General features: G+C 38.2%; 3 protein-coding genes across 3 annotated transcripts; all 3 read left to right on the top strand.

Moving 5' to 3' along the window:
• Window positions 1-14,677: 14,677 nt before the first annotated feature.
• Window positions 14,678-15,624, top strand: LOC121449773 (vomeronasal type-1 receptor 2-like). Its single transcript, XM_041654454.1, has one exon. The coding sequence runs from the start codon at window positions 14,722-14,724 to the stop codon at window positions 15,622-15,624; it is 903 nt and encodes a 300-aa protein (XP_041510388.1). The 5' UTR covers window positions 14,678-14,721.
• Window positions 15,625-36,966: 21,342 nt separating this feature from the next.
• LOC121449772 (vomeronasal type-1 receptor 2-like) lies at window positions 36,967-37,953 on the top strand. Its single transcript, XM_041654453.1, has one exon. It carries the CDS (start codon window positions 37,012-37,014, stop codon window positions 37,951-37,953), a length of 942 nt encoding a protein of 313 aa, XP_041510387.1. The 5' UTR covers window positions 36,967-37,011.
• A 21,569-nt stretch (window positions 37,954-59,522) lies between these two features.
• Window positions 59,523-60,446, top strand: LOC121449771 (vomeronasal type-1 receptor 4-like). Its single transcript, XM_041654452.1, has one exon. The coding sequence runs from the start codon at window positions 59,523-59,525 to the stop codon at window positions 60,444-60,446; it is 924 nt and encodes a 307-aa protein (XP_041510386.1).
• The last annotated feature ends 11,643 nt before the right edge of the window (window positions 60,447-72,089 follow it).

Genomic DNA, 72,089 nt, shown 5'->3' with positions numbered 1-72,089 from the left:
TCTACAACTCAAGGGACTCTTTTAAGTTTGAGCCTTTGTAAAATCAAACTATTAATGAGTTATATCTAACATTAAATAGTACTGAATATGCATTTATATCCTCCCTAAAAAAGAAGGAATGAGGGGATACTAAGGAAACATGACCAAATGAAGAGGGAAAGCCAGCAGTCTCAATATCACATACTATACAGCTCCATGTCCACTAACTGGGGCCTCATTTTATGGGCTTATATGTTTCCACCAATCCAACTTTATGCCTGAAATATGTACATCCTTTCCAATTAATTTCCATTTATGTATATGACTCTTTTGACAGATGTTTCATGCTCTGGCAATATTCAACTTTTTGGGTCTCTAATGTAGCACAGACTTCACCTACACTGCTTCACACAATGACTTCTGAGGACCTCCTTGTAAGCACTGTGGCCCTGTCACATGTTGTCTAGCCACAGCTACTCTTGGAAATTGTGGGAGAATTTGTGATCCCCTTTATCATTTTTGCTTCTTATTCCCCAAACCAGTACTCTGTGAAAGGCATGGAAAAATAGCACACAAATATATGAGACTGTGGTCGGAATTTTTAAACCTCCACATATTGGTGACTCAGACTTCTGAGCCTCCTGATAGAAATGGTCATTTATAAACTGTGTCTCAAGTGACACCCATTATTTATTATGATCAATGTAATGCAATAAAAATATTTCGAAAAGCCTGTGCGACAGGGATAGGATGCCTTCCCCTCTCTTAAGATTGCAGGGGGTTGGGAGGGAGAGTGTGTGGAGGGAGTGGGAGGAGGGGAGGAAGTGGGAATTTGGATTGGTATTTTTTTAAGTAACAAAATAAAATAATAATAAAGAAAAAAGAAAAACCTGTGCTATTAATTCACTTTTGTAATTCAGGGTCATCCAGAAGGACCCTGTGAATCCTTCACTTAATTTATTTCAGACTGTGATATCTACAGTTTAAGGTGCTCACACTGACATAAACAGATTTCAAGTATTTTGTCATGGAGTACTGTTATATCAACTGGCTTTTCTCACAAACTATACTCCTTGAAGCCTCTCTCCATTGTCAGATAGCGTGAGGAACTAACAGATAACATCTGATGTGAAGGTGTAGTCATCAATGGCTTTATATTTTCTCTTTCCTTGGCTGTATGGGAATCACAAACACCTTGTCTGCAAACCTGTACAATGGGGGGTATTTATCTTGTACTTATAGAACCTGACACTTTCATCAGAAACCTTAAAGCATGTGGTCCATTTTGTCTGACCTGCTCCAAAAGATGCAACTCATGTCTAGTACTATTAACTAGGACAAAAGTTTTTGGCAGGCTAGATCATAGGCCCCAAGTATAATTTAATACTGTAATTATGTTAAAAATGTGCTATTGTCTCACAAAGTATATTTATAACTATAGATTATTGTATCTCTCAACCCTCATCAGAGAAGTTTTTTTTTTTTTGGTAGTAGATAATTTATAGACAGACCCAGAACCTGCCAGTAGATAATGCGAGACTGTGAAATATTTAACTCTCAATGGGAAATCATCACATTTTCTCTTCAAAGACTCAAGGATTTTATTTTAAAAGAGGAACAGAAAGACTGTGGAATTTGGAGTTAGTGAATGTTTGTAGTGAATTGTAAGGGAGGATCTGGGGATATATTAGACCAAATGATATTATTTGCTTCCATGAAATTCTGAAATAGCAAAGCATTTTAAAGACCACAGATGTATGCTTGTTATTAAATGTTTACATTGATTGTCATTAAATAGTAGGCCCTGTGATTGATAAACCCACTCAGAACTGCATTGGTCTTTTGTGACTGTTGACTGAGTTTGCCCCTTTCTCCAAATGATGGGTAAAGGTCAGTTTGTTCTATGAATATTAGAAGATGTTTCAGTCAGTTTTACTCTCACTTGCCCTGTTTCTCCCAAACTATCATTAATACCTAATGTTACTATTCTCTTTTTTGTCATTAATAATAATGCTATTTTATTTAATCTTTGAAAATTTCTTACATATGTATAATGTATTCCAAGCATATCATCCCTCACTCCCTTCAATTTTCTCTAGAATTCCTCCAAACACATCTCATTCTCAACTAACTTTCTTTCTTTCTTTCTTTCTTTCTTTCTTTCTTTCTTTCTTCCTACCTATTAGTCATATTATTTTGGATGTTATGGGTAGCCTAACAATACCCAGCTTTATTTATTTATTTTTATTTTATTACTTTAAAAAATACCAATCCAAATTCCCACTCCCTCCCTTCTTTCGATTTCCTCCCCACCCCCTCCCACCCCAGCCCCTCTAATCCTAAGAGAGGGCAAGGTGTTGTGTTACGAGCAGCAGGGCTGCGTCCCTGGCACGCGGCCGCCCGCATGGCTAGCTTTACCTGAAATAATTACACGGAAACTGTATTCTTTTAAACATTGCCTGACCCATTAGTTTCAGTTTCATATTGGCTAGCTTTTACATATTGATCTAACCCATTTCTATTAATCTGTGTAGCCCACGAGCTGGCTTACCAGGAATGATCTTAACCTGCGTCTGTCTGGAGTGGGAGAATCATGGCGACTCCCTGACTCAGCTTCTTTCTCCCAGCATTCCGTTCTGTTTACTCCGCCTACCTAAGGGTTGGCCTATCAAATGGGTCTAGGCAGTTTCTTTATTAATAAGAAATCACTCCCACATCAGCAAGGCACTTTGCCTTGTGGAAAGTCCAGTGTCCTCCACACTATATCTACGCTGAGCAAGGTATACATCCAAAAAGAATAGGATTCCCAAAATCCAGTACATGCAGTAGAGACAAATCCCAGTGCCACTTTCATTGGCCCCTCAGTCTGCCCCAACTATCAACCACATTCAGAGGGAATAGTTTGGTCCTATGCTTGTTCATTCCCAGGTTTCTTGCTAACCCCAAAATGGCTCCCTCAATCAAGATGTCTCTTTCCTTGCTCTGATATCTGTCCTTCTTCCATCTTGACTATCCCATTCCCTCAAGTTCTCCTTAACCCTTCCTTCTTACCTTCCTTCTACCCCTGCCCCCATACTCCCAATTTTGTCAGGCGATCTTGTCTGTTTCCAATTTCTGGGTGGGTCTATATATGTTTTTCTTTGGGTTCACCTTATTACTTAGCTTCTCAGACATTCACTCCTTGTGGTAGAGTCAGGGCCATGGTCTCCAGTCACCCGGGATGTCACTTTGCCAGGAGCTTTCTTGGCACTCCAGGAGGTCACTCTGCAATCCTGCAGCTTATTTAGGCCTGCTCCCACAGAAGTCACTTGCTTGAGCCTGGTCCCACAGAGGTTACTGACTTGGGCTTGCTCCTGTGGAGATCACTGGCTCAGGCCTAGTCACCCAGAGGTGTTTGGCTTTGGCTTGCTTTCGTGGAGGTCACTGGCTCAGGCTTGCTCCTGCAGAGTTTGCTGGGCTTGGGCCTGCTCTGATGGAGGTTGCTAGCCTGTACTTGGTAACACAGAGGTTCCTGGCTCAGATCTGCTTCCCTGTAGGTCACTTGCTGGGACCTGCTCCCACAGAGGTTGCTGGCTCATGCTTGTCTCACAGAAGTCACTGGCTTAGGCCTCTGCCCTCAGTGTTTGCACTCTCTTACCTGCTCCTGTAGAAGTTGCTGGCTCAGGCTAAAAGTCCAACTCTCAAAGTCTTACTAACTTATTGTTTTCCTACTCAATTATATAGCCAGAATACTATTTCACAAGCATAACAGGAGGTTACAAAAACAATTTCTCACAAAGCTGCTAGAAGACTTATTTCCTAGATTATACTAGATCTCGATGAATCCACAGATCTGGCTAGTATAGAATGCCCGAGGGGTTTAAAATGGCCAATGTAGTTTTAACAGTGAGCATTGGTGTAGTTTACTTAAGACATTTGTTTTTCAATTAAAATGGCCAGTATAGCCGGGCGGTGGTGGTGCACGCCTTTAATCCCAGTACTCGGGAGGCAGAGGCAGGCAGATCTCTGTGAGTTCGAGTCCAGCCTGGTCTACAAGAGCTAGTTCCAGGACAGGCTCCAAAACCCCAGAGAAACCCTGTCTCAAAAAAAAAAAAAGCCAGTATAGCTTTTTAGGATGCTTAACTAATAGGACTAAATACAGTTAGGGGTGAAAATAGAGTCAAATCAACCCAGTCTGCAAGATCTGAGCTTATTTAGAGGAAGTGCTTACCATTAAGATTTTGTAGGGTATATTTATTGTTACTTCCACATGGCTAGTGCTTGCAGCAATACCCCATGGAGAGGAGGATCCTTCTAATCTTTACAGAACCTCACAAGCAATCCATATTGTTGATGTCTTTAGCCTTGCACACCAGAGCAGACCCTGTTTCTCACAAACCTACCTATACTCCATGCTTTATCTTTAATACAAGATACTAGTGAAAATTTGTAATATTTGTAGTATAGCAGGGCTGTATATCTTCTGCTTCAAATGCAGAAAGACTCAGACTTTGGGGAAGATGTTATAGCTCTATATGTTGTATGTTATAGTAGCTGATAACTGTGTCTGAGACCTAACAAAGTGTGAGAAACAGAAGCTATGAGTACAGAGATATGACTAGTGTCTTCAGAAGGTACCTCAAGTGGATGGTCACAACATTGGGGTGGAACAATGGTGTCTTGCCCGGGTCATTATTTTTCAAATTCTCAACTGAACAATTGGGGCTTCCTAAACCTATGCTTGGATAGACTTTGGGAGATCACAGCAATGATAGGATTACTCTCTATCAATTTATATTTCTTGTGTTGTTATTGTCTCCTGTTCTGACAGTGTTTGAGTCATTCTCCTGCATCAAGTTGCAGTGCCTGCAGCAAAGGTGCCTGTAAATGGTCAATCTGAAATTGAGGAGACAGCAAGGATCTAACGCAGTGTGGTTACATATCGTATTCTCATATACATTATCCTGCATTTCTGCTCAGAAACAGGGATATGACCAGTATGCATCACTCTTGCAGCTTTAAACAATTTTATTGGAATATATTCATTGTTTGATGTAGTGGGATTTTCTGTGGCCATTTTTAAATGGCCATGTCCTCTGATCCCAGAGTGTAATGAGTGTTACTGACATCACATCAGCCTGTTTTGTCCTCAGTGTTCCCACCATGTAATGTAGATTTAGTTTTCTTTTCCATAATCTGAATAGTTTGGATCATTTTACAAATTTTTGATAATCTAGTTCAGTAAATTTTAATCATATTTTCTCTCTTTCTTTATAATACCCAATATTCTTGAATGTGTGACTTTCAACTCTATTGTTGGCAACCTACCAGGGGCTACAGTATTAATGAGAATTCATTTTTCCTCTCCCAGAAGCTATAAATTACCAATATCTCCTGAGATAGAGATAATATGTCATATGTATCACCACACTCTATGTTAGAATTTTTTTCTGGCTTGAGACTGCATGGGTTTTTTCCATGATGTCACAACAATTGTGAGTTCATGTTTAAAATTGTCCTTCTGTATGTGGTAAATGCTATTTTGTTATAGCCATTCACCACCTCTGCTTCTTATATATTTTCTCTGTTATCTTTCCCTATGTGCCCTGAGCCTTGGTGGTAGAGGGTATGATGTAGATGTATTTTTTAGGGCTACATATTCTTAGTCTCTACCCTGTGTACCTTGACCATTGATGAGTCTTTGTTAGTTAATTGTTATCTACTCTAAAACAAAGGTTCTCTGAGAAGAACTAGAGATGCACTAATTCATGAATATAATAATAATTAATTAGGAGTAAATCTAACAGTTTTTCCATTTAGCAGAGTAGTAGTAGGTCCTTGCATAGGTTTTATGACATATATTTAGAGGATGCTATGCATAGCAGAAGAAGGAATTGTGCAAAAACATCTATATTGCATATGTATAGATGCAGAGCAAAAGGGAAGAAAGACGTGAATGACATATAATGGAGCTTTCATAGGCTTTCAGACATTTTACATCTGCAACAAAACCAATATAAACATCTATTTCTGTGGCCCATGATGTCTGCTATTTTCTCCTTGGCACTTTTCACACACTCAATCCCTCTGTTGTACCCTGATTCAGCTTTTTTTTGTGCTTACTATTGTTATATCACTTGTCCATCATCTTCTCATAGACTCCCTTTCTTTGACTGATATTGTCTGAATATGATTATTCCCAAAAGATAAACATCTTGAATGCTGAGGCAGCAATATTTTATTATATAATAGAAATCTCAAAAAGAAGGGTCTAACTAGAAGTGAGTCATGGTTCTGAGTCCTTTTGGCATAAACTATTGGCGCCTAATAATTTTCAGATCTCTTAACTTTTCCAGTAACCTGTGAATAAAGCCTTGCTTCTCTGCAATGTCTTATCTTTCCAGACCCCAAATATCTGCTGCTCATTTTCACTCTCTAATTTCTTCTGCCATATTCAGGTCTTTGCTTCTGTTGTCACAAACATTGCTGGGGATATGGATGCTGATGGAAAACCCAAGGACTTGACTGTTCTTTATACTACCAGCTCAGTCTTCTCTACCTTCTCTCATAATAAAGAACAAAAGGAGACAGCATCTTTTTCTTAGTGCAGTGTTACACATCATTGGTGATGCAGGAAAAGAGGAGAAAAACTTCTTTGACTATCTGAAAAAGAGTTTTGGATAGATTGCTTCATACATAGAAGAGGGATATGATATGCTTATTTTCAGATTGTGAATCTGTAATCATAAGCATTACATAAATGCATTTACTGTTTTCAGTCACAGGCTTCACTGAATACATCTGAGAGGTGTTATTCCTTCTTTCAGACCTGGTTGAGTATAGCTATAACCAGGCTCAGAACTGATTGGAGCTGGTAGCTTTGGAATAGCTGCAGGCAAACTGATTAGGACATTGTGAAAGGCACCGATTTTGGGACACTGGTGTCCAGGAGCATTTGTAAGCTAAGCAAAGCTTCCTGTGGTGAAAGGTCATAGCCTTACCAGCAGTTGTGACAGCAGAGTTTTATGCCTTTGGAGTGTAGTTTCTTTAGGATGTCCATAAAACATCTACAACAGTTGTAATATTCCATACATGTACTACAGGATGCAATGTTTAGTATATTATGTATCATCAGTTCACCTGATGGCAAAAGATGGCATATTTTGTTGACAAAATATTGAACAGCTTTTTCTCAAGGCAGCATGTCAGAAGAAAAGGCTGAGAAAAGTAGAAACTAAGGATCCAAAAGACCTAGTTACCAACAGTTTAGATAGTGTTGGATGCATGTTCCATGAACTGAAGAACTCTGAAAATCTTTTAAGATTTACCTTGGAAAGACAAGTGACTTTACCCCCAAACCATTCTGTGTTATTTGCAAAATGTTGTGAAAAACCTACAATTTACGTGGTCATAATGACATTGGGAACTTTGTATCCTTTATGCAGATAAAGCAGGGCCTGGACACAGTAGAGTTCTGTCTCTTAAGAATGAAAAAGCTCATAGTAGGAAAACACAGAGTTATAAGTGTTGTAATGTTCACCAGTCATGGATTGTTACTATACAGTAGAGCAGTACAGTCATGTAAGATTGCAGAGCAGGTATAAAAAGCCAGAAAGGTGGAAACAAGAACCAGGATATTCTGGGTGACTCTGGACTCAATGGATCTTCTGTGGGAAACATGAGTCCTGAGGATGTGTTGGACTCATTGCTTATGCTTGTACAGATCAACAATCGTTGATCTGCTTGAGGAGGTGATGAGGACAGAAAACAGAAGTTCTGGAAATACAAAGAAAGCTGTATATAAGGACACTGTGACTTTGTCATGATCTACAGCAGCCTGGTGTTCAAATTTTGTCTCTTTTTTATGTTTTTCCTATTAAATTTTAGGGATACATACATTGAGAAAAACGGCATTTACCATGATGTAAAACACCAAGCACACAAAAATATACAGGCCAATGTCTGTTGGAGACTTGTCTTTAATATTCTTCCAACAGGAGTTTCTAGGGCTGATGGTAACGACCTGGAAGACACTCAAGACGAATGCTCCTGAAGACTCTAAGAACATATAGAAAATGTGATAGCTCCAATCACTGAAAAATGGATTTAAATCAAAAGCTGCCATTGTATGAAGCAATTTTTAAAAGAGAATGACCAAGGAGTTGACCATGATTAGGTGCATAAGAATCAAATTCATGGGCTTTAACTTCTTATTGTTTTGGTTGAAGACTAGATAGTCAAAAAGAAGGGAAAAGTTTCCCAATAATCCCATTATATTTCGTGATATGAATAATAAGCCTATTGTTAAATTCCTGGAGTTCATTTTGTCAATGAACAACTTTTACTGCAAATTATGCCAACGATCACTTCTCAGGTAAATTGATAAACTTTTTGTACATTGGCCAGTGGTGTACACCAAGTCAAGGTTGTCACAATAGCTCAAAACTAGAAACGTAGCTCTTTCTCTCGGACCTGTGGCGTCGGCAAGATGGGCAAGTGTCGTGGTCTCTGTACTGCCAGGAATCTCCACAGCCACCGATGGGATCAGAAGTGGCATGACAAACAAAGGAACTTAAATTAATGTTTTAGTACAACTTATAGACCAGTTAAACATAAAATTGCTGGCACATTGTTTAGTCTGGAAGTGAAATATCCTTTGAATAATTGCCTGAATTATTTCTGGCCTTCTTTACATACTCTGTCTTTTCTGGTCAATTCATATAACACTTTGAAAATATTTCTTTTTTTTTAATTTATTTATTAATTAAAGATTTCTGTCTCTTCCCCATCACCGCCTCCCATTTCCCTCCCCCTCCCCCAATCAAGTCCCCGTCCCTCCTCAGCCCAAAGAGCAATCAGGGTTCCCTGCCCTGTGGGAAGTCCAAGGAACCCCCACCTCCATCCATGTCTAGAAAGGTGAGCATCCAAACTGCTTAGGCTTCCACAAAGCCAGTACGTGCAGTAGCATCAAAACCCCCTTGCCATTGTTCTTGAGTTTTCAGTAGTCCTCATTGTCCACTATGTTCAGCGAGTCTGGTTTTATCCCATGCTTTTTCAGACCCAGGCCACCTGGCCTTAGTGGGTTCCCGATAGAACATCCCCATTGTCTCAGTGTATGGGTACACCTCTCGCGATCCTGAGTTCCTTGCTTGTGCTCTCTCTCCTTCTGCTCCTGATTTGGACCTTGAGATTTCAGACCGGTTGCAAAGGAAAAAGTTCAAGTAACTTTGAAAATATTTCTATTGTCAATATTTTCCCTATTATCAGAAACTTCTTTTGTTTGGCCATTAGGATCATGGGCAGCTCTTGTGGAATGTGTAACAATTCTATCTTCTTATATCCAAGAGTGACTTGTTAGATTTCTCACTTGTAAATCCTAAGCAACCCTTGCCATACTAGATGACAATGTGTACTGATGGAGGAAGGTCATTGGTTAAGCAATAAAGAAACTGCTTGGCCTCATAGGTTAAAACATAGGTGGGAGGAGTAAACAGAACAGAATGCTGGGAGGAAGAGGAAGTGAGCTCAGACTCCACAGCTCTGCTCTCTGGAGCAGAGACGCCATGCTCCCCTCTCCAGGGTAGACGTGATAGCTCTGCTCTCTGAGGCACACGCAATGAAGCTCCGATCCAGGATGGACTAGGCTAGAATCTTCCCGGTAAGCGCACCTAGCGGTGCTACACAGATGATTAGAAATGGGCTAAATTAATATGTGAGAATTAGCCTAGAAGAGGCTAGATAGAAATGGGCCAACCAGTGTTAAAAGAATACAGTGTCCGTGTAATTATTTCGAGGCATAAGCTAGCCAGGCAGCCGGGGTGCTGGAGACGCAGCCCCGCAGCTCCTATTACAACAGTGTACAATTTCTATGGCCTGGCTAAATGTCACTGTATATTAATAAGCTAGTTATGTTTCATTTAATTCAATAAATAAAACTATATGTTTACCTAAAATGAGCAATGAAGCAGTTCATGGTATTCAAATTATGAATATAAAAGAAATATGTTCATTGGTCTCTATAATACCTGCTGTATCTACCCAGGCACTCTGTGCTCATTTTTTTTGGTCTTGTTTCCATTTTTCTGCCCCTGTCTATGTCACATAGGCCTTTTGCCATCTCTTAAACCAACTAAACCCTGCACTAAAGCGACATCTCTTTGTTGCTTTTCTCATCCAATAACTCTCCCATAGTCTGTAGGAAGTAAGACCTTCCTTTCACTACTCTAGTTCTAAGGAATTTCATTCTTCTTCCCAACTTCAGTGATGGCCCAAATTGGTGGAGGACCAGTACAGGACCACAAGTGAGTGACACAAGTGGATCTGTACATATCAGATTATACAGGTTAATTAATTCTTAGTTCCTTTAAAGCTTCACATCTGTCATGATGCTTGACTTAAAACCTGCCCTCTGTGGTTGTGTTGCCATCAGGAATAGACCTAGGTTCATCTAACCTCAAGACACTATACATTTTTGGGACTCTAAATACTAATGATCTGCTCATGTTCTCTATAAAACTAATATACATCTACCTTAGGTATAGATAAGTAGTAATACATATGCCTATCTGGACAAGAATGTTTTATTCACAAATCATTAACCTGACTTTTACTCTATGTTCTTAAATTTTTCTAGATAATTACTAAAGCACAGAGAGGGATTCAAATCAAAGGGTTTGTGTGTGTGTGTGTGTGTGTGTGTGTGTGTGTGAATTGATGGGGGTATGGTGCAGACAGTGATTCCTCTCATTTCTATGTTAGCCTAAAATTCTTTCAGCGGGATGCTTTATTAACAGAAGATAATTTTTCAACATTTAATTTTCATTTTTCATTAATGTTAAAGAATTTTTACTCCAGATTATTAAAAAAGGAGACTATAATTATTCTGTTTTCTATCCAATGCTTTAAAAAAAGAGAAAGTGGAAATTCTTTATGTGAAATTTATTGGATACATTTTATGTCATTTGTGAGGAATGATTACATATATAAATTGTTGTAAGATAGGACTCTTACATTTAGTCTTTGCTGGATTTATAACTGCAACTTTCCCCAACATATTTTCCTATCATTACGCCCAGTTTATTTGCATTGAGTTCAGTTGAAACTAATGATTTCTAGCAAGGATTATGATTCACTTTTTTCCATTTACTCACACTTCAGTAGAATTCCCAGAACTCACGAATGATTGTGTTCAGTGTGATGTTTTAAAGTAAGCAACACTAGGATCCTAAAGTTAATAGTTAACTTGATTTGTTTTGGGTATCCCAGAGAAGATTAACCACACCCAAAGAGACAAACAAAGCTTCTTACAGGACTATCTCACTTGAGACTTTGATACTCACTGATAATGGATGAATCTCTCCAAACACATTGTCTCATTGGATAGATACACTTATAAGGAACTTATCAATGTCTTTGATAATAATCAACTGGAAAATTTCAGAAAAGTTCTTGCTCCCAAAGCTAGCTCTGTCAAAATGACTTCAGGTGAGAAAAAAATTGCATTTCTGAAGGGAGTTGAGGTGACAGATCTATGAACCTTTATCTCTGGGTTGGGCTACTGCTCTCATTCAAGTGTTTGCTGTCATGTTAGGAGCTGTACACTGAGCTGAAAGTCAAGCAGAGGGAAGTCTGGTGAGCATGTTGTTTTTTATCTTTTGTTTTGTTTTGCTTTTTTGAGACAGGGTTTCTCTATTTAGCCTTGACTATCCTGGAAGTCACTCTGTAGTACAGGCTGGGCTCAAACTCACAGAGATTCACCTACCTCTGCCTCCCAATGCAAAGAAGGGAAGTATAGTAAGTAAACACTTCTTAAAACTGATTCTTGGTAGAAACAGAAAAGTAGAGATTCCGGAAAGGGACAGGGAGACTTTCTGGGCTATATGCCAACTTGGTAAGGAAAGGAGAATGTCCCTGACTTTATACTAATTCTTGATGTAGCACAAGTGTAGCTAAATATTCTCTCTGGCTGCCTGTTGAAAACTGTGAAGCCTAATAAAATCTGATTTTGAGGGTTATTTTGAAACATTTTAATTATATAATCCAGGTTTTCATTCGATGTACACCTGAATTTCAGAATTGATTTTGCAGCATGACAGTCACAAATTTTGGAAAATGACTCTGTAATTATAAATAAACCTTAGCAATGGAGCTCAAAACATTATTTAATCCTAGAAAGAAGTCAGGATATGGCCCTGCCTTGGGAAAATGTTTTTAGGTAGCACCACAGCTGTGAGTGGGCAGGACCTTTGTCTTGCTAATAGTCTCTGTTTTCCCTCTTGAACTTGAAAACACCGTGTTAATGTGAAGGTGGTAATGTCAGTGTGAGTGCTGAAAACATTTGGTCTAGCACACATACAGCTTATGTCAGCTCCTCTTGTTGCATCATTTTCTGAGGTCACTGCAAACTCAGGATGGGTTTTCATATTGTCATTGCTGAAATTTCCAGAAGTTAGAGCCTTATACCATTAGCTTAAATTTAGGTTACATCCATAGTCTATTTTATAATTCCCCTTTTGCCTTCTAGTTATACACCTCATAAGATTTCATATTTTATAAATTCTGTGTATATGCTTTCACTTAGAAGTTGTTTATACATCTTTATTTTTAATAGCTTGACTTGAAAAAGGCATTAGTAGATAAATGTTTTAAATGGAAATTATATATGACTTAATGCTTTGCTCTGTTCCTCTGTCTCTTTGTCTATGTGATGGATCTCTTATGTGCTCAGTTTAGTATGAATTTAGGTGAGATTGTAGGGTCAGAGAAAATCTTCAGTTGTGGTTCCTCAGATTTTTTTTTATCTTCTTCCTTTTGAGATGGGGCCTCTCACTCATCTGATATTCTCAGGGAATATTATAATTTCTTGCCAGCCTGATCCAGAGATCTAACTGGTCCTGTCCTTTTCCTGCTGATTGAATTATAACTGTGGGCTCCCACATCCAAATATCCATATGAAATTTGGATATTGAACTAGTGTCCTCATTTTTGTAAGACAAGAACTGTAACAACTTAACTATCCCCTTTGAGCACTCCAGGTCCTATGGTGAAAATGAAATCTTGGATGTCTTCTTTCTTCTTTGCATCATACTTTCTTTCTCTTCAATTACTGGGGTTTGTGGTTCTCAAACACAGGGTACATCCCACTGTGTTGCATTTTCTTCAAATTGTCCTCAAGGTGATGACATCTTTCGTGTTAAAACACATATATCCTTTAATTTATGTATGTGTTCATATCTTCACAGATAATAAATGAAAATTATGTGTATATGATACACATAGATCAAGAAACTGAACATTGGCTTGGTGTCATTCCCAGAAATCCCTGGACTGAGGCAGGAGGATTGCTGTATACTCCAGGATAGTCTGCATTACTGAAGAGGATCCTGTCTGAACACATATTCACACAATAGAAGGAATATTTCATTAACTACCGTCCTTTGGATTTAAGTCATCATATCAATACTAGAGTTATATTGAGTTATTGGCAAGTGTTGAAATTATTAGAGGTATTATGTCTCTGCTAAGTTTTGAAAGTCCAGAACATCACTTCTGTGTATTGATCTTTTTGTAATTTAACTGTTAGAACAAGATCTCTTATATTTTTAAGTGAATTTCAATGCATTTGAGTTTTGTGAATGCACTCTTGGATTTCATTTACCTGCTGCATAGGACAGCATTGCATAAACATTAGTCAATCACTGCACTGCTAAAGTACAGGTTTGTATTTATTTGCTTTCAAATCATTTATTGTATGTGAGTTCCGAGCATTACCTATGAAGGTCTATTTTTTTTCATAAAAGCTGGGTTTTCTACATGAAGTTGTACATCTATTCTACATATTCACAGCCTCTCATTTGGGAAACTGTGCAGTACCATGAACATCATTGCCAGGTTTCTTGGTTCATTCATATGTTTGTCAATAGTTACTTTTTCCTATGACTTGTGCTTCACATTTCTACTGCCGAGTGATGCATCAGATAATAGATCAGGTAGGAACACTAAACATTTTTCCCATATGTATTATTTATAAACTATTGCCTTCTTCTAACTAATTTCTGTTGGAATCATTTACCAGTTTTCTCTCCATTGTGTTAGATAACTATTATTTATGCATAATGTGTCTCTTCTCTCCTAATCTTAAGTCTGTACCACCACTCTTACATGGTTATTTGTGGTTGGTGGAATTTCAGGAGTTCTTAATGTAACATTATTTAGTTCGTCATTTTTGCCTAAATGTTGCCACATAATAAAATAATTGTCAAAGAATAGAAAAAACATTCTCTTTCCTGCTGTAATATTTTCATCATTCATATTAGTTTTGACATTAGAAAGACATTCACAGTGGATTTTTTCCTTGGAGAAGATGTTTAGAGGATACATTTTCTCCAACCTTGGTGGGCTTGTATAATTGAATATTCTTTTAATTTGAACTCACTGGCCATTTCTTCCACCAGGATAAGTTTGTCATATTCTTAGTTCTGACTTTTGTGAGAAATGTAATGAGAATTTATTCCATAAATATATGCATTCGAGGATTCCAGCATTTCTTACTGACTTGTTGCTATTGGTGCTAAAATAATTGTGAGAGGTTGTGTGGAAAGGATCTATTTGTGCTGCCCCCTTGGGTTTTCACTTTTCTGTTAATGTGATTCTTGTGCCTTTGTGCCATCAGGTTTACAGGACCATCTTATCTATTAAAATTCAAATTTGTTCTCTGAGAAGTGACTGCTGGCATATTTTGAAATAAATTTTGCTCAGCAACAAATGGATTTCAGGAATTTGGGAGTAGGAATAATATTCTTGATAGAAAATACAGTTGGAATTCTGGGAAATTCCTCTCTTCTTTCCTACTACCTAGTTATTTATTACCAGAAACATAAAGTAAAGCCCTTGGATTTAATTCTTATGCATTTGATTATGGTTAATGTCTTAATTATTCTCACTAAAGGAATGGGTCACACAATGACAACTTTTGGGTTGAAACATTTATTCAATGATTGGAGCTATCAACTTTTTATGTATTTTCAAAGAGTTTTTAGGAGCATGTCCATTGCCACCATCTGTCTCTTGAGTGTCTTCCAGGCCATCACCATCAGCCCTAGAAACTCCTGTTGGAAGAATCTTAGAGCAAAATATTTCAAGGACATTGGTCTGTACATTACTCTCTGCTGGGTCTTGTACATCATGGTAAATGTTCTTTTCCCTTTGTACATGACCATAAAATTAAGAAGAAAAAATATAACAGAAGAGACAGATTTTGAACCCTATACTGTTGCAGGTCATGACAACATCACAGTCTCCTTATATATTGCTTTATCTGTCTTTCCTGAACTTCTATTTTCTGTCCTCATCACCTGGTCCAGCAGCTCAATGATTGTCATTTTGTATAGGCACAAACAGCGAGTTCAACATATTCGCAGCACTTGTGCTTTCTACAGTAACTCCGCAGAGTCCAGAGCTACCCAGAACATCCTTGTCCGAGTGTTCATCTTTCTGACTATTTACACCTTATCTACCATCTCACATGTTTGCAATGCTCTTATGGCTGGTCAAAATTGGTGGCTGAAGAATATCACAATCATTATAACTTTGTGTTTTCCCACTTTGAGCCCCTTTGTACTTATGAATCAATCCTCCTCTCTTTCCAGATTTGCTTTCTTTGGATAAAGAATACAGAATTCTCCAATATTAATGTAGTTATTTAAATTGCATGCCTTTTCAGAATCCAATATTTGAAAAAGAAAACAATACAAAATTTTTTTGGGGGAAGACATTTGCTTGTTTAAGGTAAACCTTAAGGATTATTCAGTTTTCTTCCACTGGTGAACTTTCATCCAATTCTAGCAAAACTTTTGGCATCCAGGCCTTTCCATCCTTTATGTAACTCATTTTCCAGCATTTCTCTAGTCCAGATAGACTTGAGGAGTACACGCTCAATTTTTTTCAGCATTTATCTCCACTTTTGTCATCAGATACATGAATACACAACATCCTAGATGCTCTCTACATATAATACATGTTCTAAGGAAGCTAAACTCTATAGGCATAAGATTACAACTATAGCTACTATATAAGTCATAAACTTTTAGCACAGAAAATCTCACTTAGTACAAATCTGTGTCAGCACCTCAGTGCCCCAAACTCTTGTTATGGATAAACACTTGATCACCCTGTCTGTAGCTGCTCCAGAGGTACCAGTCACAGTCTGCCGTGAGCCAGCTCGTAGCTATAACCCACTGCTTATGAATGTCAGAATCATGCTTCTCATGGGACCAAGTACAAATGTGTGACTGACAAAGAGTAAGGCTATCCTCACAATGCTTTATTGAAGGTTTATATTAAAGTGTAAGCAAGTGCCACTCTTCTATGTATGTATCAATCTATTAAGAACTCTTTTTTATGTTAATAAGGAATGCTTTTCTTCTATATTCTTCTACTCCCAATGATGTGACATTTCACTCAGTGGAAGATGCTGCCTGCTCTTGGTATTCATTATGATTAGAAAAGACTGAACTGATTGCATAAAGAGCAGACAAGTCCTTGGGAGTTTGCAGAAGCATCCCAGATTCCCAACAATATTAGTGACAACACCAGTAAGTTCCTGAAGGTGAGTGAAGATAAGAAGAGAGTGACCATGGATATCAGATATTGAGACATTGAGAGAAGACATTGCAAACAGGTGAGGTTATTCATGAGTTACTATGAAAGTTCCAGAGTTCTGAATGGAATTAGGAGTGAAGATTCTAACTTGTAAGGACTTGCCCATGTGTTACTTCTAAGAAGGTCCTACTTTCTGATGCTTCCATTATGTCATAAAACATGACCGCCCCAGGACTTAAGAAATTTGTTTTCTGGGGGAATTTTCATTCTGTTTATTTTTAAAAATGGACACAGGAATAGAAGATGGATTTTAAGGGAAGATAAATAAACAACACAAGAGTAAAACAGGGTAGGACAGAAGTCCTTTGCGGGTTAAAAGATCCCATAAAAATTATAGGTGTCATGTTTATAGGTAGTTGTTTGTAGGGATGTCATATAACATTGCAAAATGTCTAAAAAGTGAGTGCATTTTATTTGAGTGTGTTTATCATAGATAAAACAAGAGTTATCCTAAAATACTTTATTACATGTTGATGCAGGACATGGAGAAGGGAGATATGGATGCGAGATAATGGGGGTCCATAAATGGCTGAAGGTGACAAGGATCAAGTCTAGGCTTCTTAGAATGAATAAAGCGGTTGTATCAGAAGAATCACAAAATGGGTGTGCATGCAAATTAGAAAAGGATGTATGGAATGAGGTAAGTGATGATGGGGGCATAAAAACTATAGCGTCAATCAGTATAGAATAAGCAGAGAATTCTCAACAATGGAAAACAAAAGACTCAGAAACATAAAAAAATTCTGCATTCCTAATAGCAGAGAAATGGAACTTAAAATTACTTTAACATTTCATCTTAACCCAGTCAGAGTAACCTAGATCAGTAAAGTAAAAGACCACAAATTCTGGTGAGGATGCTCCACAAGGGAGAGACACTTCTTCAGTGTGTTTGGTGTTCAAACTGTTTCAGCCAGTATAGAAAACAGTGTGGGTAACTTATATACTATCAGGACTAGAGGCTATAGCAAACAAATGTGAATAGATTGTATCAAGGTCACCACAGCATTCCTGAAGTTTCCCAAAACCTTGCCAAGCATAGCTTTAGAAATGTGCAGCCCATTGCTCAGATAGGAAATTGAAATTCAATGAACCGCTCTCATCCTATTTCAACTCTGTGTTGTGAAGGTGGTACTAGAGTTCCTCTCCCAGGAGCTCCCTACTTTTACATGAGTATGTTAGATTTCAGATGCAGTTATTAAGTACTAAGGGTTACACTATCTTCCTTATGGTGTAGGTCTTGCTTGTTTTGAAAGGGACGATGGCAAGCCTTATTTACTGGCTTTCACTAAGCACCTAGTATTATTAATGAAAAATGGGGTGTAAGCAGGGGTGTGCAAAGCAACCTCTACATTGGGTGCACAGGTCTATGGAAACCCAGAAGTATGGTTTCATTCAGAGGTACTACGAAATGTTAGAAAAGATTCATAAATACACAGGGCACTGTGGCAAGATTAAGCATTTCAAAAGTACTTCTATATATACTGTATCAGCTCTTACTGTTAATAATAGGCTTTTTTTTCTGTGAGGACCTATATTATTATTATTATTATTATTAGTATTAGTATTAGTATTAGTATTATTATTTTAGAGACAGGGTTTCTCTGTAGTTTTTTGGTGCCTGTCCTGGAACTAGCTCTTGTAGACCAGGCTGGCCTTGGACTCACAGAGATCCACCTGCCTCTGCCTCCCAAGTGTTGGGATTAAAGGTGTGTGCCACTCCTTCCCTCCCGGCCGAGGACTTATTTTAAATAAACTAATATGTTACAGATAGAGATAATTTGAGTCTCTTGTTTCTTTCCAGACTGGTTTTAAAACTATTACCCAAATACCTTGATGAACTGCAGTGGCTCTTTTAAGCCTGAACAAATGTCTCAAGTAACCTACCTGGCAACCACAGCTGTTTCTTGTCAAACTACAATGGCCATTTAAAAATTCTGTGCCCTATATTTATTATTTTTTAAGTTTTGCTTTTTAATTTTATTAAATATAGATTATTCTTTCATACATTAAATTCTGGTCAGAATTTTCCATATCTCCAATCCTCCTAGCTCCTTGCACTCCCTTTTTCCGACAGATCTGCCCCTAACCACTTTTGTCACTTCTTCAGAAAAGAGTAGACCTCTCAAGACATCAGTCAAATAGGACAAACCAAGATACAATAAGACAAGGTGAAAACCTCATACTGAGTCTGGGCAAGTTAACTCAATTGGAGGAAAAAAAGTCCCAAGAGCTGACAAAAGGATCAGAGACAAACCTGTTCCTACTGTTATGAGTTCCACTGAACACCAAGCTAAAAGACATAATATATACATGATGGACCTTGTGTAGACCATGTAGGGCTCAGTCTTGCCACGACAGTCCCTGTGAGCCCATTTGAGCCCTGTTTAGTTGGTGTCCTCCATCCCTCTGACTCCTACAATATTTTCTCCCTCTCTTCCATGGGATTCCCAGACTTCCAATGGAAGGGACCTAATGGAGAACACCAGTTTTCTTTCTGCATATTTTCCAGCTGTGGGTCTTTGCACACACTCCCATTTGCTATTAGAGGAGACATCTTTGATGATAACTGGACAAGGCATGGACCTATGAGTATAAAAGAATCATCTTATCATTATTAATCATTTATTTATTTATTTATTTATTTTCTCTTTGTATTTTGTTCTACCCTGGGACTCTGGGCTATGTAGCCTCCAGATCTAGGCTGTCCAGACTGTATAGAGCATGATCTTCATCTCTAGGCACAGGCCTCTAGTTAAACCAAACATTGATTGGCCATTTCTACAATTTCTGCGCCACCATTGTCTCAACATGCCTTATAGGCAGAAGAGATTGTAGGTGGAGGGTTTTGTGGCTGGATTGGTGTGCATGTGTGTCTTTCTGTAACTTGCAGAGTACCTTCTCCAGCCAAAGAGGCTAGGATGTAGAGGTGAAGGACTCATGCCCATACCAGCTTGGCCTCTGTACACTCAATGAGCTATATAGATATCCTCAGCAATGAAGAATCTGCTGTCAGTTTTCAGAGACTGTTCTTTTCTAGTGCCAGCCTGGATTGTTTAGGGATATGTGCAAGATGTCCCAAGCCTACAACTCATCTGAATACAACCCAGTCTCACTACTATAAGCCTTGCCTAGCTACAAAAGATGCCCAGTTCAGACCCTGTATCCACTATTACTAGGAGTCCTCACTAGTGTCACCTTCATGGATTCCAGGAAGTTTCCACACCAGCCCTCATGCTCCCCAATTGCAGTTGTCTCTACCTGCTGTATGTTACTCCACCCTCTCATCATACCTGATCTTTCTGACTCCTGTGTCTAACAGTCTCCAGTCCACTTGAAAAACTAATTCTATTTCCATTTACCAGGGAGGCCCATGTGTTTCCCCCTGCTCAAAATTCTTCATTTTTACCTAACTTCTTTGTGTCTGCAGATTGTAGCTTGATTATCATTTATTTAAGTTAATATCCACATATTACAAAATACAAGCATATGGGTTACATCTATATATTATTGATTTTCAACCTGAGTATTGAACCTCTGAAATGTTTTTATTTATTTTTGGAAAATTTCTTGAATGAGTGCATTGTATCTTGACAATATTTATCTCTCTATTTTTCTCAGATCATCTGGCAACACAATTACATATAAGGGATATTTGATCAAGTGATAGTGAAGCGTTTTAAGCATTTTACTTATGTTATACTGACCATAAAAATGGGTTCATTGTTTTGTACTTTATTCAATAGACTGTTTCCAGAAGCAAGATGAGCTTTTCATGGAACAACCTTAACAACCAGATATCAGATAAAACAAAATCCCTGATCTCTCATCATTTAGCATTCCATCTGTAGCAAGTAGATGTCAGGGTAGACTCTTAGAAAATGCTGAACAAGTTAGTTTAACAGGTGTTTTGTGATGACTAGGTTCCATCCAGTTAGGTACCAGTGTGGAAGTTTGCATTCGAGGCACTGAAGTAGCCATTGTGTTCAGAGAAACCCGACTTTTTCTTTATGAAACCCATGTGACCTTTAGAGATTGAGACACTTCAACATCTCTGACTTCTAACAAGCTCTTCTATTCTATGATGCACCCTTCTTCTTGTCATTTCTCTGAGGGCCATGTCTTTGTTCAGCCTCTCCAGCTAAATCTATTTCACTTGATTGCATTATTTGGGGAGGCTATGAAAATTTCATTATGTGAGACACTGCTAAACAGGAGAGATGATTAGATTATTACACTTGCCTGGTGAAAGAATAACTGGCCTTTAACCAATTATCTTTTCAACTCTCAAGTAATATGGGGTCACAGAATTGGCTATTTGCTGTCTCACCTCTTCTATAATCTCAGATATTTGGCTATTCATCAAGAACTCTTCAATTCTTGTTGTCACTCTGGCTGCTGATGTCACCATGTCTAGAAGCTATAGGTTCTTGTGTGCTCTGCAGGAAAAATACAGACTTATCAATCATTGTTAGAAGAACAAATAAGACAAACAGGCAAAAAAAAAACTTTACTAAGGCGGGAAAGTTAAACAGCATCTGTGAAAGGCAAAAGCTTGTCATATACCGATTGTCCTACCCTTCACAATCATGTATATTTATGACACTAATTTTACTAATCCCACATTTTACCTCAAGTTTTATGTAATAACCAATCAAGGGCCTTTCATATTTTGTTGATCAAAATGTTGAGTGCGACACAGGAGGGGTGATCTTCTGCCTGTTGGATCATACAGAGGAAGTGGTGATGGTTCAAAGTAGTTGAGTGACTGTTTGCAGGATCAACTGCAGGAAGGATGATTAAGAAGCTAGGGGTGAACAGACATTTTTCATACTGTTCTAGGCTGGTGCAGTTGTGACAGAGCAAATCCTCCCAAAGGGGCATTCTGTGGCTTCCCCAGGAACAATATTGACAGTGTCTTTTGAAGTTGGAGTGAAGTTACTCAATGTGTCTGTAACATGCTCAAACCTTGCAAGATACTGCAGTGAAAATCCCTCTATAGACAAGGGATCATGTTGAATGTCAGCTTCTTTCAAAGATTGTATGGACCAGGGCAACTGTTTGAGAGTTTTCTCTTAATAATTCAGAATCTTTGAACAGCTTGGTTTACTTTACAAAATGCTAAAATTTGCTATTCCTTCTTACTCTAACTTCTTATTCTTTCTAAATATCATTATCATAAACATCTTAGTGTTCATCAATAATTATCAATGGTGTAGAGATCCATGTATAGACATATTTTACAAACCAAGTTCTGAGGATGATAAATAGGAAAAATAAGAATTGCTGTTTATATAATCTATCAGACTAGCTAACGAAATTTATCAAGAACATGCTTTGAGGTCTTCAAAGTCATGATTTGTCCTCTAGTGGCTACTAGAGGTTGATTTTCTAGTTTCTCTAGTTTAAAAGAGGTTGTTTTCAATAATACTATGGAACAGAGAAGTTGGAAATGGATTATACTGAAGTAAATGACAATACTCATTTATAGTTTTGGCTTCTATTGGCTGCTCAGATGGCATCTGAGTTTTTGGCATCTAGCTAGGCTCTATATCTTGGTTCCAGTAATGTACAGACCAAATCACTATCTTTTGGGGAATGATGTCAGTTACCTATGGCTATTTTCTGCTGAATGAAAAATTATAAATAGTTTAAATATTCATAATATTTGCTTGTATATGACACATTTACCTTTCTTTTTGTTCCCAATTGATTTTTTCAATCTTTTATATGCCTAATTAAAAAAAGTGTTTCATAGATACGTAAGTGTGAATAGAAAAAAAATCATAGTTTATACAGCCTAGCATATATGCATCCTTTGTTTTCAGAGATCATATGTATTCTTTGGATAGGTTTCTATATAAGAGGAGGATTTGCTGATTATTACTAACTATAGGGTACCAGAGATTTCACCTTTTCAGGGTCACATTGATCACACTTCCCTTCTCTGTGATCCATTTTTATTTATTTAAAAGCAGAGAACATTCCTTTTGCAATATTTATTCTGCACATAAAATAGCTATATACTCAAGTCTGCATGAAACACTCCATGTTTTTTTTTTCATATCAACCACACACATTTGACATGCTAAAATTTCCCAGGGCTTTATGACAATAACAAATTCATTCATCTTGTTCTTGTCCCTGGTTGGAGATATGTCAAATAATCTGCATTGTAAAATAGCTTGATTGTTTTATACAAGGATATATTTATCTCAAAGATCTAAACTGGCTTTAATTTAGGGGACATTAAGTCCCCACTTTTGTGGATCTGGAGATGTATCTACCTATCTTGCTTGGAATCATAGTTGGAATTATTTTGAGGGTGTTTGACAGTCAAGATTATTTTTTATTAAACTTCACTCAATCCTGACTGAAAGCATACATTTACTTTTAGCAGAGAAACACAGATTATTGCTACTTGGGAAAAGAAAACAGCATGACTATTTTGATGGTGACTGTTTCTTTTCTCCTCACATTTTTTTTTTATGTGTGGAAAATATGCCACTTGGGCCAGGGAATATCTGAGATTTAGTGTGTCTTCCACCTGAGTGTCTCTGAGAAAAACAAATCTTATAGACATTTCTAACAATGTGTATTTTTGCCTTAGGAGATGTTAATTTTGTCCTATTTTGTTACTCTAGAAACTGTTATTGTGTCCATCATCCAGAGATCTTTAAACAAATGTAACAAAGGCAAAACAGCAAAATTTTGCAAAATGATTAAACATACATGACAGATTAATAAAACAAAACTGTCTTCTAACAATATCGAACATTCAGAGTTAACTTTGTTTCCTTCTGAAAATGGTCAACCACATGTATACTTTTGGGTCAAGCCCTATGGAACCTGATGCTGAGGAACTGAGACCTGAAGATTCATTTAGTTTTGAGGAACACTTCCTAAACTTTTGCCAAAAGCTCATTATTTTCAAATGCCCTACTGTTCTACTGGGGGACTAGCTCTGCTACTGTGCCATAACCTTGCTCCTAAAGGAAGATGGTGAAGCTCCAAGCCATGCCTCTGCCAGCTCCCACACTGTCTAAGAGAGTACAGAAATCTTCCCACCCCAGGGTTTTACAAGGTCAGGTATCCACAGAGAAGACCATGCCTGTTGGGTCAAGCTGCCCTATACAATTGGCTATTGGACTGAATTCCCACAACAATTTCAATATACAAAAGGAATTTTCAAATAAAGACATTGACATACAGCTTCATCCCAAAAGTTACCACTGTCTGGACTACACCTCTAGAGAGAATGATCAAGGAGTTGCCTATGAATATGTTCATGAAAATGTAACTGATGGGTTTTAATGTGTGTTTGTTGCAATGAAGTACTGGGTAGTAGGAAAGAAGAGAGACATTTCCCTGAAATCCAACTAAACTCTGTACATGAAAATTAAATCTATTGCCAAATTCTTGTATCCCATTCTGAAATTGACAATTTCCTCTAAAAGACAGAAACATTAACTTCTATGAGAAAAAATGATGATTTCAACTTTTGTAAGTGGGCAGTGGGTTTGAAAGCATCTCTTGATCTCTAGTTTGCAAAGACAGTGTAGGCAACATGGCAAGATCATATTTGAAAAGCATCAGGTCATATTAATAATACTTTTCAAAAAGACTGTTGAAGTAACCAAATTTATATAGTTAGGGAGAGAATTATCAATATGTTTTTTAAAGAAATTTAATTATTCATAATAAAATATTTTCATTGGGAAAATTACAAGTGAGTGGAAAGATCTCCCCCTTGTACATTCCTTAAAGAATTTCAATTTATAAGTCATATTGGAGGAAAAAGACTAATCATTATTTTCAGTAAAGGGAATTCATAACTTATCACATCTAAAATTTTAAAATAGAACCCATTCATTTTTCATGAGAATTTTAAAAGTTTGACAGTTATATAAGGACAGAAAACAAATATCTGAAATATATAAAGAACATTAAAAACAAAGAGTCATGAAAATTAACGTTCCAATTACAAATGACCTATGGATGTTAACAAAGAATTTTTAATAGAATAAATAAAATTTGCTAAGAAATATCTCAAAAGTGGTCATAATTCTTAGCCTTTATGAAAATGTAAGTTAAAACAGCTTTGAAATTTCATCTCATCTTAGTCTGAGCTAAAATCAGTTACAAAAATTAAATTGGCAATGATGTACGTATGTAGTATTATCTTTGGAAGCATAAAAGATGAAATAGAGAGTGGTCTTCCATTTTTCCTCCAAGGTACCAGAGAGCCAGTGAGGCAAAGAAATGTGTTGCATAGGAGTACTTGTGAAGTCACTAGAGGACGCGGACAAAAACTGTGGAAGAGAAACCTTCTGTGCAGACCCTAAATTGTTGGAGATGATATATCTTAGAAAGAGAGTTAGAAAGAAGAGGTAGAATCAGCTTAAGGGGGTATTTTATTTAATACTTGAGTTAGATTTATATTTGGCATTTTGAATTATGTTAAAATTAAGGAATGTGGAGATTTTGTCTTTTGAGTCAGGGTTTCCCTCTGTAGCTTGAAGCCTGACCTGGAACTAGCTCTTGTAGATCAGGCTGGCCCCAAACTCAGAGAGATCCACCTGCCTCTGCCTCCAGAGTGCTGGGATTAAAGATGTGCACCACCATCACCTGGCATGTGGAGAGTTTTTTAAAAATTCACTTAGTTCAACTATTTGGTCTGTGAGATAAAGGACAAAAGCATGAGAGATGTCAGTAAAATGGTCATATAGCTTAAGAGAAAAGTAAGCAGTAAAGTTGGCTTATCATGGAGGTCTCTTGTTAGAATAGCTTGCTGTGTCCATCTACTCATCAAATAACCAAGGGAGAGTTTTATACCAAAAATATGTTTCATTTATTTTGCATACTTTTATTTGTGTGTGATTTTCTCCCATCTGAGGTGTTTTTTCCCTGAATATGCTGTCTTTACAGATCTCAGAGCTCTCCTCATCTTCCTCGCCTAATTTATCTCTTTAAGGAACTAAGACCTAAGCTACTAAATTATTCTTAAGGAAAACTTCTTAAGCTTTTGCAAGCAGGATGTTGTAAGGGAAGAACTACCTGCTGTATTCATCATTGTTTTGTTTCTATAAATATCAGTATCAATAAGAGAAAAACCAAAACACCTTTTGAAGTTTGCCATTGTAATAAAGTGGCTTTGTTGAAAGGAGCTGCAGTGGGCTGCGTTCCCACCCAGCTCCGCATGGCTAGCTTTACCTGAAATAATTACACAGAAACTGTATTCCTTTAAACACTGCCTGACCCATTAGTTTCAGTTTCTTATTGGCTAGCTTTTACATATTGATCTAACCCATTTCTATTAATCTGTGTAGCCCATGAGCTGGCTTACCAGGAATGATCTTAACCTGCATCTGTCTGGAGTGGGAGAACCATGGCGACTCCCTGACTCAGCTTCTTTCTCCCAGCATTCCGTTCTGTTTACTCCGCCTACCTAAGGATTGGCCTATCAAATGGGTCTAGGCAGTTTCTTTATTAATAAGAAATCACTCCCACATCATGGCTTCTGCCATGTGCAATTTTTCGTTGATTCAGAATTTCTTGAGATTTCATTTTACACCTGTCAAATGGCAAAGGGTAATAGCATGTCAAAGCTCATGCTGGAAATGATGTGGCATACATTATGTATAGAAATGTATAGAAAACACATTCATACATTGCTGGTGAGAGTGCAAACTTGTACACCCAATATGGAAATCAGTAAGTCAGTTCCTCAGAAAAATGGGAATCAATCTACTAAAGACCCAGATATTCACTGTTGGAAATATACTCAAGGGATCCTTCATCCAATGACACTGACAGTTGCTCAACCATGTTCGTTGCTGCTCTATTCATAACAATGAGAAATTTGAAATGAGCTACATGTCCCTCAACAGAAAATGAATAAAAAATATGGTATACTTTACATTGGAATGTTAATTAACTGTTTAAAAAAATGACATGAAAAATTGCTGCAAGTGGATGAAACCATAGAAAAAAATAATTTTGAATGAGTTAAACCAGACTCATAAAAATAAATATGGTATGCATTCATGTAAATGTGAATATTATCCATTAAATAAATGATAACCTAGCTACAATCCATAGGCCCAGAGATATTAGTTTGATACAGTAAGAGGCCAAAAGAGTGAATGCATGGATATCCCTGGTAAGAGGAAATAGAAGGGATTTCATTGGTAAACTGGAATAGGGAGGTGGGGAGACAGAGGAGAACATGAGAGATCATATTGGGTGAATTTGGGGCAGGAGAGAGAGAGAGAGAGAGAGAGAGAGAGAGAGAGAGAGAGAGGAGATGTCTTGATTGGGGAGGGCATTTGGGGGTTAGAAAGAAATCTGGTACCAGGGAAACTCTCAAGAATCCAATAGAATAACTCAAGCTAATACTCCTAGCAATAGTTGAGAAAGGCAGCCTGAATTGGCTATCTCCTGTAACCAGATTGTTATTCTAATTGCCATTAGAGAGTCTTCAACTAGTAATTGATGGAAGCAGATGAAGAGATCCACAGCCAAGCACTGAACCACTAAGTACATGAGTCTACTTGGTGAGCAATCCCAAGTAACTTCCTGTGTCTGCCTCTCTAGTGCTTTGATCAAAATGTATATGTCTGTAACATGTCTATTAAGAGGGAGGAATGATTGTATGAGTCAGGGCAAGAATTTTGGCATAATTATATAAATTTAATGCTAATTTTGTTACACTGTATATGTTTCTAATCTTGTTGAAGGAATTTTTATATAGTAATACAAATTTAAAGCTCAATTTAGTTATACTATATGTATATTTATAATCTTGTTTAAGGTATTATTTTTATGCATCTCATTTTAAAATGGAATGTACAGTTAAGAAATACAATTAATAGTCATGTTAGTTAGGTTTTAAATATGAATATATATATTTCAGGTAGAGAAGTAATCTTCAAACATTTTAAAGATTTATAGAATATGGCATTTGAAAGTTAAGAATTTAAATTTTTCTCAACAGTGAGACACGTCTCCTCCTGGCAGCACCAATTACTTTTAGAGGTTGATGGGCATCAAAGAAGCTTCTTATGGAGTTTGCTTTCAATATGGCAAGACTAGCCATTTAGGCAATAAACTTCTCTTGCCTGGAATGCTTGACAATATACTGTATCAACTGGACATGCAGGACCCACAGGAAAATAAATGCTGGACTTGCCAAAGCAAGTAGACTGTCCTTCAGGGTTTCTGCTTCATGAAGGAGTCTACCAGACATTCTGCAGGACTCAGAAGAAAACAACTGATGAATTTTACCAAAATAGGTGAGACAGTACTTCAAATTTATGCTTCACTGAGAAATCTAGGCCTGAAGACTGAAGATGGATGTCCCAACATTACAGAATAACCCTGGGTTTCTTTCCAGGCAGCCAGATGTTTCTGCCATTTCTCACATATTTTGGAAGGCACACTTTTGCTTACACTTTCTGATCACTTAAGTGGTATTACAGTCTACTTTCTTCATTGATGGAGTTGAAAATTAGATAGTTATAATTACAGTTTTCCTTAGTTATAATAAAAGATAAATTATATACAAAACTTTAAACTAACAAAGATAAGATAGACAATAGATGATTTTCTTTAATTTTGCTAAATACAGATAGACTAAATATTATAACTGTAATTCTTGCTTGATACTTGTTTTATTATCAGCAAATTTGCAATGTTAATGTTAAAACCTTCCTTTTTGTTTTGATTTGCATTTCTCTGATGGCTAAGGATGTTCACTATTTCCTTAAGTGTCTTTCAGCCAGTTTAGATTCCCCTGTTCAGAATTCTGTTTAGGTCTGTATTCCATTTTTTAAAATGGATTATTTGTTCTTTTGATGACCAATTTCTTGAGTTCTTTGGATATTTTGGAGATCAGCCCTCTGTTTGATGTGGAGTTGGTGAAGATCTTTTTTCATTCTGCAGGCTGCCATTTTGTCTTGTTGACCATGTCCTTTGCTTTACAGAAGCTTTTCAGTTTCAGGAGGTCCCATTTATTAATTGTTTCTTTCAGTGACAACTTATGCTGGAGAGGTTGTGGTGAAAAGGGAACACTCCTGCATTGCTGTTGGAGTGCAAACTGGTATAGCCCCTTTGGATATCAGTATGACAATTTCTCAGAAAATTAGAAAACAACCTTCCACAAGACCCAGCAAAACTACCTTTGCGTATATACCCAAACGATGCTCAATGGTACCACAAGAACATTTGCTCAACTATGTTCACAGCAGTATTTTTTGTTATAGCCAGAACATGGAAACAACCTAAATGCCCCTTGACCAAATAACGAATAAGGAAAATGTGGTACATTTACACAATAGAGTACTACACAGCAGAAAAAATAATAACATCTTGAACTTTGCAAGCGGATGGGTGGATCTAGAAAACATCATATTGAGTGAAGTAATTCAGACTGAGAAAAACAAATATCATATGTACTCACTCATACGTGGCCTTTAGACATAAATCAAAGAAAACTAGCCTACAGTTCAAAATTGTGGAACCTAGATAACAAAGAGGACCCAAAGAGAGATAGATATACATGGATCTACTGTACATGGGAAGTTAAAAAAAAAAAGGCAAAATCTCCTGGGTAAATTGGGAGCATGGTGACCATGAGAGTAGGTTGTAGGGAAGGGGAGAGGAAGGGAGGGCAGCAGAGGAAAGTTTATATCTCAATAAAAACAACTAAAACCCTTCCTTTTTAATTAGACAGAAAAGAGGAGATGATGTAAGATACCCTTCTGTATACTGTAAATATGTGTTGCTTTTATTGGCTGATGAATAAAGCTACTTTGGAATATGACAGGACAGAGTATAGCTAGGTGGGAAATCCAAGCAGAGATACGGAGAATGAAGTTGGAGTCAGGGGATATGCTAGCAACTGCCTAAGGAACAACATTCTAGAGCACCACCAGGAAGCCATGGGCCACATTTGAATACATAGATTGATATAAATGGGTTAATTTAATATGCAAAAGCTAGCTAGGGATGCCCTTTTGTATGCTATCAATATGTTTTAATACCATTGGTTGACAAAGAAGCTGATTTGTCTAATAGCCAGGCAGAATGTAGCCAGGCAGGAAATCCAAGAAGTGATACAGGGAGAAAGAACACAGAGTCTGAGTGACATCAGCAGCTGCAGGAGAAGCAAGAGTTTTCTTGTCATGAGTCTTGTGGTAAAATATAGAATAATAGCAATAGGTTAATTTAAGCGGTAAGAGCCTGAACTAATAATCCAAACAGTTTATAATTAATATTAAGCCATTATTCACTTTTTATTTTCATTGAGTTCAATTGAAAACAAAGATTTTCTAGCATGGATTATTTATAACGGTTTCCCTTTTACTTGTATTTCAATAAATCCTGTGGGATTCCCGTCTGTATGCTGTAAATGTTTTATTATCGTTGGTTAATAAAGAAGCTGCTTTGGCCTGTGGAAGGGCAGAATAGAGCTACACAGGAAAGCTAAACTGAATGCTGGGTGAAAGAAGGTGGAGTAAGAGAGATGCCATGTAGCCATTGAAGGAAAAAGACATGAGCCACCAGCCAGAATCTTATCAGTAAACCGTTAGTCTTGTGGTAAAATATAAAATAATAGAAATGGGTTAAAGTTGTAAGAGTTAGTTAATGAGTACCCTAAGCTAATATACTAAGCAGTGCTGTAAATAATACAATTTCTGTGTGATTATTTCGGGTCAGGGCAGCCAGGAAATGAACAATCAGCCTCAGCCAACAAGTAGAATTCTCAGAACTCATAAAGAACTATGTTCAGTGGAGTGTTCTGAAAGTGAGCAGCACTAGGATCCAAAGTTAACAATTAACTTGATTTGTTTTTCCCCTTTTTATTGTTTTATTGAGCTACACATTTTCTCCACTCCCATCCCTTCCCCCCTTTCCCTTCTACTCTCTCCCATGACCCTCAAACTCCCAAAGTACTCAGGAGATCTTGTCTTTTTCACTTTGTTATGTAGATTCATGTATGTCTCTCTCAGTGTCTTCTTGGTTGTCTAGTTTCTCTGAAATTGTGGCCTTTAGGCTGGTTTTAGTCTGATTTATGCCTAAAAGCCACTTATAAGTGAATTCATATTATATTTATCATTCAAGGAATGGGTTACCTCACTCATTATGTATTTTCTAGATCCACCAATTTGCCTGCAAATTTCACGATGTCATATTTTGCATACGTATAGTACTTCATTGTGTAAATGTAACACGTTTTATTTATACATTCTTCAGTTAAGGGATATCTAGGTTGTTTCTAGGTTCTGGCTATTACAAATAATGTTGAGAATATAGTTGAGCACATGCCCTTGTGAAATGATTGGGCATTTTTTGGGTATATACCTAACAACAGTATTGCTGGGTCTTGAGGTAGATTTTTTCCTAATTTTCTGAGAAATCACCATACTGATTTCCAAAGTGGCTCTACCTTTTTGCACTCCCACCAGCAATGGAAGAGCATTCGCCTTACCCTACATCATCTCCATCATAAGTTGTCATTGGTGTTTTTGATCTTGGCCATTCTGACAGGTGTAAGATGGAACCTGAGAGTTGTTTTGATTTGCATTTCTCTGATGGCAATGGATGCTGAGCATTTCCTTAAGTGTCTTTCAGACCTTTGAGATTCATCTGTTGAGAGTTCTCTGTTTATGTCTGTACCCCATTTTAAAATTGGATTATTTGTTCTTTTGTTGACCAATTTCTTGAGTATTTATTTTTATTTTTCCATTCAAAAATTTACATTTCCTTCCCTTCTCCCATTCCCCTCCTGCTACCCTACTCACCCTCCTCCCTCACACTCCCTCCTTAAGAGAGGGCAGGGAACCCTGCCCTGTGGGAAGTCCAAGGCCCTCCCTCCTATATCCAGCCCTAAGAAGCTTTGCATCCAAATAGACTAGGGTCCCAAAAAGCCAATGCATGCAGTAGTAACAAGTCCCAGTGCCTTTATCAATGGCTTCTCAGTCAGCTTCCATTGTCAGCCACATTCAGAGAGTCCAGTTTGATTACATGCTCCTTCAGTCCCAGTCCAACTGGATTTGGTGAGCTCCCATTAGAACAGGCACACTGTCTCAGTTGGGTGGACCAACCCGTCACAGTCCTGACTTCTTTACTCATCTTCTGCCTTCTTCTGTTCCTTAACTGGAACTTGGAGGCTCAGTCCGTTGCTCTGATGAAGGTCTCTGTCTCTATCTCCATCTGTTACCGGAAAAAGATTCTATTGATATTCGAGATAATCATCAGTGTGATAGTGGGGCAAAGTCAGTTCAGGCACCCTCTCCTCTGCTGCCCAAGGACCTAGCTGGCGACATCCCCATGGACACCTGGGATCCCCTCTAGAGCCAAGTCTCTTGCCAACCCTAAAATGGCTCCTTTAATGTAGATATCTTCTTCCTTGCTCCTATATCCGCCCTTCCTCCATCTCCACTCTCCCACTCCCCCAGGCTCTCCCCAGTCTTCCCTCTCTCCCTTCTCTCTATCCCCTCTCCTCTTTCCCCTACTCCCAACCCCATGCTCCCAACTTTTGCCCGGCAATCTTGTTTGCTTCCAATTTCCAGGAGGATCTATATATGTTTTTCTTTGGGTTCACCTTGTTATTTGGCTTCTCTAGGCTTGCGAACTATAGGCTTAATGTCCTTTGTTTATGGCTAGAGTCCACTAATGAGTGAGTACATACCATATTCATCATTTTGGGTTTGGGTTATCTCACTTAGGATAGTGTTTTCTATCCATTTGCATGCAAAATTCAAGATGTCATTGTTTTTTACTGCTGAGTAGTACTCTAATGTGTATATGTGCCACACGTTCTTTATCCATTCTTCCATTGAGGGGCATCTATGTTTCCAGGTTCTGGCGATTACAAATAATGCTGCTATGAACATAGTTGAACAAATGCTTTTGTAGTACTATTGGGCATCTCTTAGGTATATTCCCAAGAGTGATATTCCTGAATCCTGGGGTAGGTTGACTCCCATTTTCTGAGAAACTGCCACACTGTTTTCCAAAGTGGTTGCACAAGTTTGCATTCCCACCAGCAATGGATGAGTGTACCCCTTACTCCACATCCTCTCCAGGATAGGCTATTATTGATTTTAGCCATTCTGATAGGTGTAAAATGGTATCTCAAAGTTTATTTGACTTGCATTTGACAAAATTCTTTAGTTCTTTGTATATTTTGGAGATCAGCCCTTTGTCTGATGTGGGTTGGTAAAGATCTTTTCCCATTCTGTAGGCTGCCATTTTGAATTAACTTGGTTCATTTATGAGATCCCAGTGAAGACTAGTAACATCCAAAGAGACAAACGGACATTCTTACAAGACTCTCTCACATGAGACATTGATTCTCACTAAACCTTGACTACTAGTGAGCCCTTAGGGATCAGGATAAAGTTTGAACCTCTCTAAACACATTGTCTCATTGGACATATTTACAAGGAACTCATCAATGTCTTTGGTAATAATCAACTGGAAAATTCCAGAAAATTTCTTGGTTCCCAAAGGTAGCTCTGTCATCATGACTGTGGGTGAGATAAAAATTGCTTTTCTGAAGAGAGTTGAGGTCACAGATCTATGAACCTTTATTTTAGGGCTGAAATGCTTCTCACATCCATGATGTTGGCTGTTATATCAGTAGTGGTACACAGAGCTGAAAGTTCTGCAGAAGGAAAATTCAAGTGAGCATATTGCTTTTCATCCTCAATGGCAAAAATAGCAAGGAAGAGATGCATGGTAAGTGCATACCTCTTAAAATTTATTCTTGATAGAAACAGAATAATAGACATTTAGTCAAAAGACAATGAGACTTTCTGGGATGTAGGTCAAGTTACTAATTAAAAGATAATATCTCTGAACTTATATTAATTCTTAATGAATCAAAAGTGAATCAAAATCCTCTCTCAGGTTGCCTATTATACAGTGTGACACCTAATAAAATCTGATTTCAAAGGTAGTCCAGGATTATGTCCATTACATCATTTAGGTTTCTATTCATTGTGCACATGACTCACAGATTGATTTTGAATTATGACATCATAAATCTTGTAAAATGAGTCTTTGCTTTTAAATATTCATTAGAATATGAACTAAGATAATCATTTAATCCTAAGAAGGAGCCAGGATCTAGCACTACCTGGGGGAAATGTTTCTAGACAGCTTTACAGCTGTTATGTGCAGGATCTTTGTCTTTTCTAACAGTCATTATTTTCCATCTTAAACTTGGGAAAACTGTGTGAAAACAAAGGTGGCAATATCAGTGTGAGTCTTGCAAAATTCTGGCCTAGCACATATACAGTTTCTGTTATTACCCGTTATTTTGTGATGTTTTGAATTCACTGCAATGTTAGGACAAAGTTTTCCCATTCATTGCTGAAGGTTCCCTCATTTGCGGTCTTATATATGATAGGCAATAGATTAAATTTGGTTAATTCCCATAGCTCACAATAATTTTGCCACTTGGTCTTTTATTTATCCAATTCATTAGATTTCATATTTTAAAAATTTCATTTATATTTTTGTTTAGAAGTTGTTCATAGGTCTTGATTCATTACTAATAGATTTACTTATCAAAGACATTAGTAAATAAAGGTTTTAAATGGAAATTGGTTATAATTAATTGCTGTGTACATATTTCCCTGTATCTGTGTGAAGGAGTTCTCATTTGTTCAGATGAGCACAATCTTTTTTTTAATTATTATTGAAAAAAAATTTCTGCCTCCTCCCCGCCTCCCATTTCTCCCCCCTCCCCCCACTTCCCTCCTCCTCCCCCTCGCCTTTCCCCCTCCCTCTCCAGTCTGAAGATAGGGTTTCCTGGCCTGCGGGAAGTCCAAGGTCCTCCTCCCCTCCATTTAGGTCTAGGAAGGTGAGCATCCAAACAGGCTAGGCGAGGGGTGCACCCACACACTAAGACAATGGGGATGTTCTATTGGGATCTCACCAAGGCCAGCTGGCCTAGGTCTGAAAAAGCATGGGATAAATCCGGACTAGCTGAACATAGCGGACAATGAGGAATACTGAGAATTCAAGAACAATTGCAGTGGGTTTTTGATCCTACTGCACGTACTGGCTTTGTGGGAGCCTAGGCAGTTTGAATGCTCACCTTACGAGACCTGGATAGAGGTGGGCAGTCCTTGGGCTTCCCACAGGTCAGGGAACCCTGATTGCTCTTCGAGCAGATGAGGGGGGGGGACTTGATCGGGGGAGGGGGAGGGAAATGGGAAGCGGTTGTGGGGACGAGGCAGAAATCCTTAATAAATAAATAAATTAAAAAAAAATAAAAATAAAAATAAAAATAAAAATAAAAACAGGCTAGGCTCCCACAAAGCCAGTGCATGCAGTAGGATCAAAACCCAGTGCCATTGTCCTTGGCTTCTCAGATGAGTACAGTCTTATGTGAGAGTGTGGAGTCTGTAAAACTTCAGTTGTAGTTCCTTAGATACTGCTTTTTTATCTTGTTATTTTTGAGTCAGAGCATCTCACTAATCTGAAGTTCTCATGTAATATTATTTGTTCCTGTCCATGTGCACCGGAGATCTAACTAATTCTGCCCTTATCTTCTGTTTGGACGATGACTGTCCGCTCCCACTTCCAGAATTTTATGTGAATTTTGGAGTTTCTACTCAGGAGTTCATTCATTAAGTAATAACTGTAACAACTTAACTATGTCAATTGACTACTCTTGACCAAATGGTGAAGATGAAATTCTGCATGTGTCCTCTCTTCTTTGCATCATTCCTTCTTTTTCTATAGTAACTCGGGTTTGTGGCCCTTACCAATGATTCTCAAAGAGGGTGAATTCTACTTCTGCACATTTTCTTCAAGGTGACTTCAAGATATTGGCATCGCTTGTATTAAAAAGAATATATCCCTGAAGTTGTGTATTTGTTTATATCTTCACAGATCATAAATGAAAGTTACATAACTATGTTACAAATAGATCAAGAAACTGAACATTACCTCAATCCCAGGAATTCCTGGTATGAATGGACCAACCTCCATTTCTGAGGAAGACTCTGTATGAATATACACAAACCTAATAAAAAGAATTCATCACTAGTTTCCACTTGATTTAAGTTATCACATCAACACTAGGTTTTTCTTTGGTTGTTTCTAGAAGTGGAAATTACTAGAGGTATGTTTATGACCCTGCTCTGTTTTGAAAGATCAGTACAATACTTCCATGTATAATTTGAAACTTAGAGCAAGATTTGCCACATTTTTTGAAGTAGATCTCTATGCATTTGAGTAATGTGAATGCACTCCTGATTTCATGTGCATTGCTACATTTTAAGGACAGCATTGCATAAACATTAATCACTGCACTGCTAAAGTACAGGTTTGTATTTCTTTGCTTTCAAGTCATTCATTGTACATAAATTCTGAGAATTATCTATGTATGTTCGTCTAGTCTGTAAAAGTTAGGTTTTCTACATGAAGATGTACATTGATTTTGATACTCACAACCTCTCATTTGGAAAATTGTGTGACATGAACACATGAGCTAGGATCCTTGTTTCATCTAATGTTTGCCAAGGGCGAATCTTTTCTATGACTTGTGATTCACATTCCTACTGCTGAGTGATGCAGCAGATTAGATGAGATAGGAACATTGGAATTCTTCCCATATGAATTTATTCATAGAGTATTGCCTTATTCTAACTAATTTCTGTTGGAATCATTTACTTGTTTTCTCTCCATTGTGTCAGATAACAATTATTTATGTAGAATGTGTCAACTCTCTTTTCTCTCCTCATCTTAACTCTAAACCACCAATCTTATATGTGTATGTGTAGTGGGTGGAATTTAAGGAGTTAAATTTTGATGCAACATTGTTTAATTCATCATTTTCAACTAATGGTTAGTGCTACTAAATAAACATAATTATCAAAAAATACAAAAATTGCTCTTCCACTTATAATATTTTCAATTTCAATGTTAATATTTATATAAGACAGGCATTAAAAATGGATTCATTCCTTTGAGAAGATGAGAGATGAATTTTTCTCCAATATGTGAGAACTTGTAGCAATGAACATTCTTTAATTTTGAATTCACTGGTCACTGCTTCTATCAGGATAACTTTGCTCTACTCTTAGTGCTTTCTTATGTGAAAAATATAGTGGGAATTTTCTCCATAAATACATGCATTTGAAGACTTCAGCAGTTCTTACTGATTGTTACTGTTGGTGGTAAAATAACTGTGAGAGGTGGTGTGGACAAGATCTATTTGTTCTGCCCACCTTGGGTTTTCAATCCTCAGCTAATGTGATTTTTGTGAATTTGTGATATCAGGCACAGAGGATCATCTTAATTTTAAAAATCCAACTTTTTTCTCTTAGAAATGACTGCTGACATATTTTGAAGTAAATTTTGCAGAGTAACAAGATGGATTATGGGAATTTGGGAATAGGAATAATATTATTGATAGAGAATACAATTGGAATACTGGGAAATGCCTCTCTTCTTTCTTACTACCTAGTTATTTTTTACAAGAAACACAAAATAAAGCCCTTGAATTTAATTCTCATGCATCTGATAATGGTAAATTTCTTGATCATTCTCTCTAAAGGACTGAGCATCACAATGACAACTTTTGGGTTAAAAGTTTTCTTCAATGACTGGAGCTATCAACTTTTTTTGTATGCACTAAAAGTTTTCAGAAGCATGTCCATTGCCACCATCTGTCTCTTGAGTGTCTTCCAGGCCATCACCATCAGCCCTAGACACTCCTGCTGGAGCAATCTTAGAGTCAATTCTCCCAAGGACATTGGTCTCTACATTTCTCTCTGCTGGATCTTGTACATCATGGTAAATGTTCTTTTCCCTTTGTACATGTCCATAAAATTGAGAAGGAAAAACATAACAAAAGGGACAAATTTTGAACTCTATACTGTTGCAGGTCATGACAAAGTCACAGTCTCTTTATATATAGCTTTCTTTGTGTTTCCTGAATTTCTAATTTCTGTCCTCATCACCTGGTCCAGTAGCTCAATGGTTATCCTTTTGTACAGGCATAGGCAGCGAGTTCAACACATCCGCAGCACTTATGCTTTCCAAGGTAGCTCTCCTGAGTCCAGAGCCACCCAGAACATCCTTGCCCTAGCATTCACCTTTGTGGCTCTTTATACCCTCTCTACCATCACACATGGTTGCAGTGCTTTACTGTCTGGTCAAAATTGGTGGCTAATGAGGATCACTAACATTATAACTTTGTTTTTTCCTACTTTGAGCCCCTTTATACTTATGAGTCAATCTTCCCCTCTCTCAGGACTCTTCTTTCTTTGGATAAAGGATAAAGAATCTTCTAATGTTATTTTAACTATTTAAATGCATGCTCTTTCAGAATCCAATTTTTAAATAAGGAATCAATACAAAAATTCTCCAGAGAAGACATTTGTTTGTAAAAGGTAAACTTTAAGAATTATTTTTTCCCCACTGGTAGAACTTTCATCCATTACTTGCAAAACTCTTAGCATCTAGGCCTTTTACCCTTTATTTGACACATTTCAGTCTTTCTTTGGTTTAGACTTCCTTGAGAATTATATACTCAATATGTTTTCAACAAATTATCCCCACTTTTGACATTAGGAGGAGAGATTTATAACATCCTGGATTCTCTGAAAATATATGTTTTCTGGAAGCTAAACTTCACATACATGAGACTTCACAACCATAGTTACCATTTAAGCCAAAACCTTCACCACAGAAAGCTTAACTCAGATTACATCTGTTCTATCACATTAGTGACCCAAACTCTTGTTATGGATAAGCTCCTGATTGCCTTGCCTGCACCTGTTACAGAGGAATGAGACATTGTCTGCCATGAGCCAGATCGTAGCTATTATTCTAACACTTAAGAACATTGGAGTCAAACCTCTCATGGGACTAGGTAAAAATATATGATTGAGAAAAAATAACGGTAGCTTTACAAGACTGTCATCTGTGTTTTTAAATAACAATGCAAGCATGCCTAGTGTTCTTGTATTAATGTAGCAATCTATTCAGCACTCTTTTTAGGTTAATCAGTCATGCTTTTTTCCTATGTTCCCCTATCTTCAATGATGTGACATTCCACTCAGTTGAAGGTTCTGCCTCCTTTGAGTCTTCATTATGAATAAAAAATTCTTAGCTGGTTGCATATAGGCCAGACAAGACCTTGGAGTTTCCAGCAGCACCCCAGATTCCCAATAATGTCAGTGACAACACCAGTAATTGACTGAATGAAGTTGGGTGAAGATAAGAAGAGAGTGACCGTAAATAGCAGGGTCTTAGAAGAAGAAGAAGAAGACATTGCTAAGAGTTGAGATTATCATGAGTGACTGTGAAATTTCCAGAGTTCTGAAAGGAGTTAAAAGCCACAATGTAACCAGCAAGGACCCAGCCATTATCCACCTCTCCTGATTACATCCCACTTTCTGATGTTTGTATTATATTCTAAATCATTATCACTCAAACATTTAAGTTTTTTTTTTCTGGAGAATTTTTATTTTGTGTCAGTTTCAGAAATGCTCCCAGGGGGAGATGATGGTCATTCAAGGGAAGATAAATGAACAGCAAGAGAGTGAAGCAGGGTAGCAGAGAGGACCTTTGTGTGTTACAAGGTCCCAGAAAATTGCAAATGTTGTGTATATAGGTAAACATTTATAGGACTTTCAAAGAACATTAAAAACACCTAAAAAGTGCATGCTTTTTCTATGCCAAACAATGGCAAAATCTGTAATAAAATGTAGATATAACCAAGAGTGAGAAAACTTGGTCTTATGGTAGATCAATTTTCAGTTGTTTCTGGAATCTCCACATTTATTGATACTGGCTGAACAAGTTTTTTTGGACACTAGCAATGAATACATGTCTCACCTTCCACATAATGTGTGGAAAAGTTTATAATGAGCCATATATAAAGAAGATGTATTGTCAGACTGCTGTTGATCCTTAATCGTCATTTCAACCTCAGACTGCCCCATCCTAAGTCATCATGGCTGCATGTACTGGGAATGACACAGAAGGATAACTTAAATACTATCAGCACTCCAGGCTATAAAAAATGAATGAAAATAGATCTCTTAAAGAGGACCCTATCATCGCCGAAGACTCTCAAAAACTTCAGTGAACTTGGGAAATGTGCAGCCAATTGCTTAGTTGGAAAATTGAAAATCAGTGAACCAGACTGACTGCCATTTTCCTAATTCAACTTTGTGTCTAACCCTTGAAAGCACCTTCTGGTACCAGCATCACTCTCCCAGTAATTCATTAATCTTATATGAGTATATTAGATCTTAGAGGCAGCTATTTGCTACCAACAGCTACAACATCTTCCCTGTGCTTCTTTCTGACTTTGAAGCAGAAGATGGCAAACTCTGCTAATGCACGTTCACTAAAAGTATTCAATGTTATATATAAAGCATGGGGTTCAGGTAGGAATGTAGAATATAGCATCTACTCTGCTGCACAGGCCCAAGAACACCTAGAACTATGGATTCCTTCAGATGTACTGAGAAATATTAGAAGAGACCCACAAACCCATAGACACTGTTTTTAGATTAGCCATTTAAAAGTACTTCTCTATATGGCCTACCTTAAAGTAAGCACCCACTTTTAAATGAACTAAGATGTTAAAGACTGGAGTAATTTGAATGTCTTGTTTCATTCTAGACTGGCTTCTGGATCATCAACCAAGCAGCTTGATGAACTGCGATGGTCCTTTTGAACTACCCAAGGATGAAACAAGTATCCTACATATCAACTGCAGCTTCTTCCTTTCAAACTACATTGGGCATTTGAAACACTTTATGTCCTATATTTATGATTAACTTTCAACTTGAATTTTGAACATTTTAAAATAAAAATTTATTTATTCTTTGAAAATTTCCTACACGCTTACATGTATCTTGACTATATCCATCTCTCTACTCATCTCAGAGCATCTTGCAACACAATAACAAATAAGGGAGTTTGATCAAATTATGCTGAAGTATTTTGAGCATTTCTATTGCATTATATTGACTTAAAACAAAGGGTTTGTTATTTGGTGCTGTACTCAATGGACTGTTTCCAGCACAAGCTGAGTCTTTCTTGGCAAAACCACAACAAACAGGTCTGGTATTTAGAAATTCAGACATCTCAACATTCCTGACTTTCAGTACACCTTCAAGTCTATGATGCACCCTCCATCATGTTATCCTTGAGATGCATCTTTGTTCACTCCCTACAGCCAACTTCATAAATGCCAATTTTAGTTGCCTTTTCCTTGCTTTGTATCTGTCCTCAGCATAAATATCTTATCCCACCCACCCACCCTCTGTGTCCTCTTGGTTTGAAAACCTAGGATATAACTGTTCTGAACTTTCAGGCATTTTCAATTACTCATTGTTTCATTGCCTTCCTGACTCCTGATGACTCTAGAGTTTCTGACATTTCTGCTTGCCTAGTTTTCTGCTCTTGTTCTCCATAATTTCCTTCATTTTCCTGTTCTCTTTTTTTTCTTTCTCCATTTCTAAACTCCCAATAATTCTTCTATATTTATTAATACAGTTTAAAGATCAAAAATCTTCAGAAGCTCAAGATCTGGACCTTTGTTACTCAGATGATACCACTGTGGAGACTTCGAGGTAGGAAATAACTAGAGGTAGTGGGGCATGTGTCAGGGATATGTCCTTAAAAATATACCCTGGCTTTTAATGCAAGCAAACTCTCTCTTATATTATGGTAGGATGAGATTCATCAGATTAATCCAAAAGCATGGCAAATAACATGTTTATCTGGCATTAAGATAGTAACCTGGTGAGGTGAATGACAAGCCTCCCAGAAAAAAGCCATGTTTCTAGGCCTTAGACCCTGGGCAAAACCCTAGGCCTCTCCCCCACCCATCTCAGCTAGTCAAAGAGAAGCCTTGTAGTTGCCTATAGGAGACATATACACTGGAAACTTGCCAGTAAGCCATAGCCATGTGTCTTAATAGACAGATTAATATAAATAGGTTAATTTAAGATATGAGTTAGCCAGAAACATGCTTAAGCTATTGGTCAATATTGGCCAATCAGTATTGCAAATAAAATAGTTTCTGTGTGTTTATTGTCTCACTGGGTAGGAAAACATCCAAGAAATGTATCAAAGAGATGAAATTATGTATTCGTAGAAGTAGATTTTTTTGGAAGATAATAGAGTTATGAAAACAATAGTTCCTAGATTTTTGGTATTCTTCTGACCCATAACAGATGACTAAAATCCCAATACAATTCTTCACAGACCTTGTAAGAACAACAATCACCTTCATATCGAGAAACAAAAAACCCAGGATATCCAAAACAATCCTATACAATACAGGAACTTCTGGCTGTATCACCATCCCTGATATCAAGCTCTATTATAGAGCTACAGTAATGAATACAGCTTAGTAGTGGCATAAAACAGAGAGGTTGACCAATGGAATCAATCAAAGACCTGGATATTAATCCACTCACCTATGAACACTTGATTTTTAACAAAGAGGCTAAAATTTTACAATGGAAAAAAAGAAAGTATCTTCAACAAATGGTGCTGGCATAACTGGTTGTCAACATGCAGAAAATTGAATATAGATCCACATCTTTCCACATGCCTAAAACTCAAGTTCAAATTGATTAAAGTCCTTAATATTAATTTGACCACACTGAATCTGATTGAAGAGAAAGTGGGTCTCCCATCCAAGTACTAACCAGGCCGACCCTGATTAGCTTCCGAGATTAATCCTGAATATCTATGCCCCTAATACAAGAGCACCCACATATGTAAAAGAAACATTACTAAAACTTAAATTGCACATAAACCCCCAAACATTAATAGTAGGAGATTTCAACACTCCTCTCTCAGCAAGGGACAGGTCAAACAGACAGAAACTTAACAGAGAAATAAGAGAACTAACTGATGTAATGAATCAAATGGATTTAATAGTCATTTATAGAACATCCCACCCAAACAAAAAAGAATATACCTTCTTCTCAGCACCTCATGGAACCTTCTCTAAAATTGATCACATTTTCAGTAACAATGCAAACAACCACAGATACTAAAATTTGGGAAGATAATAATCCACTGGGTCTTATCAGATCACCATGGAGTAAAGTTAGAATGCAGCAACAATATTACTCCCCAGAAAGCCTACAAACTCATGGAAACTAAACAGTCAACTACTGAACCACCCCTGGGTCAAGGAAGAAATAAAGAAATTAAAACCTTCCTTGAATTCAATGAAAATGAAGGCACAACTTTTCTAAACCTATGGGACATAATGAAAGAAGTGCTAAGAGGAAAGTTCATAGCACTAGGTGCCCCTATAAAGAAAATGGAGAAAGCTCACATCAGTGACCTAACAGCATGCCTGAAAGCTCTAGAAAATAAGAAGCAGACTCACTCAGAAGAAAAAGACAGGAAATAATCAAATTGAGGGCTGAAATCAACAAAATAGAAACACAGAAAAACATACAAAGAATCAATGAAATAAAGAGCTGGTTCTTTGAAAAAAAGCAACAAGACTGACAAACCCTTATCCAAACTAATCAAAAGGCAGAGAGAGAACATCCAAATTAACAAAATCATAAACAAAATGGGAACATAACAATAGACACTGAGGAAATCCAGAGAATCATTAGGTTCTACAAAAACCTGTACTCCACAAAATTGGAGAATTTTACCAGAACTTCCAAGAAGAGCTAATACTTTACTCCTTAATATGTTTCACAAAATAGAAACAGAAAGCTCACTTCCAAACTGTTTTTAATGAAGCTACAATTACCTTGATACCAAAACCGCACGTGACTCAACCAAGAAAGAGAATTACAGACCAATCTCACTCATGAACATGGATGCAAAAATTCTGAATAAAATTATTGCAAAACAAATCCAAGAGCACATAAAAAAATCATCCATCATGACCAAGTATGCTTCATCCCGTAGATGTAGGGCTGGTTCAACATATGAAAATATATCAATGTAATCCATCATATAAATAAACTGAAAGAAAAAAACCATATGATAATTTCATTAGGTGCAGAAAAAGCATCTGAAAAATTCAAAATCCCTTCTTGATAAAGGTCTTGGAGAGATTAGGGATAGAAGGATCATATCTAAATATAATAAAAGCAATATATAGCAAGCTGACATCTAACATCAACTTAAATGGAGAGAAACTCAAGGAACAAAACAAGGCTGTCCATTCTCTCCATGTCTCTTCAACATAGTTCTTGAAGGCTCTATGGCCCAGCAAGCCAACAGCCATTTAAACGAAATGGAGAGAAACTCCCAGCGATTCTACTGAAATCAGGAACAAGACATGGTTGTCCACTCTCTCCATATCTATTCAACATAGTTCTTGAAATCCTAGCTAGAGCAATAATGCAGCAAAAGGAGATCAAGGGGAAACTAATGGGAAAAGAAGAAGTCAAACTATCACTGCTGATGATATGATAGTTTACATAAGTGATCCAAAAAATTCTACCAAGTAACTTCTACAAATCGTAAACACTTTCAGTCATGTTAAAGGGTACAAGATTAACTCAAAAAAAAAAAAAATAAAATAAAACAGTAGCCCTCCTGTACACAGATGATAAAAGGGCTGGGGAAGAAATCACAAAACAACACCCTTCACAGTAATCACAAATAACATAAAATATCTTGGATTAACACTAACAAAAGAAGTGGAATACTTGTATGACAAGAACTTCAAATCTTTGAAGAAAGAACTTAAAGAAGACACCAGAAAGTAGAAAGATCTCTCATGCTCTTGGGTAGGCAGAATTAACAGTAAAAATGTCAGTCTCACCAAAAACAATCTAACAGAAGGGTTGGCAGAGACTTCTGGGGACAGCTGGGCCCGTTCCCTCTCGGATGATGTTCTGCTGTGGAATGTACCTTAGAATTAGCAAGGCAGAGAGAACTGTGCTATAAATATCCACCAGCTTCTACCAGTTTTCCTGGGAGGGCTGTTCCAGGGCACTCAACTCCCTGGTCCCATTGTCCTTTGTAGACAAAGCCTTAAGCCAGAGCCACAGCCACAGGCTCTTTTAGTAGGGGGGCGGGGGGGAGGCAGGAAAGCAGACACGAGTTGCCTCTGCCAAGTTACACATCTGAGTGCTTGTTGTCTGCTAGATGCTTTCAAGCTGGGTCATTCCACACTGGTGGTGCTATGGTCCTCCTCAGATCAACCCAGAACGTTCCATCCCGAATGCCAAGCTAGTCCAGTTTTGTGGCTGGAGAAAGAAAGCATACCAACCACAGTTTTTTTCCTAGGAATCCAGTCATCACCCAGCCTCTACCTTCTTTTGTAACTGGACACAGTGCAGGACACACAGACACCTGGTGCCCTGTGTGTATCTGCTGCTGTCATTCCTAGATCAGCTGGTTTGAGAATTAGCTCAGAACCCAGGGCAAGAGCGTGGGCTAGCCCAAGTCAGTGCAGCCAGCACCCACCAGGCAGCGGTCAGGCAGGCAGTTCACCATGACTCATCCATGAATCACCCAAATGTTTATTTTCATTTTTTTTAGAGTTTTAAAAGCTCACAAATGCTTCCTTCCCTCTAGCAAACAATTGCCACTTTTGTTCTCGGATGCTAGCTGAGCTCATCACTTTCATCTCTTACCACGCACGTCGTGATGGAGTGCGTGCCTTCGTGTAGGCTTCCGAGGAGATGGAGTCCCAGGGCAAAAGTCTGAATCCTGTCAATTTCTTCTCTTGCTCTGTAGCAATCCCCAGCTGACACGAGGGGAGGCCAGGCCCCGAGAGCACCCCGTAGTGATGGTCTCTAGCCAGTGCTGCTAAAGAGGGAATTTATCCTCGGTGCTCACTGGCTTCTCTTCAAATATTTAGATGGGGCATTTGTATCTCATATTTTAGTGACAGGGCAGGTGATAAATGAGATCACAAGCTGAGTTCTGTTATCATGGCTTTGCAAGAGTTGAATAGGATTAATAGTGAAGAATCTGCCTGGGATTTCCCCTCAAGGTCAGGAGTTGAACAGCATGGCCGTGAGCCTCCTGGTAAATTCTCTGGATTGGAGAGATCTCACCCTTGCCTTTTCACTTTCTCTTCCTTGCAGGTCGGTGAGGGCTGAGGCTATGAATTAGGACAATTCATTTCTACCTGTGAGTTCGAGGCCTACATGCAGCCTTGAGGGGAGATTCGAGGGGCCATGTTCTCTACAACTCTGGGCTTTTGGTCACCCCACAGCTGTTCTGGGTAGACTTCTGCATGCACCAGGTTTAGCAGGCCTGGGATCACAGGACAGACATCGTGGGGAAAGGGACTCTATCTCCCTGGATCCTATTGATAAGTTTCTTGGGCTGTTGGTTAGGGAAGGCACCAAAAAAAGACTCCTCTCCATGGGGAAACAAGCAGTTCCTTCTAGACGATGACGCACATGACACATATTAAGGACTGGAGTTGTCCCTGCCCCTGCTTGACACTGGCTAAGGGAAGCTGGTGGCAGTGAAAATGAAGGAGAGACACGAGAGGGAGCTGCTGCGGTGTTAGAAATGCAGTGACAAACTGAATGACCTTAGAAGCCATACCTGCCTCAAGACATGGAGCTTGAGGGGTGCCATAGGCCCAGAAAGGCAGGGTTCTATGGAAAGACTCAGCTTGGCTCAGCATCCTTCAGACTAGAGAGTCAAAAGTGTCAACAGTTCAGGAGCTGGATATTGGATTCAAGGGGCGAGTAGACAGTTGTGTTTGATAGAAACACCCATCCACAGTGCTCTGGCATTTCATCGAGCAAGGAACAGTTGCTCACAAGAGTTTGTTACAGAGGAGCAGGAGGCCTGTCCCTCTTCTCTCTGGCTTACCGTCACCTGTCCTGTCCCTGTCCTGGAATGCAATAAATCCTCTGTTTATAACTAGTATCCACTTATGACTTTGGGGTCTTGGTTATCTCACTTAGAATACTGTTTCATAATTCCATCCATTTGCATGCAAAATTTAAGATGTCATTGTTTTTTACCACTGAATGGTACTCTAATGTGTAAATATGCCACATTTTCTTTAACTACAGATAAGGGGCATTTAGGTTGTTTTCAGGTTCTGTCTATTACAAGTAATGCTGCAATGAACATAGTTGAACAAATGCCTTTGTAGTATAATTGAGCATATTTGAGTATGTGCCCAAGAGTGATATTGCTGGATCCTGAGGTAGGTTGATTCCCAATTTTGTGAGAAACTGCCATACTGATTTTCAAAGTTGTAGTTTGCATTCCAGCCAGCAATAAAAGAGTGTTCCCCTTACTCCACATCTCCAGGATAAACTATTTTTGGTGCTTTTGATCTTAGCCTTTCTGACAGGTGTAAGGTATTTGATTTGCATTTCCCTGATGGCTAAAGATGTTTAATATTTTCTTAAGTGTCCTTTGGCTATTTGAGAATCTTCTGTAAAGAATTTTTGTTTAGTTCATGATCCTAGAGAAGCTAAGTAATAAGGTGAACCCTAAGAAAAACATATATAGATACACCTGGAAAGTCAAAATAGACAAGATGGGCTGACAAAATTGGTAGCATGTGGTATGGGGAGAAGGGAGGGTGGAAGGGAAAGAGGAGAGGAGAAGGGGAGGGATGAGGAGAACATGAAGGAATGGCATAGTCAAGAAGGAGGAAAGACAGAGATGAGAGCAAGGGAAGAGATACCTTGATTGAGGGAGCCATTATAGGGTTAGCAAGAAACCTGGCTCTAGAAAAATTCCCAGGAATCCACAAGGATGACCTCAGCTGAGATCCTACACAATAGAGGAGAAGGTAGTCCAATCTTGACTTTCCCTGTAGTCTAACTAATGAATATCATAAATATCACCATAGAACCTTCATCTAGCAACTGATGGAGACAGAGGCAGGGACTCACATCAGAGCACTAGACTGGGCTCTCAAAGTCCAGTTAAAGAGTGGGAGAAACGAGTATATGAGCAAAGAGCAAGACCATGATGGGTACACCCACTGGAACAGTCTACCTGCGCTAGTGGGAGCTCGCCGACTCCAGTCGGGCTAGGAAGGAACAAGCTTAGGACCAAACTAGTCCCCTTGAATGTGGTTGACAGTTTCATGACTGGGGCTGATTGAGGGGCAGTAGCACCAGGATTTATCACTACTGCATGAACTGGCCTTTTGGGAACCTAGTCTCTTTGGATGATACTTTGCTCAGCCTAGATATAGTAGGGAGGGCCTAGAACCTTCCCCAAAGCAATGTACCTTACTGTTTCTGTGGATTGGATGGGAGTGAGATGGGAGGATAAGAGGAGGGAATTGGAGGAGGGGAGGGATTGGGAACTTGGAATCATATGTATAATGAAAAAGTATATCTTATTTTCTCTTTTAAAACAATAAAGAAAAAAATTAAATTAATGAAAATGCAATGATTGAAACAAAAAAAATAAATTGCCCATTTAAAAAAAATAGTGAATCACGATAATATCTGCCATTTGTGTGGAAGGTGTTTACTAATTGTAAAATAATTATTTCACTATTATTCATTTATTTAATAGCTTAAAATTTAAAATTATGAAGTAATTTATTTCAGATATAACGCTCGATGGTTTGTCCTAGGTACAAAACTCTTAATTTACCAGGCATGTAATGAGGATGTTTGGTCAGCAGGAGTCACAGGTGTTGAGGCAGTGCAGGTCATGGGATGCTCCACTCCAAAATTAACTGACCTGTGAATTTTTTGTTTGTTTTATTTTTTTATTTATTTTTATTTTTTTGTTTGAGACAACTTTGGGACCTGTTCTAGAACTAGCTCTTGTAGACCGGGCTTGCCTCTAACTCACAGAGATCTGCCTGCCTCTGCCTCCCTAGTGCTGGAATTAAAGGCATGGACAAGTACTGCTCAGCTGATCTGTGAATTCTTAAGCAAAATTTCAACAAACCAATCCTAATGGATTTAGGTTTCCAGCTGCAAAAGGGCATGAAGCTGCATGCAACTATCTGCTGGCTTCTGTGATCAAGCAGTTTGTGGGTATGTGGTGGAGCCCCTGGGAGCTTGGCGCTGGGAACTGGTAAAATTGCAATCCACAGACAAGCATGCTGAACCTGGAGAAGGTACTAGGGGATGTGTGGGTGGGTGGGTGGCTAGGCACATTGTTCTGGAATACAGGAGGCATGGCATGCTGTTTTCAGACTGTGGGCAGAAGAGCACACCCCTTTTTTTTTGTCTAAACAAAAAGTTGGGTCAATGCAGTAAGTGCAAAAGCCTTTATGGCAAGTGTTAGCCTCAGGTTAATGCAACACGGAGTCAGGAGCCAGTAGTGGCCCGGTTTGACCAAACTAATGCTCAATGGCTAATGGAGCTGGCATAGAGGGGAGTAACCTGAGCAGCAGTGGGGCGTGGGATGCATGCCAGCAGCTGTATGATGAAGGAAGGTCATTGGTTAATTAATAAACTGCAGCTCTTAAGAGGTCCTGCCACAGAACACTTAAATGGTGTTGATAAAAGCTGACTGAATGCTTGTTTGTTTTCAGCTGCAGCAGGAAAAAAGTTGTGTCATTTTAAAATGCCAGCTTTCTGGGCTGTCCTGCCAGGGCAAACTCTGACTGTTTGAGGCAGGAGGGCCAGCTAAAGAGAAAGGACTCGAGTGTTGTCTGTGGACCTACTGTTGCAGCTTGCTTTCTGGCAGGGACCCTGAAAGGCCATAGACTTGTGGCAATAAACATGGTTACAGCCGATATCTCCCTCCATGAGGCTGGAAAGCTAAGGAATGGGCTGTATCTAGCCGTCAAAGCCATGGCTTTAGTCCTAATGATATAGCTTGGTAAATTAAAGACTCATGTGGTCACAAAAAGAGAGATATTCAGTAAAAGAAAGATTCAAAGCTGAAGAAAACATTTAAATGATTTACAGTGTGTTAAAAGTATATGCAGGCTAAAAGTTGAAGTTCTTAAAGTAAAAAACAAAAAAAAGGAAGAAAGAGAGTAGTTGGGTGTGGTAGGACACACCTTTAATCCTAATACTTGGAAGGCAGAGGGAGATTGACCTCTGAGACTTCAATGTGTGGTAGCACATGCCTTTAATCCCAATGCCTGGGAGGCAGAGACAGGAGGATCTCTGAGAGTTCAAGGACAGCCTGGTCTACAGAGTTATTCCAGGACAAAGATATACAGAAAATCTGTCTCAAAAAGTAAAAATAAACAAAATAGAGTTAAAAGAAAGCTGCACAAAGATGGAAAATTAACAGAGAATTTTGATACTGTATGCTATTATGCTCTCTTTGAATTGTTTTAATGGTGAGGAAGAAACAATATCTGCTAAAAGATATTTGTTTATAAATGCTGCTGAACTAATCCAACATAGATATTTTGAAAATACCTTGACTTTAAAATTTGGATCTAAGGACATGATGCTTTGGAAAGGAGTTTCTTCTTTTGTTTTCACAGAGGATGAAACCCTGTTCATTTCTTCTATTCCGATATGGTATGATGGACCACGTCCTCCTGAAAGGTGGCTGAGAACACCTTCAGAAAATTACTTCACTCAACTGCTGACTGAGATGAATCTAGCACACAGGTTATACCATGAAAGACCTGAATAACAGTGCCCCCATTCAGCAGGAAGCAGTTTGGAGAGAAATAACTGTGCCCATATTCCCAAATATTGCTTATAAATGTTCTTTTACATTTAAAGAGGGATATGATATAGGTATGAATAATTTGCATTAATATGGATTTTGCTTTAGTGATTTAAATTTAAGGTCAATTTTCTTATATGTATATGTGTTTCTGATCTTGATTAAGGTATTGTGATTGTGTAGTTCATTTAAAAATGTAATGTATATAGGTTGTTAATGGATAATCATTAATAATAGACAAGTTTATAGTCATGTTAGTTAGATTTTCTAGATATATAGAGATATATTTCAGTTAGATCGGCATTCTTCATATCTTTCAAAGACTACGGAATATGCTATTTAATGTTTTAATAACTTAGGGTTTTTCATGACAATGAGACATGTCTGCTTCTGGAAACACCAATCTACTTCAAGAAGAAGATGGGCATCAAAGAAGATCCTTATGGAGTTTGATAGCCATTTGGGCAAGAAACTGCTCTAGCCTGGACTATTGCGTAAACTGGACACAGAGAACCCGCAGAGAGAGGACTACTAAACTTGCCTAAAGGTGGGATGATCTTTCAGGGTTCCTGATTCATGAAGGAGTCTGCAAGACATTCTGCAGGACACAACAGATAGTGACTGAACTGACTTTGAAATTTCCTGCTTCATGGAAATGTCTCTGGATACTATAGGCCTGTAGGCCGAAGATGGATGCCCCAACGATACAGAGAAACTTTGGGTGACTGTCCAGGCAGCGAGATGTCTCTGTCATTTCTAGAGTTTGAAAGTTGCTTATTTCTTGTTTTCTTAGGTAATATTGTATCTTTTTGGAGTCTTTGATGGAATTGAAGAATAGTTAGTTATCGTTATAGTTTTCCTTAGTTATGATAAAGATAAAATAAATGTAAACATTGTAATTTTTACTTGATAACTGCTTTGTTATATGTAATTTTGCTATGTTAAAGTTAAAGACTTTTTTTAAGAGGGGAAATGATGGAGGAAGGTCATTGGTTAATTAATAAAGAAACTGCTTGGCCCTGATAGGTTAGAACATAGGTGGGTGAAGTAAACAGAACAGAATGCTGGGAGGAAGAAGAAGTGAGCTTAGACGCCATGCTCCCCTCTTCCAGGGCAGACGTGATGAAGCTCTGACCCATGATGGACATAGGCTAGAATCTTCCTGGTAAGTGCACCTTGGTGCTACACACATTAATAGAAATGGGCCAGGCAGTGTTTAAATGAATACAATTTGTGTGTTGTTATTTTGGGGCTTAAGCTAGCCAGGCGGCCAGGAGCTGGGCTGTGGGAAGAGGCCCGCAGCTCCCACTACAGCTGTAGAGGCTGGAGGCAGAAACCACACAGGTTCTGGGTCCTGACCATGGGCCGCAGAATGAAGACGCCATGCTAACTGCAAGCTATAAATTCGAGTTACTGGCTGTGGGTTAGAGTACATGGATGAGCACCAGATATGGGTGAATGCATGTGAAACTATGAGAGCCCAAATAAAAGGATGTCAAATACTTATTAAGAAACACTCACATATAACAATAAGATACCTTCCACCCCCACCCCATGTCTTCCCTTCTGGCCTGGGGTGAATGGAAGCAGCAATCCTATCTCTGACGAGAGAGAGAGAGAGAGAGAGAGAGAGAGAGAGAGAGAGAGAGAGAAACATCTCTTCTTTCCTTGTAAGAGATCACTTTCATAGACAAGAAGCCATGCCCTATGCCCTATATCTGGTACTCCAAAGGTTCAAATGAATTCCCACAACAAATCCCTGCCCAGTAAATCACTTCCTCCAGCAAGATCATGCCATCCAATACTTCCTAAAATACTGAGCACCATGTGTTCAAATTCTTAAGGCTGTGAATAATATTTTTATTCAAACTACAACACATCCCATCTAATAAATTCTGGCTATGAGCAGAACAGTTTACTACATTTGTACTTTACTGAATGAATTATCATAACTCAATAAGTTCTGAAAAGTAAAGGCTTATACGTAGATCAGAAGTAATGTTGTCTTGTGTGAACTGTGATCTTTTTGTCTCTATTGTTCTAAACCCCCCAAAGAAGGATGCTTACTCGTCAAACAACAAATGTTTTGCCACTAGATTTTCTGTTTTTTCACTAATTGCAAAAAAGGAAAATGCTGGCTACATTTTTCTCTAATAAGAAAAGATTCCACTCAGTGCTTTTACATAGAGAAGATAGACTCAGCTTACAGAATACTTAATGAAAACAACGGATTTCATTTGCGAGTAAAGGTTGCATATACATTCGATTATGGTCATGACTGTGTTCAGAAGTTGTGTCATTGCTGGTATGATATTTGCAAATATTCCTAGTATATTTACAACTCGTCATTTAAAGTTAGGTTGTACACAGTTTAGAAAGACTGTAGTGATTTCTAGTGTAGATTGTGACACTGAATTTTTCGCTTTGAAACACTCTTCAGTAGCTATCCCTGAATTCCTGACTAACTTTGTTCTGGTGTGAGTGCTATAAAACCAGCAAAACTAGTATCTAATAGTTAAATATCCATTTCTTTTTGTTTAGAAGAACCCAAAGAAAGGTAGAGTCCAATAAAACATCCCCACCTTTTTGCATGACTCTCACACATGAAATTAAGACATGCCTTATGTCCTCTGTCACTGTTGTTTTTCAGGTGTCATGAGAATGTAAGAACCTCTCTGAAAAACTTACCTCTTTGGAGACACTTAGAAGAAACTTCTTACCAATTTCTGTAATTATCCCAAAGCAAGAACTGTCATTGCAACTGTTGTTGAAATGGAAAATGCAGTTCAGAAGGGAGGTGAGGTCCCAGAGCTTCAGAGCTTTATTCAGAGTTGTGCTGCCTACCTATCCCACAGAACTGGATTTCAGGATGTCACAAGATACACACAGAGCAGAATGTTCAGTATAGACTATTCAAGTGAGCATTTGGTTCATACAGGAAGTAGAGCCAGCAAATAAGATGAATCTGGTAAGTGTTTATATCTGGAAGGAGGGTTTTTTTTTTTGGTGGAAACAGATGCAGTGAAAAAAATTATTCAAGAAATGGGAAAACTTTCTGAGCTTTAAAAAGCAATTAGGGAAGTCTGGCCCCACCCCATTAAAAATCTCCCATCTACTCAGTATAACATAATGAAATCTCAGGTGATTATTTAATATTCTAAATAATCATGAAATCTGACTTTGAAAGTGTGAGAGGATTGGCAATCATGTCACCAAAATTTACATTTACACATTCTCCACATTAAATGAAATTGTTCAGGGTGACAATCAGAGATTTTGGTGTAACAGCCTCATGTGAATAATATGGATTTTATTGGCATCATAGTAATCATTTAATCCTGTAAAGGTGGACCTGCTTGTGGTGTAAAACTTGTTTCTAAGCAGCACAGCATTTTGGTCTGGGGCAGGAGCTATGTTTCTCCTATAGTCAGTGGTTATGACTGCTAAGGGTGCTTTCCATCTTGAACTTGGGAACAGAGTGCTGTGTGGAAAATGATGTAAATATGAAGCATGCACATCCTTAAACCAAGACAAACGTATCTTTCCTTATATCTTCTGATTTAGTAATATTCTCATTTCATTGCAAAAATAGGATGAGTTTTCCAGTTTTCTGTGCAGAATATTGAGGCAATCCATAACTTTGTTCCAGGTCAAGGATCCCAACACACAGCTACTTCCATACTCTAAATTTTCTTTTGAACTTGAATTATTTCATCATTAGTGTTCAGATAATATTCCATGAATAAATTTTAGTTTAGTGTCTTTCCAAAATCTTGATATGTTATTAATTTTTGACTTTATCAAGGAATTAGCAAATATAAGTCTTTAAACTGGAATTCATAACTAATTTTCCTCTCTGTCTAGATCTGTTTCTGTTAAGGTACATGTGTGACTTTAGTTGAGTTCCATTGTATTTGTGAGTTTATGCTAGAGAAGGAGAATATGTGAGGGCTGTGTTGGTAGTGGTGAGTGCACGTGTGTAATACAGAGGATGTTCGTTGGAAAGTGTATAAATGTTTATGTGTAAGTAGTTGTGTGATCATGTGTTTGTGTGTTTCTATGTGTGTGTTTATGAGTTTTTATCTGTTAATGTATACTAGTGTGTGTGTATCTCTCTGTGTGTGTGTGTCTTGTGAGTCTCTCTGTGTGGAGTCAGAAAAGAAACTCTGCTGCCTTTCCTCAAAATTTTATTTTTGTTTGTATTTTTTTTGAGAAATCTCTAACTCTCTGAATGTTCTAGGATTGCTGGACAGGGAGGCTCAAAATCCCACTTGTTCTACCTCCTCAACCCTTGGATGATAGCTGTGTGCCACCACACAATTTTGTTAGTTGTGCAGATGGAACTAAAGCTTCACTTGTACAATGCAAAGTCATCAGCACAAGAGTTATTTCTTTAACCTGGTAATTTTTATGCCACACTGTTATATTGAATATCATTTTCTGCACAAGAAGTGAGTGTAAAGGTAATATAGTTCAATATGTTATTTGACAGATAGTAAGGTGTGGTCCCTCAGAAATATAATTGATTTCAAAATGAGTATTGAGTCTGTCTTTACTTCATAATGCCAAATTAATGACAGGTAGTTTATGATTGACTGGGCTATAATTTGAGCATGGCATTTTAATAATGCCAAAATCTTTGCATACAATTGCCAGTTTTGAAAAGAAGCTGAACATCAATTGTATGCTTGAAATTGTGGCTGTCATAGCACTATGCTGCCCAAACTTATGTGAACATATAAGCAGAACACAAATGTCCAAATTTCTTTTCTTATCTTTAATAATAGACTTTAATGCAAGTATATAGACTTACTGTGGTTGTTCGAATAAGAATGCCCACAAAAGATTCATATATTTGATTGTTTAGTGAGCAAGAAGTGACACTAGTTGGAATGAATTGGGAGATGTGACCCAGTTAGAGAAAGATTTTCACTATAGGTGGGCTTTCAAACGCCCAAGCCAGGCTCAATGGTTCACTTCTGGCTGTCTGTGGGAAACAGGATGTAGAACTCTCAGCTACTTCTTCTGCACCATGTCTGCCTGCATACCACCATGGTGACTAATCCTCTGAAATTTTAAACAAGCCCCAATTAAATGCTTTCTTTTATAATGCTTTTCTTTCTTGGTGTCTTTTCACAGCAATAGAACAGTGACTAAGACAGTTACTATTTATTATCCATTTTCTTTTTTTATTTATTAAAAATTTCCACCTCCTCCCATCCTCCCATTTCTCTCCCACTCCTCCTCCCCCTCCCTCTCCAGTCCTAAGAGCAGTCAGGGTTTCCTGCCCTGTGGGAAGTCCAAGGCTCTCCCCCTTCATCCAGGTCTAGGAAGGTGTGCATCCAAACAGACTAGGCTCCCAAAAAGCCAGTACATACAGTAGAATCAAATCTCGGTGTCATTATCATTGGCTTTTCAGTCAGCCCTCATTGTAAGCCACATTCAGAGAGTCTGGTTTGATCACATGCTCCATCAGTCCCAGTCCAGCTGGCCTTGGTGAGCTCCCATTAGATTTGTCCCACTGTCTCTGTGGGTGTACTCACCCCTCGTGGTCCTGACTTCCTTGCTCATCTTCTCCCTCCTTCTGCTCCTCATTTGGACCTTGGGAGCTCAGTCCAATGCTCCATTGTGGGTCTCTGTCTCTATCTCCATCCATCGCCAGATGAAGGTTCTATGGTGATAGGCAAGATATTCATCAGTGTGGCTATGGGAAAAGGCCAGTTCAGGCACCCTCTCCTCTGTTGCCCAAGGACCTAGCTGGGGAAATCCCCTTGGACACCTGGGAACCCCTCTAGAGTCAAGTCTCTTGCCAACCCTAAAATGGCTCCCTTAGTTAAGATACCTTCTTCCCTGTTCCTATATTCACCCTTCCTCCATCTCAACCTATTTCCCCAAGCTCTCCCCAATCCTTCCCTTTTCCCTTATCTCTCCCCTTCCCCCCAACCCACTTCCATCCCTGTGCTCTTAACTTTTGCCCGGCAATCTTGTCTACTTCCAATATTCAGGAGGATGACTATATGTTTTTCCTTGGGTTCACTTTGTTATTTAGCTTCTCTAGGATCATGAATTGTAGTCTCAATGTCCTTTGTTTAAGGCTAGAATCCACTTATGAGTGAGTACATACCATATTCCTCTTTTTGGGTCTGGGTTATCTCACTCAGGATAGTGTTTTCTATTTCCATCCATTTGCATGCAAAATTCAAGATGCCATTATTTTTTACTGCTGAGTAGAACTCTAAAGTTTATATGTGCCATACCTTCTTTATCCATTCTTCTATTGAGGGGCACCTAGGTTGTTTTCAGGTTCTGGATATTACAAATAGTGCTGCTATGAACATAGTTGAACAAATGCCTTTGTAGTATGATTGGGCATCTCTTGGATATATTCCCAAGAGTGGAATTGCGGGATCCTGAGGTAGGTTGACTCTCAGTTTCCTGAGAAACCGCCACATTGCTTTCCAAAGTGGTTGCACAAGTTTGCATTCCCACCAACAATAGATGAGTGTTCCCCTTACTCCACATCATCTCCAGCATAGGTTTTCATTGGTGTTTTTGATTTTGGCCATTCTGACAGGTGTAAGGAGGTAGCTCAGAGTTGTCTATCTCCTCTATTCTCACTGCTGCAACCCTTAAAGAATCTGGAGAATTATTACACAAGCTTTCCCTCAAGCCTTATCTCAGCAATGAAGACAATGCCACTGTCTACCTGAAGCATGTTGCCAAATGAACAAGTTTATGCAGTAATTTCTAATTGCAACTCTATTGGCAGTTTTCAATTTAACTCCAGTATGTCTTTGAACTCAGTGAAATATTTAGTAAGTACTTATTAGTGAGAACATGTTTTCAGTTTTGTGACAAATGTGAGCACACTGTGCATTTCTGTAAATAGTCCTATGTCTCTGGAAGCAAGATTTAGCCACTGGAAACAGAAAGATATTGTTACCAGGGAGGGCCCACACATTTCATAGTGCCAGTGGGAATCCAGAAAGTTCTCTCGCTTCCCATTGTCTCTTCCTTCTCTGTACTGAACAATGGTTTCAGTCCTTCTACCAGACTCTCAAATGGAGGATTCTTTCCACTTCTCCATTAATTTTGAAATGACTCCAGCCCTTGACTGCTTATATGTTGGAGTACTTTTCTGTGATGGTGAACATTTTTTTTTCTGTTCTCACAGGTATGCACTAGCCTCAGGTCAGTGTGTCCATCCAAGTTTCCTAGGTGGGTAAACTTAAGAAGTTCACAACCACAGTGAGTTTTAATTGTCCTTGGTACAACTCTGTACTTTGATAAATTTCCTTCCTTGTTGATTTCATTATCAAACATTACAAAGTTTAATAAAGCATCAATCAGTGAAGGAGTGTCTTCAGGTGTTAAAACCTGGAGCAATATGCAAGGAGGTGAGAATAAAATCTCAATTAAGAGTGACTTAAGTCATTCTGAATCAAACCTTTGGAAGTCTGATGTCAGGCAGTTTATTTCCAGTTACTTCAACACAAGATGAAATGGGAAAATGTTCCTGGTGTTGTACAATTCCTGCTGCATGAGGAAACACAATTGGATTGAGACTCAACTGAGGCTACATGAAATTCTTCCAAAAAGATGGTTTCTGTAGACATGCTATCCATTTTAGCTTAACGATCTTAGGAAGGAACTGGCCTTGAGTCAGACATACAAATAACATAAAGGTCAAAGGACTATTAGCCACCTCTTGGTTTTTGTTGTGAGAGCTTGAGGGAACCTCTAGCTGTACAATATTAGTGTCATTTAGGGTATTAGACATCTCTGATCTTGATTGTGAGAGACTGATAGAGCATGGTTCAGCAGATAATGTAGATCACCAGGCTATTTGTTTTTCAAGAAAGGGTTTCTCTGTAGCTTTGGAGCCTGTCCTGGAACTAGTTCTTATAGATCAGACTGGCCTCGAACTCACAGAGATCCTCCTGCCTCTGACTCCAGAGTATTGGGATTAAAGGTGTGTGTTACCATCACCTCCAATTCTCAGATTCCTGGATGGAAAGACAGATTTTATATCTTTTCCATGAAAAAGGTAGTCTTGTATATTTAGCATTTCTGGTTTCCCTGGAGATCTGTGGGTACAAGGGCCTTTGCGCTCCCAACAAAATAACTATAACAAAGGCTCTGGATGGCATTCTAATAAGCATCATAATGAACTCATAATTCGCATCACAGGTATATCCATGGTCTTTCATGGTTGTGTCTATGTGATATTTGTCCTGTAGAGACTCTAACTTCATATCAATCAGAACTCAACAATTTCCATTACATTTCTGTGATGGGTGATAGTCTAAGAACAACAAAAGCAGCAGTAATAAAAAAAAACCACATAAAGCATTGATTGGAAGGATCAAGAAAAAAAATTAATGGTGTATGACAAAGTCAAGAATCTAGAGGCTTATTTAGATATTTGCTGAATTCCAGGTCAGTATACATTACAGAGTGAGACCATTACTAAAGTCCTCCATCAAAAGATAGAAATATGAAATTTACCCTGTACAATCCCAAACTGTGTCACTGATAATAGTGTTCTGCTGTATTACTGGGTGAGGTGAGGTTGTTGGAAAATGAGTTCCTATTGATGTTAGCCTATTTAGAGACTGGATAACTGCTGACTTGTGTTGTGCTCTGTGTAATTGGTCTCATAATGGAAAAATCAACAATTTTTCCAATTTAATTTCTATTTCACTGCATATAGGTTTTATGAATTACTTTATCTTTTATTTTATGCTGCTGCAGAGGACAGTGCCATGTGATTATCAACGAAGGCTATGAACTCTAAAAGAAGTGTGGTGGAATCTAAAGTTAGATGCTAATTTTTATGAATGGATTTTGAACTTTAAAAGGAAAGCTATAAATTGAAATGTAAATTTATATTCTCCCCAGTAACTTACAGGTTTTCAGATTCCAAAATATTGACTACAATATGATCACCGTTTCCATTCTGTAAGATGCCTGCTTATGTCAGTCGTTACAAATAGCTGCTATTTCCTACTTTACATTTCTGCTATGGCATCATGATCCAGATTTTAGATCCAATGAAAGAACTGTCATCATTACCATTTTTATTCCTTACTGAGTGTGTACATTTGAATACTTCAGCTGTCCTCCGAAGAGTTACTACTACTGTCAAAATAAATTGTATTTGAGAAAATGACTTGGTGTGCTATACATATTGGTTTTGCAGTCTCGAGCAAAAGTAATTCAGGTACACCCATACTATACCTATAGAAATTTCATTTCCTAATTTTCTTTAACCAAGAGATCATTACAATAATTTATATAGTCAAAATGTACTAAATGACACAATGGATGTCAAGAATTTGGTAATAGGAATAGTGTTCTTATTTCAGAGCATAATTGGAATTCTTGGAAATTTTTCTCTTCTTTCCTACTATCTTATCCATTACTTCATTAAACAGAAGTTAAAGACAAAAGATTTGATTTTCACACACCTGTTCACAGCCAATTCATTGATTATTGTTTCTAAAGGTGTGCTAATGACAATACAGGCCTTTGGGATGCAATGGCTTATCAGTGATTTTGGTTGTAAAGTTCTTTTGTATGTTCAAAGACTTGGCAGGAACATGTCCATTGGCACCACCTGTCTCTTAAGTATATTTCAGGCCATCACCATCAGTCCCAGTGACTCCTGTTGTATGCTTCTGAAAGCCAAAACTACAAAGTATATTGGACTCTATATTACCCTCTGCTGGGTCCTATACATGATAATAAATATGATTTTTCCTGTGTATCTGTATATCAAAGGGAACAGCAAAAACCTGACATACAAAAGAGATTTGGCATATTGCTCCAATGTAGGTTATGATGAAGTCACAAGCTCATTGTATACAGTTTTCTGTGTATTCTCTGAAGTTTTGTTCTCTGTGATAGTTGCCTGGTCTGGTGGATTTATGGTTGTCATTTTATACAGGCACAAGCAAAGGGTTCAACATATCCGTAGCGCTCATGTTTCTTTTAGTGTATCCCCTGAGTTTAGAGCCACCCAGAGCATCCTGGTCCTGGTCTTCACCTTTCTAGGTTTGTATACCCTCTCCTCCATCTTACAGGGTTGGAATGCTTTTGTATATGATAATGAAGGGTGGATAATGAATATTACAGCCATCATTTCTATGTGCTTCCCCACATTAGGCCCTTTTATTATGAGCCATAACTCCATCGCTGTATTTGAATTTCTCTTTTTCTGCATGAGGAATCGAAATATCTCATAATTTTATCATATGTACAAAGATTTGATAGCTTTTTTATATTGTCACTCAATGTGAATTTCCAGAAAGTTAGTGGTGGAGTAGTATATGTATTAGAGACCTTTGTCAGAAGCAAACACAAATGTTCAATGAGTGGTAAAACTGATAGCAATAATTTTTAAGTGACTCTATCATGCATGTTATTACTTATACACAGATTGTCCTGTATCTTTACTTCATACTATTTGTGTAAGCAAGATATTTGGAAGAGAATATCTATGTCAATCTCTGGAGTTAAGGACAAAATAGTTTTAATAATAAAGAAAATAAAGTTGATATCTACTTAAATCAAGGGTTGTGAGAGTTTTCCTAGACATTATCTTTATAAGATTCTTTTCCTAGGTGACTCCAATGAATGATAACCTTAACAGTGTACATCTACTTTACGTACTTCACAGCAGTAGGATGGAAAATGATGTTGAAATGGACCAGTACTCACAAGACTGCTTTTGCTGTGAGCTCTTCCACAAATAATCAAAACCTCTGTTTCTTTTTTAAGACCCTTATGCTTCCAGTCAAGGTGTGTTAAAATTTAATGAAATGATATCAAATATTCAACAAGTATGAAAATAATTATGGCAGTAATCCAAGAAAGATGGTCCAATAAATCCTCTGTCTTCTAGATACTAGGATATAAATATCTCTAGGTTATAGTCCCTGTGCGTCATTAGAGTGAGTGTCTTCTTGAGAGAATTAGTTAATTTATATCACAGTGCAGAAGATTTTGATTATACATACAGTTGTGACACTGACAAGCAAAAAAGTTTGGTTTTTGAAATAAAATCCTGATAAACTATAACATTTCAAGGATTTGAAGATGAAATGGTAAAATAAAGATATTCAGTATTGAATATAGACTATGTATATAGCTGTTTTATGTGTAGAACATACTTTTAAATAGAATCTCTTCTAAGTGTTAAGAAAATATCTATTTTAAAAAAGAAGCCAAAGATAAAGTTTGTCAATATGATCTCAAATGGATGGAAGTTGTGATTGTCTTACAGTGTAGAAGAATTTAATAGACCCTCATCTTACAGGAGGAACATACCCAAAAATCACAATATATGAGTGAAGCCAAGATTCTAGTAGAACCTTGTATATACTATGATTTTTGCTATTTACACTTAGTACCTATAAGATGTTATATAATGTAAAGAGGTGAGAGATTAGCCCAAACAGTAATAAAACAGAAAGATGATAAAAAGATATCAAAATACAATTCCGTAAGCATCAATTATGTCTAGAATGTTCCATTTAGAAGGAGATAATCACCATTAACTGATCACATTTCCTATATAACTAGATTATGGTCTGAGTGATGTGCACTGGCTTATGCTCCCAGGACCCAGGTTTAGGACCTGGGCAGAGATCCAGAAATCTTATTCAGCTGAGAAGCCAGTGAAAACCACATCCAGTAGTTAGCTCTGCTCTGCTATCACCCATCCCCCAACAACTCTTCTCTGAGATGCCATTGAAAGGTACCTCCTTCAGTTAGAGAAACAACCTAACAGCTATTAGGAGACTGGGAATGATCTTAAAGACCCTCAGAGTGTATCTCCAGAGAAATTTTTCTAGTTCACTGGTAGCTTGATGCAAACAACAATTTTATTTTTCTCTATCATCTTAACCAGAATTTGCTTTGTATAAATATTTATAGTGTGGCAGTTTGAATAAGAATGACTCCCATAGACTCATATACTTGAATGCTTAGTCATCAGGGAGTGGTACTAATTGGAAGAATTAGAAGCATCAGGAGCCATGGTATTTTTGGAGAAAATGTTTCACTGGCGTTGGTTTTATCTTTTAAAGGTCCATGCCCAGTTAATATCTACATATACGTGAATGAATTCCATATTTGTCATTCTAGATCTGAGTTACTTCACTTGGGATGATGTTTTCATAGTTCCATCCATTTGCCTGTGGATTTTTTTTTTATTGAGAAAAGGAAAAAAAAAAACAAGTTTCCGCCTCCTCCCAGCCTCCCATTTCCCTCCCCCTCCTCCCACCCTTCTCCCCCTCTTCCCACCCTTCTCCCTCTCCCCCTACTCCTCTCCCCCTCCCTCTATAGTCCAAAGAGCAGTCAGGGTTCCCTGCCCTGTGGAAAGTCCAAGGTCCTCCCCCCTCCGTCCACATCTAGGAAGGTGAACATCCAAACTGGCTAGGCTCCCACAAAGCCAGCACATTAAGTAGGATCAAAACTCTGTGCCATTGTCCTTGGCTTCTCATCAGCCCTCATTGTTCGCCATGTTCAGAGAGTCCGGTTTTATCCCATGCTTTTTCAGTCACAGTCCAGCTGGCCTTAGTGAGCTCCCAATAGATCAGCCCCACTGTCTCAGTGGGTGGGTGCACCCCTCGTGGTCCCGACTTCTTTGCTCATGTTCTCCTTCCTTCTGCTCCTCATTGGGACCTTGGGAGCTCAGTCAGCTATCACCAAGCTATAATTGATATAACCACAGAGGTTAGGTATAGAGTAAGGGACTAGGTGGAGCAGAGAGGCCTCCCTAGGAAAGGGAAATAGGATAGTTATGAATGGTTGGAAAGATGGGAGGGGGAATGAATAAGAAGGATCAAATGAGGTAGAAGAGTTGAGGGGGATAAGGGAAGAGGTAGGGAGAAAAACAGATACAATTAAGAGCCATTTGAGAGGTAGTATGTTAATACAACAGAAGCTTCCTAAAATACATACGTATATGAAGGAGGTCAAAACAGGTTCTTTGAATATATATTATGGCTTCCAATTTAGTGTGTAAAAGAGTCTGTGATTGTTTCTTATGTTTTTTCTTAGACTCTGTTCCTTCTGTTTTTGGCTTTGTGTGTTTGCTTTGTCTTATTAAAACATGCTACTTTTATCTCCATCCATCACCAGATGAAGGTTCTATGATGATATGCAAGGTATTCGTCAGTATTGCTCTAGGATAGGTTCATTTCAGGTTCCCTATCCTCAACTGCCCAAGGAACTAACTGGGGACCTCAGCTTGGGCACCTGGGAGCCCCTCTAGGGTCAGGTCTCTTGCCAACCCTAAAGTGGCTCCCTTAACTAAGAATTGTGGTTCCGTGCTCCCCTGTCCAACCTTCCTTTATCCCAATCCTCCTGTTTTCCCAAGGCCCGACCTCCTTCCCTTCTACCTTTTCTCTCCCCATCTCCCCTTACCCCCATCCCACCCCACCCCCAAGATCCCAATTTTCTCCCTGGCAATTTTGTCTACTTCCCTTAGCCAAGAGGATAATTATATGTTTTTCCTTGGGTTCCCCTTCTTACTTAGCTTCTTTAGATTCACCTATTGTAGACTCCGTGAACCTTCATCTGGTGATGGATGGAGATAGAGACAGAGACCCACACAGGATCACTGGATTGAGCTCCCGAGGTCCCAATGAGGAGCAGAAGGAGGGAGAACATGAGCAAAGAAGTCGGGACCACGAGGGATGCACCCACCCACTGAGACAGTGGAGCTGATCTATTGAGAGCTCACCAAGACCAGCTGGACTGTGACTGAAAAAGCATGGGATAAAACTGGACTCTCTGAACATGGTGAACAATGAGGGCTGATGAGACGCAAAGGACAATGGCACGGAGGTTTGATCCTACGTAATATGCTGGCTTTGTGGGAGCCTAGCCAGTTTGGATGTTCACCTTCCTAGATATGGACGGAGGTGGGAGGTCCTAGGTCTTACCACAGGGCAGAAAACCCTGACTACTCTTTGGACTGGAGAGGGAGGGGGAAAGGAGTGGGGGGAGGGGGAGAAGGGTGGGAGGAGGGGGAGGGAAATGGGAGGCTGGGAGGAGGTGGAAACTTGTTTTTTTTTCTCCTTTTCTCAATAAGAAAAGAAAAAAATGCTACTTTTGCTTTATCTTATAAAATATTATTTTGCTATTATCTTTAATAATCTATTTGGTTGACAAAGGAGATGGGAAGGAACTTGGGAGAGTAGAGGAAGGAGAAACTATAATCAGTATAAATTATATGAGAAAAACAATCTATTTCAATAAAAAAAATTCCCTAAAAAAAAAAAAAGTCCATGCCCAGCCAAGGCTGTGTTTTTCTTTTAGATGGGGATTTAGGTCTCAACTACTTCCAAGGCCCACCCCTGACTGCTTTTATGTTCTTTGCTATGATCATCATACAGTTACCCCCTAATTAAATGATTTTGTTCAAAGAGTGCTTTTGTTCTAAGAGTTGTATTGGTTATGACATCTCTTAACAGAATTGAAACAGCGACTCAGACACAGGGTCTCCAGAAAAATCATTAATAATTATACAGGGTAGTGACATAGGGTAGCTGGGAGAAGTCAAAAGAGGAAGGTGGTTCAGAAAAAAAGGAAAAATAGGCTTTAGGTGAGTTATAGGGTCTGAAACACTATATAGAAATTTTCAAAGAACAAGGGAAAATGACATAAAGGGAAGAAGCTTATCACACGTGTGCAAGGAATTCAGCTTGTTCTAGATTAAAAAGGGCAATGGAGTAAATGGAAGGGTACCGAAAAGTACAAAAAGAGTAATGCAGAGAGAAATATCCACAAAGGGAATAATTCCTTTTATTCCAATTCCAGTCATTTTGGCCAAGTGGTTAAAGATTTAATTAAAGCATGGGTTTAATTCCAAAATGTAGAGAGTGGGAAGTTAGAAGGGTCGAGACCTATCTGAGAAACAACTATCCTTAGGATTTAGATGAATACTAGAACACTGGTAAATGATGGTTAATGATATTGAGAGATTTTTATAGTAAGTAACATAAAAATGGTAAGATATTTATAGTTGTAAATAGTTTTTCTTCAACTAAACTAAGGTGATGGCTAACTTGACTGTTTGATTTAAAGCTTTCAGCATTTTTTCTGCTCTATATATGTTGATCAGGTACTGACATTGATACTGAATCCTTGTCTATGGAGAGGGAATTTACATTGATATCATGGATATTTTGAGCACTTTAGAGACATCTTGAAAAAGGCCACTTCGAAGATGGCTGATTGCATAGCAACAGAATTTTGCTATAATAGCCCTAACTCTATCACAACTGCCCCATCATGAAGGAATAACAAAATTTCTCTTCAGCCAAAACTCCCTTTTGAACAGTACATGTAGTCCTCTATACTGTTCCTTGGATATTTTAGACCTTGTCAAAACTTTTCCTGCTATGGTGCCTTTCTTAGTGAATTTTCTATTGCTTTAATAAAACAACACCAAGGCAACTTATCAACAAATCATTGCATTTGGTTTACCATTCCAAAATTTATGATAGTGTATTGAACCATGGGCTAGGAGCTCACATCTTGATATACACCCCTGACAGATAAACAGAGACATTTAAGCCTCCCTAACTGGATTTAGTATGTTGTATTTATAGGTATATAAATGTATATAATATACACAATAGTAATTAAGGAATAAAAGATTATGAATTTGACATGGAGTTTTGGAATCACAGGATGAAATGGATAGGGGAATGGGAAGGGTGGAAATTATGTACATGCAGTACTCATGTGTGAAATTTTATAAAATGAATTAAAATAATGCAACAAACTCAAAATCCTTCAAACACCCTTAACAAACAATCTATATTATGATTTCATTATTGTTGTTTCCTCTAACATGTCTCAATGGGGAAAATAACTACTACTTTTTAGAATAGGCTGTATACAGTAGATAATTGTTTGAAACAAATTCAATAATATCTTTGGAGGTTCCTTGTCTCATAAAGTCATATGAGTGTTCCTCCTTGTTTTAAAATTTTATTTTCTGGGTTTCTCCATTATGACCTTGAATCTCTGTCTCACACAATCCTAGGAATCTGGACCAACAGTTAGGGAGTCTTCATGGGAGCAAGCTAGGCCCCCTTCATGTGTTTAGTGGTTGTGTCGCTTGATCTGTTGGTAAGGCTCCAAGAAGTAATATCAGGACATGTTCCTGGCACTTAGCTGGTGTTTGTGAACCTGTTCTCAATGCTGGGTTACCATACCCAGCCTTGATGTAGGGGGTGGATCTTGGTCCTATCTCATCTTGATGTGCCATGCTTTGTGCCAGCCCATGGAAGGCCTGCCCCTTTCTGAATGGAGATGGAGGAGTGAATTTAGAAGGGGGTTGACAGGAGTCCAGAGGAAAAGAGGAGAGGAGAGGAGGGAGGGGAAACAGCAGTCAACATGTAAAATGAATGAAAAGGTTAATTAGTTAAAATAAAAATCTTAAAAACCACAAATTATAAAAATATTTTGTTATTTTCTTAATTTTCATTTTATTTCATTTGTATTTTTTTTTGTTTTTTCCTACATGTCCTCTGAGTATATACTACGGCTTCTTGTGGCGGACTTCTCGACCGGCGATGAAGAATGACCACCACACCAGGATTCCACTCAGATCACGCTTTTACTGGAGTGCCCTTGATTGATGGGAAGCATGGGACGAGAGGGCAGGAAAACGAGGGACAGGGAGCGGAGGGGCAGGGAGCGAAGGGGAGAGGCAGCAGGAAGCGAAGGGGCTGGGGGGCACTTAGGCAGCCGCTTAAATAGGGAATTGGCACATGGGTAGCCCTGTGATTGGCTGCCACCAACAGCTGACACCAGACCGCATCGGGATAGGCTCAAGGATCCTCATCCACCGCGCAGCTCTCAAAGCCATAGCCAAATATGGAGTTGTTTATTTCCAACAAGACAGGATGTCGGTGCCATCTTGTAATGGTGATCCTGTCCAGCTCACTACAGCTTCTGTTCAACATTTTTATGGGATTTCTAAGAGAAATAATTGTGGATGTCTGTTTTTCATAATTTTTCCTAGACTTTTTTTTAAACCTGCTTGTTTGTACAATTGCAATATTTTACTTTTTCTTTTATCTTATTTTTTTCCATTTCTCTATTAGCCCATAAAAGACAATTTGTGTTTTAAAGAGAGACAGAAAGGGAGTATATCCAAGGAAGATGGGAAGAAGGGAGGAGCTGGGAATACAGTGATTGGAAACCATAATATTGCTGTATTATGTGAGGAAAAAGTTCATTTTTAATTGAAGGAAATAATTAATTAAGAAGGTAATTTAAAAATTGTAAAGAGAGAAAATATTATACATATTTACCACAATAGAATATTACACAATAAATTAAATTTTGGAACTATGAGTTGGCTTGGCCTAGTTGCCTTGAAAGACATGCCTCATAGGTTTTTTAGTTTAGACTCCATGTTTCCTGGAGCACAATTCTTGAGAGAATGAAGTATTCCTTTAGTCAGTGAAGTGTTCAAGCCATTTTGAGTTTCTTTGTATGTTCCCTTAGCAGTCAAGGAAGCATGAGAAATTGACAGGACAATTGGTATTAGACATTAAATTTGTGTACCTATATAACTTGCAAATGTCACTGTATTCTGGCAAATTTGCATTATATTGTGTTTCTGATAAGTATAAAAAAATCTGATTGCTCTCAATAAAATTATCTCAGTTCAAGTTTTCTTGTGGCCCCTGTAACTGACCTGATTTCACTCCTCATGTCCATATTAGGTGACCTTGTCCAGGTAAATAAGTGCAGGTACATACAACTAAGTTCCATACGAGGATTCTCTCAGATAGTGACTTAAAAATAAAACTGTCTACCTCTGTCTTATTCCACAATCTGCCACTACTACTAATGACCTGAGTTTGGTTGAAGGAAGGGGAGAAAAAACTCCTGAAAGTTATATTCTAACAGCTACATGCAGAGAATTTTAGTGTTTAGTTCTCTTTGTACTAACTAAGCAACTGGGGAATTTGACCATTTGATTAGCTGCTGGTGATGACTTGACTAACAGTTGATTAACTTGATCAACAAGTGGTGACTTCTAGTAACTCAACATAAAAATTTGATCACAAAAGATTAACTATTATAAGATTTGGTACTGGCTTTTCTGTAATATGTTGATTAACTCTGGTTCAATGATTATTTTTAACATTTCTTTAAGTGTCTTTCAGCCATACGAGATTCTTTTGTTAAGAATTCTCTATTTAGTTCTTTACCTCATTTTTAAATTGGATTATTTAGTATTTTGATGTCTAGTTTCTTGAGTTCTTTATATATTTTGGAGAAAAGTCTTCTGTCTGATGTGGGGCTGATTAAAATATCATTCCATTCAGTTGACTGCCTTTTGTCTTATTGACTGTGTCCTTTGCTTTACAGAAGTTCTCAGTTTCAGCAGGTCCCACTTATTTATCGCTGCTCTCAGGTCTCTGCTACTGGTGTTATATTTAGGAAGTGGTCTCCTGTGTCCATGAATTAAAGGCTAATTTCCACTTTCTTCTTTTTAATTTTTCAGTTTTAATTTATTGAAAATGATGTCTATATACTTTCTATTTTTCAGATTTTATATGACTTTTATCTTTTAAAAATTTATTTAAAAAACTATCTTTTCTTATTTTACATGCCAAATTTATTCCCCATTCCCATCCCTCTTCCTGTTCCCTCCATCTTCTTCTCTCCTACCCCCATCCCACACCTCTTCCATTCCTCAGAGAGGGTAAGTCTTCGCATGGGGTATCAACAATGTCTATCACATTGCTTTGAGGCAGGACCAAGGCCCTCCCCACCACATCTAGGCTGAGCAAGGTATCCCTCCAGAGAGAACGGGTTCCAAAAAGCCAGAAAAATCAGTAGGGATAAATCCTGGTCTCACTGCCAGTGATCCCAAAGTCTGCCCCAGCCACAGAGCTGTCACCTACATTCAGAGGGACTAGCTTGGTCCTATTCTGGTTCCCTCATTGTCAGGCTGGAGTTGGAAGTCTTCCTTTAGTTCCGGTAAGCTGTTTCAGTGGGTATTCCCATCATGGTCTTGACTACTTTGCTTGTATTCTCACTCCTCCCTCTCTTCAACTGTACTTCCCACTTATTTTTTGTTATGTGTTTCACTGTAGTTGGATTTATACTGAGGTCTTTGATCCATTTGGACTTGAGTTTTGTGCATGGAGAAAGATATGGATTTATTTGCATTCTTCTACATGCTGATATCCAGTTACGGCAGCAGCAATTGTTGAGGATACTCTCTTTTTTCCATTGTTTAAATTTCTTTATCTAAATTCAGGAGCTCATAGGTATATGGGTTAATATCCAGGTCTTTGATTTGTTTCCGTTGGGCCACCCATCTCTTTTTATGCCAGTACCAAGCTGTTTTGATTACTGTAGCTCTATAACAGAGCTTGATGTAAGGGATGGTTATGCCCCCAGAAGTTCCTTTATTGTACAGAATTGTCTTGGCTATTCTGTTTTTGTTTGTTTGTTTTTCCATATGAAGTTTAGTGTTTTTCTTCTGAGAAATATGAATAATTGTGCTGAGATTTTGATGAGGATTGCTTGAATCTGCATATTGCTTTTTAGTATGATTGCCATTTTTATGCTGATCTTATGTATCCAAGAGTATGGGAGATCTTTCCATTTTCTGGTATTTTCTTCAATTTCTTTCTTCAAAGACTTAAAGTTCTTGTTGTATAAGTCTTTCACTTCTTTTTTTCAGTATTACTCAAAGATATTTTATCTTATTTGTGATTATTGTAAAGGGTGAAGTTTCTCTGATCTCTTTCTCAGTTCTTTTATCATTTGTACATTGGAATGCTTCTGATTTTTCGAGTTATTGTGTATCCTGCCATATTACTGAAGATGTTTATCAGCTGTATGGTTTCCCTCATCAAAATTTTTGGGTCACTTTTGTATACTATCTTATGTTGAAATAAGAGTGGCGGGGTTGCATTCCCAGCACCCCGGCCGCCTGTTTGGCTAGCTTATGCCTGAAATAACAACACACAAACTGTATTCATTTAAACACTGCTTGGCCCATTTCTATCTAGCCTCTTCTAGGCTAACTGTCGCACCTGGACTAGCCCATTTCTTATCATCTGTGTAGCACCGGTCTTTCCGGGAAGATTCACGTCCATCCTGGGTCGGAGGTTCATCGCGTGCATCTTCACGGGAGCGGGGAGCATGGCGTCTCTCTAAGGCGTCTGCTCCCGAGAGGAGAGCTGTGGAGTCTGAGCTCACTTCCTCTTCCTCCCAGCATTCCGGTTTGTTTACTCCACCTACCTATGTTCTAACCAATAAAATGGGCCAAGGAAGTTCCTTTATTAGCCAATAACATTCCTCCATCAATCTTATCATCTGCAAACAGTGAAAGTTTGGATTTTCCTGTCCAATTTGTATTCGCTTAATCTCCTTTTGTTGTCTTATTGCTCTAGTTAGAACTTTGAGTACTATATTGAATAAATATGGAGAGAGTGCACAGCCTTGTCTCATTCTGGATTTGAATGGAATTGCTTTGTGCTTCTCTCCATTTAATTTGATGTAGGCTGTCAGCTTGCTGCATATTGCTTTAACTATAGTTAGATATGTTTATTTTATCTCTGATCTCCCCAAGACCTTTAATATGAAGGTGTTTTAGATTTTGTCAAATACTTTTTTGGCATTTATGAGATGATTGTATGGTTTTTTCTTTCAATTTAATAATATGGTTGACTACATTGATATATTTTTGTATGTTGAACCATCCCTGCTTTTCTGAGGTGAAGCCAAATTGATCATTATGGGTGATTTTTTGATGTGTTCTTGGATTCAGTTTGCCAGTATTTTATTAAGTATTTTTGCATCAGTGTTCATGAGGGAGATTGACCTTTAATTCTTTTTCTTAGTTGAGATTTTTGTGTGGTTTGGGAGCACACATGAGACTCAGTTTCCATCTGAAGTCAGTTCTCACTTAAAGAAGTCATTCAAGTTCAAGCTTGCATTCTCTGCCTCTTCCAGTAACCTTGAGACCTATGTGTAACATCTGTGTTAGACCATAGAAATAACAGTTCTGCCCAGATGAAATAGTACATTTTTTCTATTAAGATTTGGGTTGAAGTCTCTTGCCAACCATAAGATGGCTCCCTTAATTAAGATATATACTTCCCTGCTCCCATATCCATCCTTCCTTTATCCCAACCATCCATCCCCCCCAAGCTCCCCCCATCCTCCCCTTCTCACTTTTCTCACCCCATTGTGTGGATAGATATGGCTTAAATCTGGTTTTGTTATGGAATATTTTGTTTCCTACATCTATGGTGATTTAAGGATAACTGTTTTGTTATATGTAATTTTACTATGTTAAAGTTAAAGCCTTCCTTTTTTTGTTTAAACAGAAAAAGGGGAAGTGATGTGGGAGTGTCATATATCAATCTGCTGATTTCATTGGTTAACCAATAAAGAAACTGCTTGGCCCTGATAGGTTAAAACATAGGTGGGAGGAGTAAACAGAACAGAATGCTGGGAGAAAGAAGCTGAGTCAAGGAGTCACCATGGTTCTCCCACTCCAGGCAGACGCAGGTTAAGATCATTCCTGGTAAACCAGCTCGTGGGCTACACAGATTATTAGAAATGGGCTAGTCCAGGTGCGAGAGTTAGCTGAGAAAAGGCTAGATATAATGGGCCAAGCGGTGTTTAAAAGAAAAAAAATAAATAATAAAAAAAAGATTTCGTGATTTATAGTAGTATGGGCTGGCATCCATGATCTCTTAGTGTTTGCAGAATGTCTATCCAGGACCTGGCTTCAGAGTTTCAATTGAGAAATTGGGTATAATTCTGATAGATCTGCCTTTATATGTTACTTGTTCTTTTTTACATCTCTTAATGTCCTTTCT

The sequence above is a fragment of the Microtus oregoni genome, unplaced genomic scaffold, assembly GCF_018167655.1.
Source record: "Microtus oregoni isolate MIOR12 unplaced genomic scaffold, Mior012 000006F_ref0000085, whole genome shotgun sequence".
NCBI classification, from domain to species: domain Eukaryota; kingdom Metazoa; phylum Chordata; class Mammalia; order Rodentia; family Cricetidae; genus Microtus; species Microtus oregoni.
The sequence above is the reverse complement of the archived record's forward strand: the minus strand, read 5'-3'. Positions and strand labels throughout refer to the sequence as shown.

Excerpts from the sequence above, each read along its gene's own strand:
- LOC121449773 (XM_041654454.1), top strand. The coding sequence starts at position 14,722 with ATGGATTTCAGGAATTTGGGAGTAGGAATAATATTCTTGATAGAAAAT.
- LOC121449772 (XM_041654453.1), top strand. The coding sequence starts at position 37,012 with ATGGATTATGGGAATTTGGGAATAGGAATAATATTATTGATAGAGAAT.
- LOC121449771 (XM_041654452.1), top strand. The coding sequence starts at position 59,523 with ATGGATGTCAAGAATTTGGTAATAGGAATAGTGTTCTTATTTCAGAGC.